The sequence below is a fragment of the Mus musculus genome, chromosome 4, assembly GCF_000001635.26.
Source record: "Mus musculus strain C57BL/6J chromosome 4, GRCm38.p6 C57BL/6J".
NCBI classification, from domain to species: Eukaryota; Metazoa; Chordata; class Mammalia; order Rodentia; family Muridae; genus Mus; species Mus musculus.
In genome coordinates this window covers 4,920,331-4,992,419 of record NC_000070.6, presented here as the reverse complement: position 1 = coordinate 4,992,419, position 72,089 = coordinate 4,920,331, and the positions used below count along the sequence as shown (strand labels likewise).

The window sequence follows — 72,089 nt, the reverse complement described above, 5'->3', positions numbered from 1 at the left end:
TCAAAATATGACCTTCAGAATAACTTTGTATAAATAAAAGTTATAGGAAGCATTGAAATTTCTCTTCCTACATAAGATCAAAATTTATTTTCAATGATACCTCCTTTATATATGATTGCATTTGCCTTTGGAGTCCAATGTGCAATCCCCCCTGCTGATCCCTAAGTTGATGAGGGCATTTGCTAGCAAATGTTTGCTTCTAATGTGCAACTGTTGGAACAGCTCTCAGATTTCTGAAATTTTGCTTGCTGAGAATGGTGTGCATTGATTCTAAGTATTGGGAAGGTTGCCCTTAACTCCTGGACTGTGTTTCCAGATGTTCTCCTTGCCAGATGGACAAAAGAGAAGGAGAGAACTTCCTCACACTTGAGGCAAGCCCTGTGACTCCAGCTCACTGGCTCTCAAACTTCTTCATTCTGTTACCTTTAATGCGGTTATTTATGTTGTGGAGATCCTGACCCATAAAATTATTTCACTGTTACTTCATAACTGTAAGTTTGCTATTGTTATGAATTATGATATAAATATCTGTCATGTGACCCCTGCTAAAATGTCGTTCATCCCCAAAAGGGGTTGTGATCTAAAAGTTGAGAACAACTGCTGTAAGGCTTTCCATTTTCTTCATAGAAACAACTCTAATTAAGATTTTTTAAAACTTAACTTCTGTGCAAACAGTCCCATCTATTATATTCATTGATGCATTAAATCTGAACATTCAGTATGCTCACAACACTGCAGTCAAGGTAGAGAACTACTATGCAAATATTCTGCCCTCCAATAAATTCTTTTAGGTGGTAAAACAATCCAATGAAGAAATTAAGATGGAAGAAGAGCAATTTCTCACTATCATTTGAGAGAAGGAGTTAAATGGGAAATCTCTGGAGTGATGGATAAGATGGAATTAGGGAACTGTTAGGTGGGGTTACAGAAGTATGCCTCATCAATGCTAGAAAGAATGTGGAGCTACATAGGTAAGGCTTACATGTTAACAGATACAAGAACAGGAAACTGGGTTATAGAACTTTTGGTTCTACCTTGATATAATGAAAAGTGGAAGCTAAACATAGCAGAATCTATAGGGGTTGGTCCTAGGATTCTCTTAGATATTAAAATCCATAGATATTCAAGCCCTTTCTATAAAACAGTACAGCACATCTTCCTACATACTTTAACTCACCCTCTCATTGTTACTTACAACTCCTAGCATAAAGTAAATGCTGCATGGTCACCCTACTGTATTGTCAAAAGAAGAGTTAAAAGAAAATATCTGTACCACAGCTCTCTGTTCTCATTAGAAATGCCCCCTATGCAGGGAATGTATTAAAACAGAAACCCACAGTTGGTCAGAGTACAGAAAACAAGAGATGGTTACATGCTCACTCCTGAATAGGACATCTATATCTCACACACCTATTCCCAGGATTCAGAGAACATCATGGATGAGAAAGCAGAAGCTTGAAAGAGCCAGAGGTTGGAGAGGACCATTACAAAACTGTGATTCTTTGTTCTCCAACAAGAATGAAAGCTTAATGACAACCCCTCTACCCATGCTAAAATTCTGACTGGTTTGATTTTGTATAGATGACCAGTTAACTATGGCTGCTGTGAGTGATATGTGTAACAGTCATAACATATTCAGTTGGCAGGATTTCACACATCACAGCTAAGCTCCCACCTCCCCTATCCAATGGTTCTTCTATATTCTTTCTGTTCTATCTTCCTTGAGTAGTGGGAGGTTGCTATAGATTATTGTGTAAACCTTATTAAAAAACCACTGCTAGAGACAATCCCCCCATCCCTGCTCTCCTACCCCATTTTGAATGTTGGCCATTGCAAGATCTCTGCATGTCTTTCTTTCTCTAACAAAACAGGAATGCTGATCCCTGTTGCTCTCAGATTGTGTAGCAAATTCCACCAGGAATTTTGCTTACCTGGGGGTTTTAGTTCTTGAGATTAGTTGGAAGTGTTCAGGGGTGAAGGCCATTTGAGAGAAGCAGAAGGAAAAGTCTAGAATCTACTACTAAAACCAGCAGTCATGTGACTATAGAAACAGGTGGAAAAAATTAGCAAGTTCACAAAGGTCCCCAAGACTAAAGGACTCCTGATGTGCTCCCAACAAAGGCTTCTTTAGGCTTGCCGAATCTGCTGGTGTTACACCCAGTTCTGAGGGTATGCAAAGACCACCAGGAGTCAAACTCATATGCAAAAACAGAGTCTATTAAAGTTCTAGCTCATACCTTCAGGCCCTTCTGATGCAAGGGAGTAGTGCAGAAGGCTCCAGCACCTAAGATTCAGCATTTTGTGTGTGTGTGTGGTTACAGCAGGGTGAGGGGCTTTTCAGCTTGGAAATTACATGATTGGCTAACAGTGATTTCAGTTGGCTTAAACAATCTATCTATAATCTGTAGCCTCGGACCGTTAGGTATTTTCCTGCTGGTGGCCATGTCTAGAATAGTTTCTTTCTGGAACAATTTGTGGTTTTTCCAGCAGTTAGACTTTAACCTGAGGACATGGGCTAGCGTATAAAATGGAGACTTGGCTACAAGATGGAGTCTGTCTTGTCAAGTGGCTTAAATATGCTTGGCCCAGAGAGCGGCATTATTAGGAGGCGTGGCCTTGTTGAAGGAAGTGCATCATTGTGTGAGTGGGCTTTGTGAGACCCTCTTCCTAGCTACCTGGAAGTCTGTCTTCTCCAGTTTGTCTTTGGAATAAGATGCAGAACACTCAGCTCCTCCAGCACCATGCCTGTCTGGACACTGCCATGTTCCCACATTGATGATAATAGACTGAAACTCTGAAACTGTAAGTCAGCCCCAATTAAATGTTGTTCTTTATAAGCGTTGCCTTCATCACATTGTCTCTTCACAGCAATGGAAACCCTATGTAAGACAGGTGACTTAAACTGCAGTGAAAGTGATGAAGACTTAGCTTTCATGATATGCTTGTTGAATTTTATTAAAGTGGTAACAACAAATTACTTGAGTTTCAGTATTTGAAAACGTTTGCTCTGCCTGCCTGGTCCAATGCCACACTCTATAGCAGTGGACTTGGGGGCCCACCACTGTGCTGGGTTTAGGGAAGGCATAGCCAAGGTCACAGGCCTGGCCCCCACTCCATTCAACCAACACTGTGTGATTATAAATCTATAAAATAATGCTGTAGGATCCTACTATGTGCAAATAAACTGTTATTTTTAAAGGAATGGAGGTATTATAAGAGGAAAGACTTTGTTTCAATTTGTTCATTGTACAAAAATAAAATAATCTCATGAGATGAGCATAGAAAAACAAGGTTCCTTGACTTTTTTAGTATTATTCATGCATTGCAGACTTAAGATCCCAAATAACAGTGAAGGTTCCTCTGTACTCCTTCACCTGCTGCTGCAGTCCCCCCTCCTACCTCTACCCCAAGCCCCAGCCCAGGACCGGACTGCGCAGTCTCTGCTTGCTTGTAGACTCCAGCAGAGAAAGGCTTCCTGGAAATAGACCTTGCTTGATTTGAAAATGCCATCCTGTTGTCAACTAAGACAGAGCTCCCTATATGACAAACCTAAGACATTGCAAACCTACTCTCAAGATGAACTTGGAGGCAGCCTATAGCCCACAGGCTAGCACTGATGCATTCTACATGTAAGATGATGAATGTCAAAAGCAAGTTAACACTCGAAAATACCTACTTTGATTTCTTTTTTGTTTTCAGTGTTCACAGACTGTGAATATCCAGGTCTCAGGGCATCCAACTTCACTTAATCCTGTTCAAATTCTCAGCAGCAGTTCTTAGGATTCGCACTTGAAAGCCAAGTCTGGCCTCACCTGTGATCAAAGGGGAAACTGAGAAGATAGGGATGTGAACCATCATCAGATTGTAATGTGACCTAACAAGTTAAAATAGGATACAAGATAAAGCAAGAATGAATCAATAAACTACAAATGCTACACTTTCAACACACACACAAACACTAAAAACCCTCTGCCAAAAGCCTGTCATTTTCATCAGTCCTTCACCAATCCCATGAGATAGTTACCATAGTATCCCCCTTATACTGGTAAGGAAGCTGAGGAACTCAAATATAGGGATTATTTTCAAGATCACATGCCTCGTAAAACAATAAACTACAAACAAGTTTGAAGTGAAAGATGGACTGCTGTGGCTTTCTACCTGCTAGTAGACAAAGCAAGAATGAGGAGTCAGGGATCCCAGATTCTAGTCCGGATGTTGCTATCAGCCTCTGCTTGGCAACACCTGGAGTCTTTGTGCGGAGGAGTGAGGGGCAGGGTGACTTGACTTGTTTCTTTGTGCATCTCCCTATCTCTTCCCATCTCTCCTCTCCTGGACTTTCCTTTCCTTCCCCTCTGTTCATTCCTCCTCTCCATTCTTTACCTCATCTTCTATAGCTCCTCCTCCTCTCCTCCTCTCCTCCTCTCCTCCTCTCCTCCTCTCCTCCTCTCCTCCTCTCCTTCTCTCCTCCTCTCCTATGGAACTATAGAATGGTACCAGGTTAAATCTTCAGGCCTCTTTAATCTCACCCACTCTGCAACTGTATGCTGCAAATAGTTTAATAGAAGTGAATGTATGGAGCAGGCATCTCTGAGAATTTAGACATCTCTCCAGGGTGAAAACCATTTCTATAACATAAACTCAAATGCTTACTGTACTTTCCTGAAGGTGGGGAAGTAGGAAGTGAGGAATGCAGGATTCTGTGCCCTCGGTTTGTTGACTGTGTGACTCAGCTACTTTCCAGCACGAGAGTGTAAGCCTTTGGACTGGAAGCACTGACTCATGCGATATTTTGAATAAATGGCACAGTTGACTTTGTTGGGTTCCAGTCCCTTCTCATTGAAAGTTCCTGAATAATTTTTTTTCTTTTTTTGCCTAAGAAACAATTGAGCTTCACGATAAATGAGCCCTACTTGACTCAATGCTATAGGCAGGTGGTTACACCTTATAGTGCTCTTTCCTTATCATTTGATACCTATAGAAATGAAACCCCCAAATAAGCATTTTCCCAGATTCTCTATAAACTGTAATTATAGCTCAAAATGAAAACATCATCTTTCCCTTTGAAATATAATTTCCTTTGCTGGAATATAAATAAATAATCAAGATGCAGCTGTTCTTAATGACTGTCAGTGTCTTTCATACCGTCCTGTAGGGCTGGAGTCCTTATTCCATTGACTGTCAGTGTCTTTCATACCGTCCTATAGGGCTGGAGACCTTATTCCATTGAACACAATTTTCAAAGGCATATCTAAACAGCCATAATCCCCACTCACTGACACAAACCCATCTGATGTATTTATAAGTAGAAAAGACAAGTTTTTCATAAAGTTCCTTTGCAACACATGTTGCAGTCATTTATACATCGAAAATCCTGCATGCATAGTCAGAGCTATACAAGTGAATTTATAGTCACAGCTAAAGGAAAAGGCATTGAAAAAGTGATTGTAAGTATTGAGTGGGTTGGATGCTGGGAAAAGAAATTTTATGTATCTAGTAAATGCAGAGAACCAAAAAGATGATTTCCAGCTTTTTAAAATAACACCTTCACATTGTTATTGAAGCATTTGCAAACTGCTGAATTATAAATAGTTCAGTATGAGAACACAAGACAAAAATTACATACAGGTGCAAGAAAATGATAGGTCTGAATGGCTTAGAAATGCTTTTCAGAGGCACCAGGATGATATTTGGGTGTCTTTCAAACAGTGCTATCATAAAAAGAAAAAGCTAAGCATCTCATGTTTCTCCAATGTAATGACCAAGTCACTTAATATCTGCTCAAGAATAATTGACCACACGTCAAAATATCATATCTTCATATTCTGTGTAGCAGTAATTCTAATCTTAAGAAGCTGTTTTGCAATTCAAATTAAATTACATATTGATGCTCTAAAAATATTCAAGTTATAATATGTCACACAAACGCAGAGTAATAGAATAGCTGTGATATTATATTGTAAAATATTTTACATTTCATTTTATGCTAGGTATTAATTGAGTGATTAAACCTCCAGAAGTCTTAATATTCACATTCAGCATCAAGTATGCAAACAAGTTGGAGATACCGCTATAACTTCCCACCTGAAAGAGAAAGTGATTATTCCTGGCACATGAATGTTATTTGGATCCGTTATCTGCCATCCTCTTTCAGTCACAAAGGAGCTGCCTGGAGTCAGCACACCCAGGCACCTGAATCCTCTCAGAGACTTCCAACACTCCTCCTTTTCCCAGGCTACCACTTATACTTGTTCTCATATAAGCCTGTTAAAGTTAGTCAGACTATCATCTACAAAATGCTGACAGACAGGTACAGGTAGGGAAAAGGCATACTTAGGGCACTACTCTGTCAAGGGAAGAGAGAGGACTCCAGAACTCCCTATGATCCTTGTCACACTTGTTCAGACACCCTCTAACCTGCAGTGTCTTCTAGAATCTGCAATTCCCACCTTACACCCCATCCCTTTAATATTGGCTTTGACTCTTAGACAATTCAACCAGAATAGGAATTATATGGGCATATTAGTAACTTCACTTTATTTGAAATGAATTTCAAATATTTTCATGTGAACATTTTGAGATATAGGAAAATTTAAACAATGAGAGACATGAGAAATGGGGAAATTCTTGGCATATTTGCCCTGGTTTGGTCAAATTTTGGAGTGAAATAATAGATATATTATTGTTCCCTATTTCACTGTCATGAAAAGCCATGAAGACACAAGAAGATATCTCATAAATTCATCTATTTGGAACTCATGAAGGGAAAATCAACAAAAAAATCAAAGACTGAGAAACAATGAGTTGGTCATCAGATCTGTGTGTATATAAATGTAGCAAAGGTTAAGTCAGGGAGAAATAGCAATAAAGCAATAATCCTCAAGCTTGACCAGCTAAGTTCAACCTCTAGAACCCACACAGTAAACGCAGAGAATCAGTTTTGCAAGTTGTCCTATAGCCAACCCATGCACATTGCGGCATAAATCACACACACTATTATTTGTGTAAATAAAAGTGAAACTAATATAGGAAATGGAGGATGGCTTTAATGTATGCATGGCCACACTAATGAGGAAAGAAGACAACACCCTTAATAAATAGAGAAAAGGGATTCAGTAGCTATTTTGATTCTGGAAATTTTAGGTAATTTCTTATATTTTAAATTTTTGTTTATGTTCAGAAGTTGATCATGGAGGATTTGGCAATTGCATCATAACTTTATTGATTTTGATGGCCAAATAAGATGTTTCAGGCAAACAACAACAATAATAAATGTCTATAAGCATAGAAACACTTCAGGTCGAAAAAATCTGCTACATCGCAGACAACACTGAACACAGCTTTGAGCAGAAGTGCTGATGAAGCATCAGGAGTCAGCAGAATTTTCTGCTTATTTTGTTCAAATAAGCAACTTTCCCTAAAGATCACACAGTCTTCTCTTCACTCTCACTCTCCTTCAGCTACCCCTACCTATCATTACCTAACCTCTTAAGTAAGAAATTTACAAATTATGTTTACCCTTCTTCTCTCTTTCTTCAGCCCACATAGCTTTTAACACTGACACCCAAAATTCATCTCCAATCCACACTTGTTCCCTCACTGGTGTCCATCCTTTTCATCACCTCTTGCCTGGGTAACTCCTTAGGCCTTTGTCCTCCTCTATCATCGTCATTGTCCAGTGTCTACTAGACCTTTATAATACATATGTTTAACTAAATAACTGCTGCCGCTAATTATTACCAATGTCCCCAGAGATACTGAAGGTTTAAGACGGTATAATTATAAGTCAGGAATTCCGATTGAGAACTGTTCCTAGTGAGGTATGTTCAATAAGAGGAGTCAAAAAATCGCTTTGGTTTAATTATAAATGATTTATCACTACCAACATTCTTGTTCTTTTTTTTCTCTATTTGCAGAAATTTAGATACTATTTCTCTTAATCTCTTGCAGATAAGTTATAATAAAGTAGTTAAACTGGGCTAGTCAGTCATCATTGGGAGGAGATGCCCTTGGTCTAGTGAATATTATATGCCCCAGTACAGGGGAATGCCAGGGCCAGGAAGTGAGAGTGGGTGGGTTGGGGAGCAGGGCCTGGGTGGGCAGGGGGGCGAGGGGGAGTATAGGGGATAACATTTGAAATGTAAATGAAGAAAATATCTAATTAAAAAAATAAAGTAGTTAAACTGAACATCAGACGATGGGATGCAAAAAATTATATGGTCTATTTCCAACACCCTACAGAACATTACTTGCTTTATGGCCTCTTTGGAAGCTTTTATTTCCCCTTGAACCTCTTAAAACCTCTGGATATGTTTGCTGATTATGACAAAACCTCCAAACATCAGGTTCCCTGAAGAACCCATGTTGTTCAGTAGTTCATCCCTGCACCACTACTCCAGCACACCTGCTCCAACAAGGCTACACCTTCTAATAGTGCCACTCCTTGGTCCAAGCATATTGAAACTACCACACTCACCTACTATATGGTTCACTCAGCTTGAAAGAATATAATATAGGAATATAATGGTTATATTAAGTATAAATTGATTTTTCTGTATTTTCCACTGATCCATTTAATAAAGCTCACAGGAACAATAAAAGTTTATTGCTTTTCTTTTTATGAGAGGGCTAGCAATTCCCTTATTTAAAAAAAAAACAAACTCAATTCTGCAAGATATTGAGTTCTCAGTTTAAGCTCTGTGCATAAATGTTCCTCCCAGCATCCTTACAGCACACCACAGCAGACTTGCTGACTCTGGTAGTCTCTGCCTGCAGCTTTCTATTAGTCAGGATGCTACTAACATCACGATTGCAGACTTGGGCCTATTTCTGAAGTCTTCCCACAGGATATGAAACAAAACAAAGCCAGATAGCCAGTCACTTCCTGCTGTGTGTGTGCTCTTAGAACACTCTGGACTATTATGTTTCATCTGTGGTGACAACAAAAAAAAAGCAAGTGTTATGGGCAAAACTCTTTTGCTAACCCTGTCTCATTTAGCACTAAGATTACTAAGGTAGCACATCACTTTTATATTGCTGTTTTAAGTTAATCGGTCAAATCAGCATGTACATTATCACTGTATAACATATCATTATATCAGAAATCCTGTGTGTTTTTTTCTAGTCCAAAGTTTATATTTTTATGGAGAGTCTAGCATTTTTGCTCTCTTGCTCATTTGAGTTGCTTCTGGTAGTTGTAAGGACAAGATCTCATCACTTGCTGACTATTGTTTAAAAGCCATTCCCACTGTTTATGGACCCCTTTCTCCATTGCAGTATGTTGGGCAGATCTTGCTTCAGATCTCTATTGACTGTTCCGATGCTTTGGGTCCATATATTTATAACAAGACTACCCAGATAGTCCAGCGTAGCATTCCTATTCAAAGTCAGCTAACTATCAACTATGCTTTTGCTTTAATAGGTCACATAACATAGTCATAAGAGGAATTTTAAAAAGTGAGTTAGTTGAGATCCAATTTTCTATGTACACAGGACTACACCTACATGAAATCAGGTGAGAGGAAATCTAGTTCTAGGACTCCTAGACATAGGTTTACAAATGCTTGTCCATCATATAGTGAAAACCTGATTAGACAATGTTAATGAAATCTCACAGACTGAATAATACAAACATTCTTATTGCAAATATGTGTCTTTGGTGTCCGTGCAATTTTATCTGATTATGCCAAAGTGGAGGGTGACTCACACAGGCATATCTTTAAGCAATCCTTAGTGCTACAGAATACTCTTGTGTATGTTTTCATAGACAAAAATACAAAAGAGTTTTCCCCCATCCCTTAGCTAGCATTGCTGTATCTCCTGGAGACTCTAGATCAAAATAGACTTTCCGTTGATGAAATAATGCTCCTTGGGAGTGCATTCCACAGCATACTGGGCTGGTGGGGTAGCGAGGTATACACCCATGTGCAGACTCTCCCACAACAGTCATCCAATACCAAGTAATCAGTTGTGAAATCATATACAGACAAATGACACTAAAAGGACTGAATAGTCTGTATTTACATATGCAGTCCACCAACAAAAATTGTGCTGTGAATTCAAGAGCTAGCAAGCATATATGTACACACATACATGGGAAGGGTTGGAGAGAAGAAAAAGAAAGAAGGAAAATAATTGTCATTGTCTTGGTTGAATTTTTGGTGGTGATAGTATTTGTTGTTTTTGTATTTTTTGTTTTGTTTTTGGTATTGTTTTCAGTTTGGTTTGGTTTTGTCAACTTGACACAGGCTAGGGTCATTTGAGAAGAGAACCTCAATGTTTCCAAGATTAGTCCATAAGAAAAAGAAAGTTACCAGTCTTTTTACAAGTCTAGTAGTACCCTGACACCTAAACTATACACACACACACACACACTTAAAATTTACAGATGTCCCTGACAATACAGTATCAAGAAGTCCTGATAGAGGTTTTGTAAAATAACTGCATCAAGAGCACTTCAGACAGATCACTTACCATGGTAAAATTAGCTTCATTCCAGAAAGGCAAAGATGATTTAATACATGCAAGTCAACTAATTTAATTCAACCAATAAATGGATACAGGTGTTGTAGTTGGGCCTAGTGCTATTTGTATTTTGATGCTAACTCTGGTCTCCTGAGAGGGGCTTCAGACAAGGAGTGAGTCACATACTCAGGTGACTTCTTGTGAACCAGTCCCCTAATGAATAAAGGAGCCAATCACTGGAGGGACTTCCAGGTTGGCTGGAGGAAGAGAGGAAGCAGGAGAGAGTTAGGTCCTTTTGCATGGGTATGGCATGAGGACAAGATGTAGCTACGAGTGCCTTCTGGTCTCAATAGCAGATCCATTAGAATTTGCCACTGGAGGATTTAGATTTAATAAGGCTTATAAGACTAGGATTTTATTTGCTGCACCCAGCGACTGAGTTACTGTCATTTCTGAACTAAGCTTGTGTTGTGTTTTCCTACACACGGAGGCTTGTCTTGGTTCAAGAGAGAAAGAAAGATATAGCAGCAAAGCATGGGCTTGCGTGAGGTGCATCTCAAAGGTTTTGGGAGGTTTGAAGCTTGGGGTTGTTGGGTAATGACCCACCAGTGGGAACCTAGATAGCTGGGTGGAGAGATTGTGGAGTTCCAAGTCAGAGTCTTCAAGAGAAAAAACAGGCCAGCAAGGCCCAGCAGTGCATGGCTGCCCAGGCTGCAGGGACTGAGAGTTGCTGGCACAAGCATGGGAACATGCAGGTTCTTTTTTAATATTTCCTACAATACTCATGAACAATGATCATGTGCTCATCTTAATAGAAACAAAGGGCTTATTTTTGTTTTTTACAAAATCTAGTATGTCTACATGATAAAAGCTTTAAGTAAAATAGTAATAAATATAGCTCAACATAGTAAAGACTATACAACAAACTTATATCCAACATTTTAGTAAATTATGACAAACCCAAAGAATCTCCAATAGGATTAGAAACAAGGCAAGGGTGTCTACTTTCTTAACTTCTATTAAACATATTAGTATAAGTCTTAGCTACAGTCATGAGATAAGAAAAGAAAACAAAAGGAATACTAATAGAAAAATGATTATTTGAAGGTGAGTTGATTCTGTATTTAAACCCTTTAAAAGCTTCACCTGAAAACAACTATAACTGATGAGCACAAAGAATTGTGTATAAAACTGACAACAAAAAAGTAGCTTTCTGTTCTGTCTAGGTTCATGTCCATTTGGCACAATATAATCTACAATCACTGGAGAGAAAGGAGCCTCAACTGCAAAGATGCTTTCTTAAGATTAGGCTGTAGGTAAGCTTTGAGCGTATTCTCTTATATAGTCATTGAAGTGGAATGGCCCAACCCAGTGTGGTTGGGCCCACTCCTGGCCAAGTGGTCCTGGGTTCTTTAACAAAGCAGGCTGAGCAAGCCCTAGGGAGAAAGCCAGGAAGGACCATTTCTCAATGCCCTCGGCATAAGCTCCCAGTTCTTCCCTGTTGGAGTTCCTATACTGACTTATTTTGGTGATGCACAGTGATTTGGAAGAGTAAGCTAAATAAACCCTTTCTTCCCAAATTGCTTTGGCATGGTGCTTCATTATAGGGTTAGAAGCTTTAACGAGGCACTTTTCTATAAAATAATAATAAATACCTTGAGAAAGAAATCGGGAGAAACTACATTCATAATTGCCTCACCACCACCAACAAATTTAATAAAATGTTTTAGAATAAATTTAATGATGAATATAAAATATGTCTATGAAGAAAACATAAACACTGAAAACAAATTTAGAACATGGGAATTCCTTGTTCTGGAGAGATTTCTCTGTGGTTAAGAACACTTGCTGCCATATGTCCCTCAACAGAGGAATGGATAGAGAAAATGTGGTACATTTACACAATGGAGTACTACTCAGCTATTAAAAATAATAAATTTATGAAATTCCTAGCCAAATGGATGGGCATCATCCTGAGTGAGGTAACCCAATCACAAAAGAACTCACGTGATATGTACTCACTGATAAGTGGATATTAGTCCAGAAACTTAGAATACCCAAGATAAAAGATACAATTTGCAAAGCACCTGAAACTCAAGAAGAACAAAGACCAAAGTGTAAACACTTTGCCCCTTCTTAGAATTGGGAACAAAACACCCATCAAAGGAGTTACAGAGACAAAGTTTGGAGCTGAGGCGAAAGGATGGACCATCTAGAGACTGCCACACCCGGGAATCCGTCCCATAATCTGCCTCCAAACGCTGACACCATTGCATAAACCAGCAAGATTTTACTGAAAGGACCCTGATATAGCTGTCTCTTGTGAGGCTATGCCACGGCCTGGCAAACACAGAAGTGGATGCTCACAGTCAGTTATTGAATGGAACACTGGCCCCCAATGGAGGAGCTAGAGAAAGTACCCAAGGAGCTAAAGGGATCTGCAACCCTATAGGTGGAAGAACATTATGAACTAACCAGTACCCCCTGGAGCTCGTGACTCTAGCTGCATATGTATCAAAAGATGGCCTAGTCGGCCATCAGTGGAAAGAGAGGCCCATTGGACACGCAAAATTTATATGCCCCAGTACAGGGGAACGCCAGGGCCAAGAAGTGGGAGTGTGTGGATAAGGGAGTGGGGGGGGAGGGGGTTATGGGGGACTTTTGGGATAGCATTTGAAATATAAATGAAGAAAATACCAAAATAAATAAATAAATAAATAAATAAATAAATAAAACCAAACAAACAAAAAAACACTTGTGGTTCTTACAGAGGACTGGGGTTCAGTTCCCTGCATCCACATGGTAGCTCAAAATCATCTATAATTCTAGTTCCAGGATATTTGGGTTTCTCTTTGATCCTCCATTATTGTTATATGCATGTGGTACATGTGTATACATACAAACAAAATACCTACTCATAAATATATAAATTTATTTTAAAATAAATATATAAAGATCTTTCTTTCACTTAGATATAAAGATATAATATTGCAAAATGGGTATACTATGCAAAGTAAACTACAGATTCAAGCCAATCTCTTCAAAATTTCAGTGTCATTCTCTACAGTAATGAAAACGTCTTACGTGCTGGCCGTGCCCGTGAAAGTGACCGACAGGTTCGGGATCTGGACCGGGGAGTACAAGTGCGAGATCGAGCTGCACCAGGGGGAGGGCGGAGTGAGGCACCTGCCTGGGGCCTTCTTCTTGGGAGCGGAGAGGGGCTACAGCTGGTACAAGGGGCAGCCCAAGACGTACTTTAAGAGTGGTTCCCGGACCCACATGAGCGGCACCTGCATGCAGGACAGGTGTTTCAGGTGAGGGGAAGAGGGGAATCTGAGCCCTTACTGCCGGAAGGTCATCGAGTGCAACCTCTGTGGCAAAAGAGGACACGCCTTTGCCCAGTGTCCCAAAGCAGTTCACAATTCCATGACAGCTCCGTAGCCCGGCACTGAAGGCGCGACTGCCTGCCAGGGTGAACACACTGCCAGCTTACCCCTCCCTTAAGTGCCAAAACTTTTATTTTAATCGTTTTGGATGGAGATGTTTCTAAAACCTACCAGAGACGTTCTCTCAATGCCTTTTTTAAACCGCGTGTGCTCCTTTTTGGCATGTTTGAAATGGTGAATTTTTGCCAGTTAGAACTATTCAGAACCATTGCATACAGATATATTTTTTTCTCCCGTTTTGTATTTGTTTTTGGTACTTTCGTCTACTCCCCCCCCCCCCTTTACTTTTCATTTTACTACCTCCCTCCTCATACATTTACTCCTTAAAAGGTTTTTGCCCATTGGGCCGCCTTGGTCATTATGCCTCCAGCGCAGGGTACTGGGCCCAACGCGGGATAGACACTCTTATCAAGTCTTTCATTGAATCAAAACGGTATCGACTGGCTTCTGTCAAGAGTGTCTACCTTTTGCAACTCTCTGCTGGGCCCTTTTCATTTGCTGCTTCTGTGTGGTATCAGACTTTGTGAAAACAGTGTTGCTAGAAGTGTGTACTCTGAATAAGCTCTGAATGGTGGCCAAGGGCCTCTCCTGGCCAAAAACAAACAAACAAACAAACAAAACAAAAACAAAAACTGTCCCTCCATTGAGACAGCTCCATGTGGTGGCTAAGAAGCCGTGTTTCTACAGAATCACATAGCCTAGGCTTCCCTGCTGGAAAAGACCCAAGAGGAGGTGGTTTTGTTGAGTTTGGGAGGGGGGTTGCTTTTGGTTTTGTGTTTTGAGACAGGGTCTCAGTGCGTCTCCCGTTGGCCTACTTGGACCGGCTGCATTCAGAGAACAGGCTGCAAACGTGCAGTAACTCTCCCTCCCGACTCTTGCCTTTGCCTCCCCAGACCGTGTTTTAAACTAACCTGGTTTTCCAGCAGATAAAGTGAACCCAGAGAAGTTAAATTACTGGGACAAAGTACACAGCACGGTGCCTCAGATAGCCCACAGTAGAGTCTCCTGACCCCAAGCCCGGTGCTCATCCCACTACCTCTCACACTTGACAACAATCTCCTCGACACTGGTGGGCCCAAAGTCCGCTCTCCACAGTGCGGATACCAGCAGTGTCGAGAAATCATCCCGAAAGAGCCGAGAAAGCTCGCCCCGCTGCTTGGGAGCTAGGGAAGGAAGGGGCCCGGAGCACTCCAGGCTGCTTGCATCAGTCCTCAGAGTACCACATCTTGAATGTTCCAGGGCCATCCCTTTCCACTATCACTGTCACCAGTGAGAAACGGTTCCCCTCAGTAAAGAAACTTAGCAGACGTTTACGTTTGCACCTCTGCCTCAGCCACTAGGAACCCTAGAGAAGCTCACCCACAACGTTTAACCTCTGACCCTCAGGAGAAAGGTGGTTCTAACCCAGAATCACGAGTGAGTGGTAAACCAGAAAGCGTTCTTGGGGAAAACAGGCCAGGCCAGGGCCTGGGTCAATGAAAGTTAGCTTGAAATACGATAAACTGCTTTTCTTCAGCTGTTGTCTTCTCTTTGCTGTTTTACTATTTCCTCGTGGCTTAGAATGTAAAATCAATTGTTAAGATTTGTTCTGAATAAATATTTATCTTTCGTTTAAAAAAAAGAAAGAAAGAAAACGTCTTAAATTTTATATAAAAACCCAAGTGATTTCCAATAATAATAATAAAGGTAAAAAATCATAATGTTGGAGTTGTTAACCATACCCCCATGCCTGCTTTCAAGTTATACTATGGATCCATAGTTTAAATGATCAATTAAACAAACAAAAACTTGTTATAGTGTTGACCCAAAACACAAAAACAGGCATATAAGTAAAAGGAATAGAAAATAAGAATAAGGTTAGACCCACATAACCACATAACCACAGCTAACCGGTTTCTGACAACAATGTAATAAATATATGTTAGAGAAAATACAACCCGTTTTACAAATTGTATTGGGAAAAGCAAGTGTTTGTTGCAAGGACCGTGATATACCTGTCTCTTGAGAGACTAGGCTGGGGCCTAGCAAACACAGAAGTGGATGCTCACAGTCAACTATTGTAGGGATCACAGGGCCCCCAGTGGAGGAGATAGAGAAAGTATAGAAGGAGCTAAAGGGATCTGCAACCCTATAGGTGGAACAACATTATGAACTAACCAGTACCCCAGAGCTCTTGACTCTAGCTGCATATGTATCAAAAGATGGCCTAGTCGGCCATCACTGGAAAGAGAGGCCCATTGGACAGGCAAACTTTATATGCCCCAGTACAGGGGAATGCCAGGGCCAAAAAATGGGAGTGGGTGGGTAGGGAGTGGGGGGGAGGGTGTGGGGGACTTTTGGGATAGCATTGGAAATGTAATTGAGGAAAATACGTAATTTTAAAAAAAGAGAAAATAAGAATAAGGTTAGACCCACATAACCACAGCTAACCGGTTTCTGACAACAATGTAATAAATATATGTTAGAGAAAATACAACCCGTTTTACAAATTGTATTGGGAAAATATATGTGTATAAGAATGAAAACAAATACCTATCTCACCTTACTATCCCCCCCACCAAAAAATAATCAATTCCAACTGGATCAATAACCTTACTATATGACTTGAAACTGTGAGATGAAAACATTTTAGTGTGTATGAATAGCCAAGGTTTCCTTTAAAGAAGTGCAATTTCTCAGAAAATATTATAATAATTGCCAAATGGGATTTAATAAAATTGAGACTTATGAACAGTAAAATAATGTATTAATTTGGAGAAGAGATAGCCTACAGTATGATAGACAGTCTTTGCTAACTGCACATCTGTCAGAGAATTGATACCAAAATAATAAGAAAAAAAGGCAAATAACAAGAAACAGGCCATTCATAAATGGAAAAAAATGAATTGAACAGATATTTCTCAACAGACAGTATAAATAACCAATAAACACATGAAAATATATTCAGTGTCACAAATCATGAGAGAAATGCAAGTTAAAATCACATGAAGTTAGAAAGCCCATCATCAAGAGAGCAAATGGCAATCGGTGGATGGTGAGCAGTGAGCACTTCTCACTGCTGCTGGGAATTTATCTCCCAGTAGACTAGATGAAAACCAGTGTGGAGATTTCTGAAAAGGCTAGCAATAATACCACCATGCAACCTACCTCTACACCACCCCTTGGTAAATCACCAAAAGACTTTAACATCCAACCATAAAATACTTGCACACCAATGTCTATTGATGTATTATTGACAATTGGAAAGAAAATGAATCAACCTAGATGTCCATGAAGCAAATGTGGCACACATACTTAGTGGAATTTTTGTGAGCTCTAAAGAAAAATTAAAACGTGATATTTTTTGAGGAAAATACTTGGAACTGTAGGTCACTATGTTAAACATATCAATTCAGTCTCAAAAGGTAGGACCACATTTCCCCTTGTATGCAGAACCTGGGTTTAAAACCCTGGCAAGGGGTTGTGCTGGTGTGTATCATCGACTAAAAAGGAGATCATAGGAAGGATGCATATGATGATGGAAGGTGTGGGAGGAGAACAAGAAAGGCATATCATATGGAAACTTGAAAGAGGCAAGAGGAATTGGACCAACAAGAGAGGGCCAGGAGAATGGGCAGAATGGTGGAAACAGAATGAAACAACAAAATATGATACTTATGTATGAAAATGCTATAAAGAAACTCACTGTTTCTAGCTTCACTTTTTGAAAAAAATGGACAGGATAAGGAAATTGATGAATGAGTTGTTCAAGAGGAAATTTTGCCAAAGAAAGCAAAAGAAGTCGTATATGTGTGTGTGGTGTGTGTGTGTGTGTGTGTGTGTGTGTGTGTGTGTGTGTGTGTGTATACACATATACATACATGGAACTGGGTAGATTTATCTGAGAGAAGACTTCAGGAAAAAAATTGAAGCCTGTTCTAGAGAAAAAGCCCAACATAAGTTCAGAGTGTCACAGGTTGGGGACATTTATCTGAGAAGTGCAATGAAAATAGGAGAAGCTTCAGGGAACCCAAGCAGTTCTTGGAGAAGGATCCTATGGTGCCCAGAAGAAGGACCTTCGTAAAATGAGGTAAGGGAATACAAATATTTGAACAGTGACTGCATTGCAACTGAAGGAGCAGGGCCTTGGAGGCTGAGTGTGGAGCATAGGACAGCTGAGCACAAATCCACAAAACAACTCTAAGGGAGTGAACTAAGTCCAGCTCGAGGTAGACACTCTTGGCTTAGCATTGCAAAGAGAGCTGAAGGAAAGTCGTCCATGAGAAAAGATTACATGCGTAAAGGTTGCATGCAGTGAAAGAGAGTGGCAGAGATGAGGCAGGCAGTGCAAGGACACAGAGGACCAGAGATGGGGCAAGAGGAAGGATGAAGAGACATGCTGCCAATTCTTCCTAACGTGTCTTTCCTGTACATGACTGCTCGGTTACATATTCAGCAGTCTTGGCAGTTTATTGGGGATGTCCCATTCAAAGTTCTCAGAGCTACAAGCTACTAGAAAATTAAATGAAACCCAGGGTTTTTTCATTCATTCTAAATGATTCAATTCAAATCAGAAAAATAACAAAGTAGCATGATTTCTAGGACAAAGAGGACAGAAGACAAATGTCAGTGCTCAATCTGAGATTCCAGGTCTGAATGAGTTAAGAGTAATTTAAAAGTCAAAATAACAAGTAACTTTCTTCTTGTTCAGAGAGAGATTCTAGGTGTCAGCCTAATGCAATATAAAAGATCTGCAATCCAGATCTCCTGCTAATGTTCTACAAACAGTAGATGAAAGATCTGTTAATCAGGTCAAAGTATGGCAAGGGGCTCTAAATCAAAGAAAGCAGAAGAGAGTCTCCTCAATGATGTATCCTATAAGCACTCCCCTGTGTATACTCTGTGGACTACGTAGTCTGTGTGGCAGGTAATCAGGAGGCATGCACACTTGTCCAAAGCCTGTAAAGATCAAATGGGTACAGTCATTTATACGTAGATATGGCTTAAATTTGATTCTATAATGGAATATCGTATTTTCCCTACCTATGGTGATTGAAAGTTTTTCTGAGTATAGCAGTCTGGGCTGACATCTGTGGTCTCTTTAGAGTCTGCTGGACATCTGTCCAGGCCCTTTTTCTTTACAGTCCCCCGTGAGAAGTCAGGTGTGATTCTAATATATCTGCATTTATATGTTACCTGATCTTTTTCTCTTGTAATGTAAAATTCTTCTTTGTTCTGTGTAATGTTTTCGTTGATATGTGGTGAGTAGACATTCTTTTCTGATCTAATCTGTTTGATGTTCTGCATTCTTCTTGTACTTTTATAGGCATCTCCTTTACTTTAGGATTTTTTCTATTAGTTTGTTGAAAATATTTTCTGGTCCTTTGAACTGGATTTCTTCTCCTTCTGATATATGTATGATTCATAGGTTTGGTCTTCTCATACTTCCCCAGATTTCCAGGATGTTTTGTGTCAGGAGTTGGATTTTTGTTTCTTTTATTATTATTATTTGTTTGTTTGTTCTTTTCTTATTTGGGGGGATTCTTTTTGACCATATATCCATTTTTTATCTTAAATGCCCAGATTCCCCTTTCCATCCATTGCATTCTCTTGGTGAAACTTGCCTCTGTATTTCCTTTTCAATTCTATTTTTTTTAATTTTTTTTTATTTTGAGAAACCCTTAAGTTTGTGTTTTCTTTATTGCCTCTATTTTGATTTTCAGGTCCTAAACAGTTTTAATTATTTCTTTTAACTGTGTGTTTTTCTGTCTTTCTTTGGGTGATTTCTTCACTTTTTCCAATTGTTTTTGTTTTCCTCAATTTCTTTAAATAATTTATTAATTTACTCTTTCACAATCTATTATTTTTATAGAGTTGGTTTTAAGGTCTTTTTTTCTCCTTCATTTATGTGGGAATATGCAGAACCTGCTATGGTAGGATAGCAGAGCTCTAGTGAAGATATAGTGCCTTGGCTGTTGTATTCTTATGCTGGCATGGGGGCATCTGGATTTGAGGTGATTATAGATCCAGGTGTTGATTTCTGAATTTATCTCTGTTGGATGACTGTTTTATTCCTTGGTTTCTGTTTCCTCTCTGTATTCTCAGAGAGTGTAGTGACTGTGCATTGACTGTCTTCCTGTCCTGTTCAGCTGCTGTGTTCATAGGAATCACCTGATGATGTTGGAGTCCAGGATACTAATGTGAGTTGGGGGAAGAAATATTGAAAGAGAAGATATTTGTGGTTTCTTGGGGATTGGATCAAAGAAGAAAGGGAGACCACAGCAGGTTTCAGCTACAGAGCTGGAGATGAGACTCAGGAATTGGATTTCCGGAGCAATAGGAAAGCTGTGGGTCCATCTTTAGCCCATTTGCTATTCTTGTAAAGGAGGCCCTTGAGTTAGTAGTGAATGCCAGCTGGATTTGAGCCTAGACAAGGAAGCAAGTTGAGGGAGAGAGTTTAGGAGGAAGTGTTTTGTGAAATCTATGAAAGATGTGAATAGGAGGGAGGGAAGGGCTGTTCTGATGTGCTAAGGAAGAGGCTGGACGATTGGGTCTCAGGGAACAGAGAGAGAAGAGAAGGCCTGATGGCAACCTGCCTGGTTTTCTCATAGGCATGGCCTGTGGTTTAGTTTGATTTGGGGTGTGGGGGGCTGTCATATAGTAATGGGTAAGAGGAGGGAGGTTGGGAGGAGATCACATTTATAAACATGTTGTGTGTGTATGTGTGTGTGTGTGTGTGTGTGTGTGTGTGCGCGCACACGCATGCTCACAGGCAGACACAGGCTCTACCACATAGGTAGAAGTCAGAGGATGACTTTCATCAGTGGTTCCTACCTTCAACCCTTTAACAACAGACTCCCTCGTTCCTGCTACATTGGCTCTTCACACTCTTTCCTAACAGTCCTTGAAGTTCCTGGACAGTTCTCACATCTCTGCTTCTCATATAATCACAGGAGTGGTAAGATTAAAGGAGAACACCACCACAAACGATTTTGCTTGCTTGTTTGCTTGTTTGTCTTTTTTTAATGTAGGTTTCAGGGATTGAACAGTCTCCAAACTTATGCAAACTTTACCTTCAGAGCCATCTCTCCAGGTACCTATTTGTAATATATTTCTTAGACTTCACTCACTAATAAAGTGTGAGAGATCAAAGAAAGGACATTAAACAGTTTTAAATTGCAAAGCAAAGGCATGGCAAACATGTTGCAATGCTGTAACACCGAGTCATTTTCTTACAAAGCCAACATTTTCAATGCAGGTAAAATTCAGGAAGCTTTTTTTACTGTGTGATCACTTAAGATCTCCTGAGTTATTTGCATCTTACATGTCAAACACATCAGGAAAATTCCCTTAAACGAAGGCAAATGCTGCCTTAGCCCTGTAAGCATGAATTACATATTTACAGCATCCCAGAGCAAATGCCAACACTGTTTATTACCATTTCATTTGAACTTTGTGAGGAAGTCAGTGGTCTATTGCACGTACAAATAGCATCAATGAATGTAGACAAACTATGCCTATCCTCAACATAGTTTGTATTTTCCTTGTTGTTGTTGTTGTTATTACTATTGTAACAAGTCTAATTGTTACAAATAGACTTGGGAGCAAGTGTACTAGCAAAGAATCTAAGTTGCTACCTCCTACTGTAACTATGGCCAAGATTTTACTAATTTAATAACCAAGCAGCAGCTGCTTAAGTGCCTGCTCCAGACAAGCAGCATCTCCACAGATGTGCTGTGCTGGAGAGTCAGCTCAGAAGCTAGGAGCACTGGTTGCTTTTGGAGAGGACCCAGTGTCAATTGCCAGCATATACATCATGGATTGCAACTACCTGGATCTCCAGTTCCAGAGAATCTGATGCCCTCTTCTGGCAGTAAGCTTGCAAGTGGTACACATATGTATATAAGGCAGAACATTTATACAAATACAATAAAAATAATTTTTAAGAAAGAAAATCTGGGCACCACAGAACCGGACAGCTTCTGGGACAGGCAGAGCCACAGAGCCGCTGAGGCAGCACCCTTTTTGGGCCGCAGCCAGCCAGCCACCGTCCCGACCAGAGGACAAGTGTCCACCTGGCTCAGAAGGCCCCAGCCTCAGGAGCAGCGGATACCACCTTGGTTCCGGGACTCCGCCGAACTTAGGAACTTAGTCTGCACAGGTGAGAGTCTGCACCACAGAAGCTGACAGCTTCTGGGACCTGCCAAAGCAACACAGCTTCTGGGAAAGGTCCTGTTTTGGGCCTTCTTCTTCGGCCAGGAGGAGGTCCAAACACAAGATATCTGTGCACCTTCCCTGTAAGAGAGCTTGCCAGCAGAGAGTGCTCTGAGCACTGAAACTCAGAGGAGAGAGTTTGTCTCCCAGGTCTGCTGATAGATGGTAACAGAATCACCAGAAGAACAATCTCTAAACAGAGTCAACTATAAGAACTAACTCCAGAGATTACCAGATGGTGAAAGGTAAACGTAGGAATCTTATTAACAGGAACCAAGACCACTCACCATCATCAAAACCCAGCACTCCCACTTTGCCCAGTCCAGGGCACCCCAACACACCCGAAAACCTAGACCCAGATTTAAAAGCATATCTCATGATGATGGGAGAGGACATCAAGAAGGACTTTAATAACTCACTTAAAGAAATACAGGAGAAGGGGCTGGTGAGATGGCTCAGTGGGTTAGAGCACCCGACTGCTCTTCCAAAGGTCCAGAGTTCAAATCCCAGCAACCACATGGTGGCTCACAACCATCCGTAACAAGATCTGACCCCCTCTTCTGGAGTGTCTGAAGACAGCTACAATGTACTTTACATATAATAAATAAATAAATAAATAAATCTTTAAAAAAAAAAAGAAAATATCCAATTTAAAAAAAAAAAAAAAAAGAAATACAGGAGAAGACTGCTAAAGAGTTACAAGTCCTTAAAGAAAAACAGGAAAACACAATCAAACAGGTAGAAGTCCTTACAGAAAAAGAGGAAAACACATCCAAACAGGTGATGGAAATGAATAAAACCATACTAGACCTAAAAAGGGAAGTAGACACAATAAAGAAAACTCAAAGTGAGACAACACTGGAGATAGAAACCCTAGGAAAGAAATCTGGAACCATAGATTCGAGCATCAGCAGCAGAATACAAGAGATGGAAGAGAGAATATCAGGTGCAGAAGATTCCATAGGGAACATTGGCACAACAATAAAAGAAAATGGAAAATGCAAAAAGATCCTAACTCAAAATATCCAGGAAATCCAGGACACAATGAGAAGACCAAACCTACGGATAATAGGAGTAGATGAGAATGAAGAATTTCAACTCAAAGGACCAGCAAACATCTTCAACAAAATTATTGAAGAAAACTTCCCAAATCTAAAGAAAGAGATGCCCATGAACATACAAGAAGCCTACAGAACTCCAAATAGACTGGACCAGAAAAGAAATTCCTCCTGACACATTATAATTAGAACAACAAATGCACTAAATAAAGATAGAATACTAAAAGCAGTAAGGGAAAAAGGTTAAGAAACATATAAAGGCAAGCCTATCAGAATTACACCAGATTTTTCACCAGAGACTATGAAAGCCAGAAGAGCCTGGACAGATGTTATACAGACACTAAGAGAACACAGACTCCAGCCCAGGCTGCTATACCCAGCCAAACTCTCAATTAACATAGATGGAGAAACCAAAGTATTCCACAACAAAACCAAATTCACCCATTATCTCTCCACCAATCCAGTCCTTCAAAGGATAATAACAGAAAAAAAAAAAATACAAGGACAGGAACAATGCCCTAGAAAAAACAAGAAGGTAATCCTTCAACAAACCTAAAAGAAGACAGCCACAAGAACAGAATGCCAACTTTAACAACAAAAATAACAGGAAGCAACAATTATTTTTCCTTAATATCTCTTAATGTCAATGGTCTCAACTCCCCAATAAAAAGACATAGACTAACAAACTGGCTACACAAACAAGACCCAACATTTTGCTGCTTACAGGAAACCCATCTCAGGGAAAAAGATAGACACTACCTCAAAATGAAAGGCTGGAAAACATTTTTCCAAGCAAATGGTGTGAAGAAACAAGCTGGAGTAGCCATCGTAATATCTGATAAGATTGACTTCCAACCCAAAGTCATCAAAAAAGACAAGGAGGGGCACTTCATTCCCATCAAAGGTAAAACCCTCCAAGAGGAACTATCAATTCTGAATATCTATGCTCCAAATACAAGGGCAGCCACATTCATTAAAGAAACTTTAGTAAATCTCAAAGCACACATTGTACCTCACACAAAAATAGTGGGAGACTTCAACACACCACTTTCACCAAGGGACAGATCATGGAAACAGAAACTAAACAAGGACACAGTGAAACTAACAGAAGTTATGAAACAAATGGATCTGACAGATATCTACAGAAGATTTTATCCTAAAACAAAAGGATATACCTTCTTCTCACCACCTCATGGTACCTTCTCCAAAATTGAATACATAATAGGTCACAAAACAGGCCTCAACAGATTCAAAAATATTGAAATTGTCCCATGCATCCTATCAGATCACCATGCACTAAGGCTGATCTTCAATAACAAAATAAATAATAGAAAGCCAACATTCACGTGGAAACTGAACAACACTCTTCTCAATGATACCTTGGTCAAGGAAGGAATAAAGAAAGAAATTAAGGACTTCTTAGAGTTCAATGAAAATGAAGCCACTTCATACCCAAACTTATGTGACACAATGAAAGCATTTCTAAGAGGAAAACTCATAGCTCTGAGTGCCTCCAAAAAGGAACTAGAGAGAGCATACATTAGCAGCTTGACGACACACCTAAAAGCTCTAGAACAAAAGGAAGCAAATTCACCCAAGAGGAGTAGAGGGCAGGAAATAATCAAACTCAGGGGCGAAATCAACCAAGAAGAAACAAGAAGAACTATTCAGAAAATCAACCAATCGAGGAGCTGGTTCTTTGAGAAAATCAACAAGAAAGACAAACCCTTAGCCAGACTCACTAGAGGGCACAGGGAAAGCATTCTAATTAACAAAATCAGAAATGAAAAGGGAGACATAACAACAGATCCTGAAGAAATCCAAAACACCATCAGATCCTTCTACAAAAGGCTATACTCAACAAAACTGGAGAACCTGGATGAAATGGAGAAGTTTCTAGACAGATACCAGGTACCAAAGTTGAATCAAGATCAGGTTAATGATCTAAACAGCCCGATATTCCCAAAGAAATAGAAGCAGTCATTAATAGTCTCCCAACCAAAAAAAGCCCAGGACCAGATGGGTTTAGTGCAGAGTTCTATCAGACCTTCAAAGAAGATCTAATCCCAGTTCTTCACAAATTATTCCACAAAATAGAAACAGAAGGTACTCTACCCAACTCATTCTATGAAGCCACAATTTCTCTGATACCTAAACCACAAAGAGACCCAACAAAGATAGAGAACTTCAGACCAATATCCCTTATGAATATTGATGCAAAAATCCTCAATAAAGTTCTTGCTAACCGAATCTAAGAACACATCAAAACAATCATTCATCCTGACCAAGTAGGTTTCCTCCCAGGTATGCAGGGATGGTTCAATATACGGAAATCCATCAACGTAATCCAGTGTAATCCAGTATATAAAGAAACTCAAAGACAAAAGCCACATGATCATCTCATTAGATGCTGAGAAAGCATCTGACAAAATCCAACACCCATTCATGATAAAAGTCTTGGAAAGATCAGGAATTCAAGGCTCATACCTAAACATGATAAAAGCAATCTACAGCAAACCAGTAGCCAGCATCAAAGTAAATGGTGAGAAGCTAGAAGCAATCCCACTAAAACCAGGGACTAGACAAGGCTGTCCACTCTCTCCCTACCTATTAAACATTGTACTTGAAGTCCTAGCCAGAGCAATTAGACAACAACAGGAGATCAAGGGGATACAAATTGGAAAGGAAGAAGTCAAATTATCACTTTTTGCAGATGATATGATAGTTTATATATGTGACCCTAAAAATTCCACCAGAGAACTCCTAAGCCTGATAAAGAGCTTCAGTGAAGTAGCTGGATATAAAATTAACTCAAACAAGTCAATGGCCTTTCTCTACAAAAAGGACAAACAGGCTGAGAAAGAAATTAGGGAAACAACACCCTTCTCAATAGCCACAAATAATATAAAATACCTAGGCGTGACTCTAACTAAGGAAGTGAAAGATCTGTATGACAAGAACTTCATGTCTCTGAAGAAAGAAATTAAAGATCTCAGAAGATGGAAAGATCTCCCATGCTCATGGATCGGCAGGATCAATATAGTAAAAATGGCTATCTTGCCAAAAGCAATCTACAGATTCAATGCAATCCCCATCAAAATTCCAACTCAATTCTTCAAAGAATTAGAAAGGGCAATCGGCAGATTCATCTGGAATAACAAAAAACCTAGGATAGCAAAAAGTCTTCTCAAGGATAAAAGAACCTCTGGTGGAATCACCATGCCCGACCTAAAGATGTACTACAGAGCAATTGTGATAAAAACTGCATGGTACTGGTATAGTGACAGACAAGTAGACCAATGGAACAGAATTGAAGACCCAGAGATGAACCCACAGACCTATGGTCACTTGATCTTTGACAAGGGAGCTAAAACCATCCAGTGGAAAAAAGACAGCATTTTCAACAAATGGTGCTGGTACAACTGGCTGTTATGTAGAAGATTTCGAATTGACCCAGTACTATCTCCTTGTACTACCTTCAAATCTAAGTGGATTAAGGATCTCCACATAAAACCAGAGACACTGAAACTTATAGAGGAGAAAGTAGGGAAAAGCCTCGAAGATATAGGTACAGGGGAAAAATTCCTGAATAGAACAGCAATGGCTTGTGCTGTAAAATCGAGAATCGATAAATGGGACCTCATAAAATTTCAAAGCTTCTGCAAAGCAAAAGACACCGTCAATAAGACAAAAAGGGCACCAACAGATTGGGAAAGGATCTTTACCTATCCCAAATCGGACAGGGGACTAATATCCAATATATATAAAGAACTCAAGAAGGTAGACTCCATAAAATCAAATAACCCCATTAAAAATGGGGCTCAGAACTGAACAAAGATTTCTCACCCGAGGAATACCGAATGGCAGAGAAGCACCTGAAAAAATGTTCAACATCCTTAATCATCAGGGAAATGCAAATCAAAACAACCCTGAGATTCCACCTAACACCAGTCAGAATGGCTAAGATGAAAAATTCAGGTGACAGTAGATGCTGGCCAGGATGTGGAGAAAGAGGAACACTCCTCCATTGTTGGTGAGATTGCAAGCTTGTACAACCATTCTGCAAATCAGTCTGGTGGTTCCTCAGAGAATTGAACATAGTACTACCGGAAGATCCAGCAATACCTCTTCTGGGCATATATCCAGAAGATGCCCCAACCGGTAAGAAGGACACATGCTCCACTATGTTCATAGCAGCCTGATTTATAATAGCCAGAAGCTAGAAAGAACCCAGATGCCCCTCAACAGAGGAATGGATACAGAAAATGTGGTACATTTACACAATGGAGTACTACTCAGCTATTAAAAAGAATGATTTTATGAAATTCCTAGGCAAATGGATGGACCTGGAGGGCATCATCCTGAGTGAGGTATCCCAATCACAAAGGAACTCTCACAATATGTACTCACTAATAAGTGGATATTAGCCCAGAAACTTAGGATACCCAAGATATAAGATATAATTTGCTAAAAACATTAAACTCAAGAGAACGAAGACCAAAGTGTGGACACTTTGCCCGTTTTTAGAATAGGAAACAAAACACCCATGGAAGGAGTTACAGAGACAAAATTTGGAAGTGTGACGAAAGGATGGACCATCTAGTGATTGCCATATCCAGAGATCCATCCCATGATCAGCTTCCAAACGCTGACACCATTGCATACACTAGCAAGATTTTGCTGAAAGGACCCAGATAAGCTGTCTCTTGTAAGACTATGCCAGGGCTTAGCAAACACAGAAGTGGATGATCACAGTCAGCTATTGAATGGACCACAGGGCCCCCAATAGAGGAACTAGAGAAAGCACCCAAGGAACTAAAGGGAACTGCAACCCTATAGGTGGAACAACAATATGAACTAAGCAGTACCCCGGAGCTCTTGTCTCTAGCTGCATATGTATCAAAAGATGGCCTAGTCGGCCATCACTGCAAAGAGAGGCCCATTGGACTTGCAAACTTTATATGCCCCAGTACAGGGGAACGCCAGGGACAAAAAGGGGGAGTGGGTGGGTAGGGGAGTGGGGGGGGTGGGTATGGGGGACTTTTGGTTTAGCATTGGAAATGCAAATGAGCTAAATACCTAATAAAAAGTGGGAAAAAAGTTAAGGTATTAACAGTAAAAAAATAAAAACACATTATTATATCTGTGACAAATAATTTATATAAATATTTACTTTATAAAATTTTGTCATTTATAATTGACTAAATTTTATAAAATAATTTTCCAAAATATGTTACTAATATAAATGTTACTTTTGAATATTTTGCTTAATTTTAGTTTTGCTTTTTAAAAAATCAATGTTTGTGGATTATATTTATATCACTCAGCCTTTTCCCAGCCCCTCTTTCTTATGTCTACCTCCATTCCCTCTCAAGTTAATGGCCTCAATTTCATTAATTTTGTTTCATATTTTATATATATATGGTGTGTGTTATTATTAAATAACTTGCCAAATTTGTTAGATATGTAAAAATTTCTGTCTAAATCTTTAAGCACTGCATTGGAAAAGAAATTAAAAAAAATAGTAACTTAAAAAAAAAGAAAGAAAAAAAATCTGTGATGTCACTGACTTTAAAAAATAGCATAATTTGGTGAAATTTCAAAAAGTCCACATACATATGTAAATAACATAAACAGTAATATAATTGATTATACTATCAGTGGGTTTTTTTTTATTATGACCTATCTTAAAATTTTAATGAGCTCATTGGCTTTCAGTAGTGGCATCTTAATTAAAATTATAATTTAGTACTATAAATACAGAACTCATTTGATGTAATCATTTATGTTTAAATCATAATTTTCTTATCCTAGTTCCCATTCTCTCATACTCTGATTTTTCAAAGGATGTTATAAAGACCAAAGGGTTTGAATGCTCTAAGGAGTATTGACTGATAGTCTTTTTCCAATAATCCCATTAATCTCTTCTCAATAAATGCATTAAGAGATAGTGTGCTTGCTCCCAAAACTATTTATAACAATTATACTTGTGAGAATAAAGATCATATAAATTAATAACACATGATGTAATTCAGGAATTATGAGAGTAAAGGGTAAGGTGTCTAATGAAACTGGGAATATGCTGAGAGAGGGCACAGGTATGAGATACTTGAAAAAATATCTATACACCAAGGCAAGGCCCCTTGCAGAGTCTAGAGGATATAGTTGTCAAAAACAAAGAGCATTATTTTGCAAATTCAGTTTTCTTGAAGAAATACATATATAATCATTATAAAATCTTCTTAGCATATATTGATTGTACATGGTGATGATGATTTCACTGTAACCACAGCTGGACTCATTGTCATTTCTTCTCATCCCTGTTCCTGCTATCCCATTTCCCTAACTTAGGCTCTTTCTTATCCTTTCTTGTCTTTTATAAATGACTCTCTCTCTCTTTCTCTCTCTCTCCCTCTCTCTCTCTCTCTCACTCTCTCTCTGTATTGGTCTGAATCTAGCTAATTTTGCTTAACAACATGATTTCTACTTCCAACCATTTTCATGAATATGACATAATTTCTTCCTTTATATCTGAATACATTATTTATACATTTAGTATTTATCATTGCGATGGCTTGTATATTCTTGGACCAGGGAGTGGCACCATTTGGAGGTGTGGCCTTGTTGGAATTGGTGTGACCTGGTTGAGGTAGGTGTGTCACTGTGGTTGTGGGCATAAGATCCTCACCCTAGTTGCCTAGAAGTCAGTCTTCCACTAGCAGCCTTTGGATGAAGACTTAGAACTCTCAGCTCCTTCTGCACCATGCCTGCCTGGATGCTACCATGCTCCCACCTTGATGGAAATGGACTGAACCTCTGAATCTGTAAGCCAGCCCAAATTAAATCTTGTTTTTTATAAGACTTGCCTTGGTCATGGTGTCTGTTCACAGCAGTAAAACATTCCTGTGACAACCTGACCATGTTTTGGGGAGGACTGTGGAAGGACTTTGGAACTTTGAGCTAGAAGACCCATCCAGTGTTAAGAGCTCTGTGGGATGTTGTGTAGGAACTTGGAAAATAATGTTGAGAACAGTGCAGAATATGGAAACCTGGCTTGTGAAATTTCAGAGGGAAGATTAAAGACTCTTTTCAGGGCCATTGCTGTTTTGATTGTGAAGATTCTGTGGTTCTGGTTAGCTGGGGCTGAAGAATCATCTGTGATTAACAAGATACAAGAACTACTAAAGAAAAACCTTTGCATTACTGGAACTATTGATGCTGGTTCGCTGAAGCTAAGAAATTAGCAGTGATTAAGAAGAAACCAGTATCATTGAGGTGACATCTTCTGGGAAGTGTTTTCTGAGAGCACAGAGGCTGTGTTCCAGAGATAACCAAGGTTGTACCTTGTGTTGTGGCTGGTCTCAGTAATGTGTAAGAGTTACTCAGGTGGTACTGGTTTTGAAGGCATGAAGGGGTCATGCAGAGCAGCTGAGGCTCGGCACTGTTGAGAGGCCATGGAAGGCCATTGGTGAAGGTGCAGCCTCAGTTGCAATTGATGGCCCAGGACTGAAGGGGTCATGCAGTGTTTTAGAGAAGCCAGGACCATGAATGACCGCCAAGAACAGCAGCAGCAGTAGAGTACATGCATCTGGAGCCTAGAGGAAAATCTGTGTGCTACAAAGGACAGTGCTAGAGAAGTGACCCAAGCCCTTGGAGGAGCCCAGAAGATTGTGAGTTGGATCCTAGACATTGGACAGTTGGAGTTTGATTTTGCTTTTCACTGTGACTGTGCCCTGATGCTTTTCCCTTTTGAATGAAATAGTAGAACCCAGTTAAGAGACATTTAATTGTAAAGACTTTGGATTTTAAGAGATAGAAATTTTAAGAATTTGCAAAGACGGTGGGACTTTTAAAGTTGTTTAGACCTTGGGGATGAATAAGAAACTAAGTGTTGAGGATTACTAGTGATGTGTTTGTGTGTCAAGTTAACAAGGGGTCAATTGTACTGGCTAGTTTTGTGTCAACTTGACACAGGCTAGAGTTGTCACAGAGAAAGGAGCTTCAGTTGGGGAAATGCCTCCATGAGATCCATCTGTAAGGCATTTTCTCAATTAGTGATCAAGGAGGTAGGGCCCCTTGTGGGTGGTGCCATCTCTGGGATGGTAGTCTTGGTTCTATAAGAGAGCAGGCTGAGCAAGCCAGGGGAGGCAAGCCAGTAAAGAGCATCCCTCCATGGCCTCTGCATCAGCTCCTGCTTCCTGACCTGCTTGAGTTCCAGTCCTGACTTCCTTGGTGATGAACAACAGTATGGAAGTGTAAGCCAAATAAACCCTTGTCTCCCCAACTTGCTTCTTGGTCATGATGTTTGTGCAGGAATAGAAACCCTGACTAAGACAATCATTCATCTCTTGGTAGAAACCTAAGCTGACTCATGATTTTTGTACACAGTAGTTTCACCTCTGTGTGCAGTTAGCTCTGTGGTTAGCTGGCTTAGATTCCTTTGCATATATTCCCAGGAGTGGTCTAGGGAATCTTATGATAGTTCTAGTTTTATCATTTGGGGATGGCAAAATGCCATACTGATTTCCATAGTAGCTGGGCTAGTTTTTAAATTTTTAAATTGAATGGGAATGTCTATTTACTCTGGTTTGGTTATTGCACACCATTCACATATTATACTATAATACTGAATATTATGTTAATAAAACAACCAACATAAAGATACACAAATAGTATATCTAAATAAAAATAAAATTCAAAGTGTAAAATCACAAGACACAGGTTAGAAATGGAAAAATGTCTACTAAACTGTGACAAACTACTGAGTCATCAGGCTTATATCTATTCATGGAGAGGACTACGGTCAAAGACAGAATGGAGGTGCAGAATGCATGTAAGGCAACCAGGTCTGAGAAAAAAAGAGCATTCCTCCTGAATACCTTAGGGAAATGCAGACTGGAGAGTGGGGCAGCAGCACAAAGGAGATGAAGAACGTGAGGGAGGTGTTACAGACACTGGTCATTCACAGGTCAAAAAACAAGAGTTACCTGCTTAAGACAAGATGCTGTGTGACTGCTGAAATCACAGGCAGGCATGTCTGCTTTCACAGCTATGTCATCAAGCTGCCTATCAGAGAGAACTAGTGAATTGGGTGTTGGATGGAAAGACACATTTCTAAAATACCTTCAATCATCTCTTTTATTCTTGACAATTTCCAGGACATTAGGCTTGTTTCAATGGCATTATTTGAGGAGATGTAGCAGAGGAAAGAAAATACTTGTACATTTCAGGCACGGCACTTTTCTGGAGCCTCGTGTAGTCATGGTCTGTATGACTGGGACACTCCAGGTGAGTCTGCAGGGCTGGTAAAAATTGTATGAGAATTAAGACTGTAATTCTGTGTTACAGCAATGTTTTACATTGGGATGTTACACACTGCAAACCCTCCTACAAGAAGTTATTTGGAATGAAAACAAAATGAGGTAGGGAAAATCCCCATGAAATATGTATGCTGAATATCTTGATGTCACATGGGCTATGTTGAATGCAATTTCTTTTTAACTTAAATACTGAATATAATATAACTGGTAAGGCACTTTCTGCTTTAAGAGAATAATATTATTCCATGTCAAATATTCTGCCTGACTTTATAGTTCTTTACTCTGCAGAATAATATCAGGATATCTAAACATGAAATGCAAGCTATATTCAGTTAATTCTTTAAACATTGGATCCAAGAATAATATATAAGAATGAAGGGTTTATTCTTGCAGCTTGAGGTATTAAGTAGTTTCCAAGTACTATCTGCTACTGTGATTTTTTTTATCCTGTGTGTGTGTGTGTGTGTGTGTGTGTGTGAAGATTTTATTTTTATTTTTAATTATGTGTTTATGTGGGGTTAGGGAGTGCCTCTGAGTATGATACCTACCCAGGTCAGAAGAGGACATTGGATCCCATGGACCTAGAATTACAATACCTGTTGGAACTATATGTTAGCACTCTATAAAAATAGTACATGATCTTAACCACTGAGCCATCTCTCCAGCCTCTACCAATTTGTTTTAGAAAAAAATTAGTCTTAATTCTTTCTGACAGTTGTTGATATAATTTTTGTTGCCTGCTGGTTAATATACTATTTTTCCTAGTGATTCTCATTATCTTCAATTCTCTAATGCAACAAACATACAAGAGAAATGTTTTCTCTGGCATCCCAACTATAGCGATCATCCATATTTTATCTTTCTGTCACTCTTATGGTTTTCCTTGAAACCCTGTTGCTCTCTTGTGCATAATCATACAAAATATGAAGCAGTTAAAAGGACTAATACCATATGACCCTGGAATCTTGATTGCCCAAGACCTGGATACCAGATCTGAATCAGAGTAATCGGAGACTTCCAAGGAATGACAGAGTGCTGGAATGCTGAAACTACCTTGTCTCCTGCCTCGAGGGACCAGAGCACATCCACAGAATGGGAAGGAGAATGCATCAGGTCTGAATATGTTGCTGGTCATGCCGCCAAAGTGATAAAAGCAGAAGGAAAGATAAAATATAAGCCTATATGATTCTTTGCCCATTCTTCCTAATGCCCATTTGCGTTCCTATCACAGAATTTCTAAGGGATGCCCCAGCAGTGTCACAGTGTGCAATAGACTGCCAGAGCTACTTAGTCTGGGATTTTTTTCTTTCTATGAAAGCAACAAAATAGTTTTTATTCAAGAACTGTTACAATTTAAATTCCTTTTGGGGATGTTTGTAATTTATAATGCAGAAAGCATTTGCATTTTTATATAAGCAAACATTTTTTAAAGTACCTTTCTTGAATATAATTCTTTGAATAGTAATAATAATGACAGTTAATTTGCATTGGGGGGGGGGGCTGTGAAATCCTAAGTGTTATGTTTCCATAAGCAACATGCCATACTGTTGTCAAGGTACATACCATGGCAGGAAGAAAACTGAAGCTCAGGAAAGTTGATTGAGGGTAGACAAATACTTGTCACACTGATACCATCAAACACACAAACACACACACAAACACAAATGCACACGTTCACCTGCCCTGGAGAAAGCTTGTCAAGAGGCGATTTCAGCTGGTGAACTCCTTTAAGGACAGCCTTGTGTGCAGAGAGAGCTATCTCTGCATAACTCGATTTTGTTGCTTGTGTCCAGTGATGAATGACAACATAAAATTCCAGGTTGGGATAAACTCTGCAAGCACCTCTAGTAATGGATGGAAAGACTTACCTTTCAGCTCCACTTCTCCCCTACACATTCTGCTTTCCTATGACTCCCTTATACAATTGTTTAGTACAGGGGTGCTCCCTAATAAACACCTAAGACCTAACCTCTCTCTTTGAGTCTGCACTCTAGGCAATCCAATCTGTTGCATTAAGTTAACTTCTCCCAGTTCTACCAGCTGACTCAGGTAGAACAGTAAATTACATCATCTCTTTAATCCCAACCTCGTGTGCTTCTCTTTGTTCTAGCATACTACTCTCTGCAGGGCTTTTCACATAGTCATAGATGTTTATTTCAGCAGGAAAGTTGGTCAATAGATAAGTCTTGAAATAATACTCTAGAGGGAAACCAACTGTCTTTTCCTTATTAGAAATACCTCTGTAAGCACATAAATTTGTGAATTAGGAAGTGAACGGCTTATTCAGCAGGGATTCTTACTAAATGCAGAGATGGAGAGTTCAACTGTCAAACACAGGAGTGTCCTCTTGGCTCAGTTTTGATGTAACAGAGACCAAGGGATGACATAAAATCCATGACAATCTCAACCCCAAAGAAAACTCAAGACTTCAAACAAATTTTTGCTCTACTAATGCTGAAAAGAATCAGACTTTAAAATTAACTTAACTAGGTAGGAAATTAGATTAAATTTTCAGCATTTCCATTCACAATCTCAATGCTTATCCTACTGAGAGATTGGTGCTTTGAATGAAAATGGCTCCTCTAGGTTCACAGTGAGTGACACTGTTAGGAGGTGTGGTCTTGTTGGAGGAAGTGTGTCACAGAGGGTAAGCTTTTGGAGTTTCCAATGCTCAAGCCAGGTCCAGTGTCTCATTCTTTGCCTGCAGCCTGCAGATACAGCACTCATTGCCATGTTCCCTATTGTGATGATAGTGAACTAATCTTCATAACCTGTAAGCCAGCCCAAATTATAAGATTTCCTTCATAAGAGTTGCTTCGATCATGATGTGTTTTTACAACAATGAGCCCTAACTAAGACACTTAGGGAGTTGGTGTTCTAGTCTTAAGAGCAACTAACTGCACAAATCATCCTTCCTTTGACCAAAAACTACAAAACCTCTCCCCAAGAATCTGACCAATTAGAAAAGGAAATAATTTCAAAGAAGCATTTGGGATTCTAACAATAGAGATACCAGCATTCAGGAGTTAATGGTTAGGTAGCATTTAGTGAGTCGTGTTTCCTACCACCACTCCCTATACCAGAAGGCAACTGAGAGCTGGCAAATGAACAAAGGGGCATAAAGGCTACTCTGAGTGATGGAGCCCTGTTGTCTGTGGGCTCCAATTAGGAACATGCCTTTCTTCCGTAATATGAATTGGAGCATATTGCTATTGAGAAGCATTGCCTGTCCCTGGATGGAGCCCTGTGCTGTTTAATTTGATCTTAATTCTGGATGACCATGAATCATGAGAAGACACATGTACTTCAAAGGAACTCTAGTGAATTGCAGAAACCTGACCTGAACCCTGTGCTACCCAAGCCCCAGGAGCTTACTGCTGAACCAATGACTGCCCTACATGCACCCCATGGAGCTGTAGTGAGGTCCCTCATTCCTCCCTGTCCCAAGCACTGATCCTTGAGCAGCATCTAGGCAGAGGAATCCATGGATGGTTACCCTTTGCTAGCCAATGGGTATGGTCTGTCCAACTTTCCTAATCAATTGTTGTTACAAAATATTCAGACAAAAGAAACTTAGTGATGAAAGGCTTCATTGACTCACAAGTCCAGGTTACACTGCATCATTATGGGGAAATCAAGATATCAGGAATTTCAAGCAGATAGTCAAACTACATTCACAGAGCAGAGAAAAAATGAAAGCATGCTTGGTAGTGTTCAGCTCCTTTCCCCAAACCTTGACTGGCTGGTTGGTGTCCCTACATAAAATAAAGATTAAATTCTAAATTCCAAGTGCATTACGTCTTATGGTGATTTAAATGAGAATGGCACCCATAGGTCCATGTATTTGCATACATGGTCCCCAGTTTGATAAACAACTTGGATGATTAAAAATATGTCCTTTTTAGAGTAGGTATGTCTTTGTTGAAGGAAGTATGTCACTGCCAGTGGGCTTTAAGGTTTCATATAGTCCATGCCAATCAAGTAGTCTCTCTCTCTCTCTCTCTCTCTCTCTCTCTCTAACTCTCTTTCTCTCTCTGTCTCTCTCTCTTTCTCTCTCTCGGCCTACCAATTTGGATGGAAATCTCTTAGCTATTGATCCAGTGGCATAAATGAATACTGCCACACTCCTTGCCATAATGATAATAGACTAAATGATAATAGACTAAGCCTCTGAAGGTGCAAGCCAACCCCAAATTAAAGGCTTCTCTTTATAAGAATTGCCTTGATCATGGTGTCTCTTCAGAGCAATAGAACAGTAACTAAGACAGTTCCTCTTGTCCAAGACAACTAGATGCCATGGAACCTTAGGTCAGGACTATGTGGTGGGTCTAGGAAGGGAAATCCTCGTTGTCTCCCCTAGCCAAGGCCCAGGTTCCAGGAAATCAGGAGCACCCTCTCCAGGGAGCTGACATCAGGAGCTCTGAGAGTTGAGTTCTGGTAAGAAGTGAAGACAGGGAAAGAAAAGAAATTCCGGAGAACAGAGTCTACATCTACGATAGCTATTTCTTCAAAAATAGGTTAGAAGCAGAGGACCTGCAGCCTGAGGAGAAGCACCATTTCTTAAGGCCATTCATCAGCTGGGCAAGCAAATCAAATGAACTTCTTGTGTTGGATTTGATTTGGTGGCTGTGCTACTATATTTTGTGGCTGTTTTGCATGTTTTACATTTTAAATTTGCAGCTAAAATTGGAAAATCAGGTTTCAACTTCTAGCTTCCTTAAATCTACCAATACTAAGCCAAATTATAGAATGCCATCATGCAGACATGGCTGATACTATGCCTAGAGGGGTGTCACTCTCAATACTACCTTACCCTGGTGTACAAAGAACCCTGAAGTGAGGCAAGGGAGAGTGACATCTCCTGTCAACTGAGGGAGAAGCTAAGTGGATCATGTGAGCCCTTTACTCTTGCTGTTTGACTGCTTGCTTCAGTGATTTACAAAAAAAAAAAAAAAAAAAAAAAAAACTCTGCCAAACGATTAAAGGAAAATGACAACTGACTTGCCCCTAAAACCACAGGTTTAAAAGATTCATACAGAAAGAAGAAAAATATTCTGAACCCTAAATAATGAACACTTTTAATCAGCACTTGGAAAGTAGAAGAGGCAGAATTGGGGCTCACAGCTACCCAGGTTTCACAGAGAGCAAGTCTTTAGAGGTGAAGGAGGGAGGGAAGGAAGGAAAAAAGGAAGGAAGGAAGGAAGGAAGGAAGGAAGGAAGGAAGGGAGGGAGGGAGGGAGGGAGGGAGGGAGGGAGGGAGGGAGGGAGGGAAGAAGAGAAGAAACAAACAAGCAAGGAACTTAAAACACAAAGTAGTGCATTTTAAGTTAAAAAACTGGCAAAAGTCAGTAAGAACTTAGGAAGTGTGATGGCTACTTCCACTTGTCAACTTCACTATATCTGGAATGAACTAAAATCCAGAAACAGAGAGCACACCTGTGATCCTGATCTTGAGGCTGGAAGTCACAAGCTTTTGATCCAGATCTTGAGGTGGGATGACACATGCTTTGATATGTGTGACGCACACCCTTAATCCAGATCTTGAGGCATACCTTTAATATGGGCCATACCTTCTGCTGGAGGCCTATATACTGACAATGAAGAAAAAAGAAGGGGGTTACCTGTTCTTTGCCTGCTTACACTCACTTTGCCAGCAGATCCAGTGGAGCCTACTTCTTTGGGATTCCAGCTTATACAGAGGGCCAGCTAAAATACCTAGCCTCATAGAACTAAGCAACTACTAGACTCTTGGACATTCCATTCACAGCTGGCCATTGTTGAGTAACTTAGACTACAGTCTGTAAGTCATTCCAATAAATTTAATAAATCCCAAAGATATACATACATATATATTTATGTGAGAGAGAGAGAGAGAGAGAGAGAGAGAGAGAGAGAGAGAGAGAGAGAGAGAGAGAGAGAGATTCAGTCCATAACTTCTGAGGCTCTAGAGGAACCTGACTAATACAGGAGGAGAAGGGGAAGCAATTTCCAAAACTCTGAGTTAACAGTCTGAAGACTTCAAGACCAAGCATTTTAAAGTGCCATGGCTCAAGTCCAAAGAACCTTATTTATAAATATGAGGGGTTAAACTACCCCCTAAAATTATTCTCCATGTGTAAATGTTCTGTTTGAGACCAGATATCCCATTTTAAGTTACAGTCCAGAGCTAGACATCTCAGCACCAAATCATTCCTAGGTACATTTGGACTATCCTGTAAGATATTGAAATGAAGCTGTATTTCAAAACTCTATAGCCTGAAGAATTGAAAACCCACACCTAGAGTTAATTTGTGAATTCCTGTGATATATCTATAAATAGATTTTAAGAAAATGTTTTCATAGATAGTAAATCCTACGTTCTGAAGGGAACTTTTCCCTAGCTGACTTGGGAAATACAGGTAGCATGCTGAATTTTACTGATGTTGGTCACCCCCTTATGTCTCCCAAAGTTGGATTGCTGCTAGTCCGTAGGAAAGAAAGTGTGGTTTGGGAATAACTTGCCTGAATAAGTTGAGCTGTCTGTACAATACAAGTGAGCAGATATGTTGCAACCTCAATGTTTAGATGAAGCTGTGGGAGAGTATAAAGCCTTCTTTTGGCTTCTTTTCAACTGTTTGACTCTCAAAATCCACAAGCTCAACAAACAAATTTAGGAAGAACCTGTTGGTGATGAGAACTACAAACATGAAACCTATCTACATGAAGATGTTGCTAGTACAGTGCACAATCAGAACCACACTAGCCTCAAAAACAAATGACTTGCCTCACCCTGGAGAGGCACACAGCAAAACGGCACTTCACTCTGAAATGTTGTACCTTTAGCCCTTCTTCTGGCCCAGGGCATCATACCAAAGAAAACCAGAAAAACAAACTGCTATAGTAGTTGATGGTCACACTGAACATGAATTTCTTGAAATAAGAGAAGTAAGAAACAACTGAATTAGAGCAAACAAAGACCAGCCAAGATGCCAAAAGGCTTGATGAACTAAGAGTTAATCCACTGGTTATTAGCCAGGAGACTATAGCACCACAATACTATAGACTATAACACAACCCAGGTATGTGTTGTACAAAAACAAGTAAGATGTATCCGCATTGTCTCCACTTTATTTTGAAACAATTTTCAGCTTTCACAGGTTAGAAAAAAAGTCACATCCCACCTCTCCTGATGCTGACACCTTCATAAGCCTAACACAGTTATCAAAAAGAGAAAACTAGTAGTAATTTAATTGTATTTACTAAACTTCAAGCCAGGCTTTATTCAAATGCTGCCAGTTTTTCATTCAATGGCCATTCCTCGTCTATAATCCAAGCCATGGTCCTACAAGATTTCAGCTCTGCCGCATTAGTCTACTGAGGAGTTTGCATCTTTTTCTGGTCTTCCTTCCTTCTCTTTTTATGCTTGACTGCTTTTGATAAGCATTGCTGTTGTCTGGTTGTATACTCCTCAGGGGATTGCCTGGTGCTTTCTCGAACTCTAATTTGCAATTTGCATGAGTCTTCCCATATGTAATGCCACACCCTTTCTGCATCCTGCATTAGGTGAACTGAGCTCTGATGTGAAGTGGCTTGCTACTGGTTTTCTTTACCTCGATTACTCGTCTCGTCTACAGAGGTTCCTTAGAGGCATCTCCCTCCTTTCCCGTTATAATAGTAAGTACCCTGTGAGTCCACACAGCTATTCCCCTAAAACACTAAATTTTATATTCACTCATGGGTCTTGCACACTATAGTATTTTGCATAGGGAATCTAAGAAGAGCTTCACACTGACCACTCAGATACTGATGTCAGGTATGATGAAAGTAATTGAACAATACTTTCATGCTGATTGGTCGGGATCACAGAAAGGACTCAGGACCCAAACTGTGAGCATGGTTTGCTCTTAGGGCAGGCTTTTTATAGAAAATCCAAGTGCAGGAGACAAGGGTGGAGCAGTATTACATTTTGGCTAACTGGACAAAATATTATCAGATGACCTTTAAGCTTATTGGTCCTAAGTGAGGTAAGTGAGGTGGTGGTTAGTGCTCTTACAGAGTACTGAGATAACAGAACATGACTATTACAATCATACTTCTATGGCCTTTTCAGTGTCAGCTACAAACAGAGTCGAAACTGAATTTCACCTTATGAGCAAAATGGAAATGAAATACAAAGTGGCTGCAGTCATGTTAAAAGGAGTGGACCTTAACAGTATTTGCCTAAGTTCTTACGTCAGTCTTGGTTGGTTTTTGTTTGTTTGTTTGTTTGCTTGTTTTGTTTTATTTAGTAAAAAAATATTCTGAAACAATAGAATTCTTTTCCCAGATGTCACTTACACCACCATAGCCTAACAGATCCTGTCCTAGGCCACAAGTGACAGTCAACCTACCTTTATTTTATCACTCATGTTGCTCCCATGTGGGTCATCAGGAATGTCCCAGTGGCTCTCGAGTCCTTCCAATAATCTTTCTTGTCCTTTTGTCTTTGGAGCACATTCTTACTTTCACCACATCAACGGACTATGATTCCTTTTAATGACAGTGACTGAATTGGCACCTAGAACAAAAGACTGAATTCTTCAGAAGAAGTAAGAAAAGATATGGTCCCCACAATGTTTCCTTCACAATACACAGCATATATTAAAAATTACTGGATTTGTGAACAAGCAGAGCAATGCCACCCATAATCAAGACAGAAAAAAGAATACTAGAGCAATTCCAACAGACAAGCAAGGTATTGAAATTACCTAAAACATAAATTTATTTTAGTGGAGGTGGTGTTTCAAACAAGGCCATGATGTGTGACACACTAACCTCAAACTCATGCTTACCTAGTCTTAGCCTCCTGAGGGTTGAGATTAGAGGCAGGTGCCACCATGCCTTATACAAAACGTCAGTAATTCAAAACTGGATAAACATAGAGTAGCCCATAGAAAGGGAGATAGAAAATTTCAGGAGACTTTAGGAAAATAAAAACGAAACAGGAGTTCTAGAATTGAAAAATGTGTCTATATTTTTAAAGAACCATGAACCCAAGTTTGACCATTGCTGGAAAGAGCCTCACAACTCTTTCTGCCATATTTGCTTCAGGCCACAATGCTCCTCTGATTTGCCTCTGATGCTATTATTTTTCTTATCCCTTGGAGCTTATCATTCCAGGTGCAAATTTACTTTTTCCCCAAGTGGTGTTTGAATTACTTTTAAATATATAAATAATATGTTTTTGTACTTTTTTGAGATACATGTTATGAAACTGTCTTTAGATTTCATCCACATTGGTATTTATACTTTATTACCTCTGGAATAGTAATTCATTTCTTGAATGAGTCACTAGTTATTTTGTTCTTTTGATTTGCACCTAATGTACAGCACTTAAGTTTAAAAGTGAAGCTACCGGGCTGGCAAGATGGCTCAGTGGTTAAGAGTGCCGACTGCTCTTCCAAAGGTCCTGAGTTCAAATCCCTTAACCACATGGTGGCTCACAACCATCCGTAATGAAATCTGATACCGTCTTCTGGAGTATCTGAGGACAGCTACAGTGTACTTATATATAATGAATAAATAAATCTTAAAAAAAAAAAGTGAAGCTACCATTAGATGAGGCAAGGTAATCCTTGCCTGTAATACCATACTTGATAGGTGGAGGCAACAGGACCTGTAATTCAAGAACAACTTTGGCTATAACAAACTTGAGGACACTCATAGTCTCAAGTATGGAACTCCATTGCAGAGTATCAAGAATGTAATAAGTATAATGCTACTATAAACATTCTATGTCAGTCTGCTAGAGAGCAGGAAAGAGAATCTGTGATACTCCACATAATATATTTCCATACAAATAGTGTCTTGTTTTATGGTTTGTACCTTTATATCAAATCTCCTGTAGTCAGGTTTTGCTTCGACCTAATTATGTGACTTTACCTTTAGAGGATTTGCCAAATGTGGCATTATTCACCTGTGACCACATTACCAGGATGCTACTTACTGACTAAATGTTTTAATTTAATTTAACTTGATTCTTACATGTATAATATGCTGCTTTTCCATTTTTCTATCATTTGTTCAGTTTCTCTGTGCATTTTCTGCTGGGCGATTTTTGCAATGTATAATCTCCATGTAAAATTCTTCAAAAGCTTAAGTTAGTTTTAACTACCATTTTATATCTTTTAAGTATTTTCTATATTTTATAATTTTTCAAATATTTATTTATTCTAAATTAATTGTGATAAGTTAGGAGATAATAGTGTGTCCTACCCATCACCATACTCAAAGCTAGATATAATATACCCATTACCTTTCACAGTTACCTTAGAGTGATCTTTGGATCAGCTTAAACACCCTTGGCTCTTCCTTTGTGAATTTTAGTATCGACTTTACAAATTGCACAAAAGAAACTCCATATGTGTTTTCAAAATAGACTTGCATTGAACTAATCTTGGAAAGCTTGACATGTGTGTGTGTGTGTGTGTGTGTGTGTGTGTGTGTGTGTGTGTGTGTGTGTGATAGTAATTTTTAGTCACAAGCATGTTAAAACCCATCTTATACTCAGATTTTTCTTTGATAACTTGATTTTTTTTTTCAGAGTGCTTGCAAACCTACCATATGGTTTTTTTGTTGCCACAAGGAATATGTTTCTTTATTATATTTCCTAATTTGTTTTTACTTGTCTGGAGCTATTGATTTTTGTGTGCTGTGTTAGGAACAGCTCAGCTCCCAGGGCCTGTTTGACAGTGATTTGAAATGTGTACATGAGTAAACAGAAGACATGATGCAGTCTGACTCAGACTCAATGCATGCACGAAGCAGATGTTACTGCACTCACTTGGAAATTTGTATTCACAGTTTGAAAGTCTGTGTCTGCTCCCACTTTAAAAAGGCTTAAATGGGAAGTATTTGTGAACCACATAAGTTTCAGCCAGATCCAAGCTATTGGCTTGACTGCCAAGTACCTTTCTTTTGCCTCACTTCAGATTCAGGAAGTATGCATCTATCAGCTGACAGTTGTATGCCCATCAGTGCTTGCCTTCACAATAAATCCAGATTCTGCAATGGTGTTGGTGTTGTTGCACATCAAACTCAGCTAAGTTAAGCTGCAAGGCCTTATTCTATTTTCATGAAAGACCCCTTGGGGACAGAGGACCCTGTGACAAAAAGCAACTCAAGTGTATATTTCAGTTGTCACATCAATATGAAGGGGATTAAGGGTCAAACAGTGTCCATTATCCCCTGTTCTTATATTTCTCTGAGACACATTGTCCCATTTCTAGACAAAAGATAATTTTTTAAAAATATGTTTAAATATTCTGCAAACGTAGAATGATTGGAATTCTGTGGGCCTAATTTCCATGCCAGTGGCTTTTATTCTATTTACTTCCTCCCCCTTTAAAATATGCCTTTATCTCCATTAGCTACAAAATGCAGAATAATAGAAAATATATATTGAGGAAGCAATTTGATGAAAACCACTTTAAAGGGATAATTTAAATAATCCGGAGAAATTTTTTTGTTGGCTCTCCTTTTCACTACACATAGGGGCTAACTCCATCAGACTGCCACTTTATTATGTTCACTAGCCTTACCTAAAAGGCCTCAGTCTCATGTGGTAACCACACCGATTCCTAGAATGTCATTGACTGGTGTGCTAAAGTGTAAGTCAATCGGCTGGGAGAAAATAGCAGTTTGTAGTGCTGTCGTTGTTCTCTGAACAAACAGCTGTTCATTCTTTACATCTAGAATGGAGTCTGTTACATGGCCATGTTTCTTCCCAGAGGTTAAGGGATAAATAAGTTCCTGCTGAGTCACAGTAGAAGTATTGGGTAAAACACTGTGTGAATCTATAATAACAAAAGAAAGACTGCTGTCATCTTTAGTGTTTCTATGTACTGAGCACTGTTTCAAAATTACAACTCATCGATTTTATTTAATCATCAAAACCATTAATAATGATAGCCAGCATACTTTATAGTCAGATGAATCTGATGTGTACCTGATACAATTTTAGTCACCCCATTTATCTTTCATACATCCCTCAGAGAGGCACTGTAAGAGTTCTATATTCAAAACAAGGGAAACAAAGTAACAAGGAAGCAACTAACTTCAGTAGATGGCCAGTAACTGAACCTGTCTTTGATACCAAGCTTGTACCAGAGACACACCATCCTGCAGGATGCCACCCATTTCTCTAACTCCACCTGCATTTTGCAGAGAAGAAGGCAGAAGCCCAGAGAGAGTGGCCTGCATCAGACCCTACGGTGGAAGTTCTACAGCCCGAGTCATGTAATGATGCCGCCAAAGCCTCTCTGTGTTCTTAGTTGCTCTTGGGAAAACATCTATTAGCCACACAGTGTTCTAACTGGAAGTGACCCTGCAGGACCTTCTAGAATCTACAGCTTGTCACACAAACAGAAAATGTGTTCTTCAGTAATGTACCACATATGGTGGAAGACCCCCATGATCTATGAGAGTAAGAAAACTGGGATGGAATGCATGATGGTGCTTCTCCTTCTGTTCAGAACAGATGGAGATGGGAAGGTGATGGCTCAGCACACAAGTCAGGCAAAAGAAAAGTTCAACTACTTAGAGACCAGCTTTAAGGAAGACCTTTTAGAGGGCATCAGTGGCACTTATGTCTTGAAGATAACCAATAACCAAGTAATTAAGGTTGGATCAATAGAAGGCAATTCATGCATAATATAGCAAATCTAGTCAACTACTCATGTATTCATGGCTGATAAGACCCTAAATCCTAGAGGAGAACCTACTGACCACTTTCTTAAACCTAACGAACATTCTAAATACCAATCCTTATATCCATATGTAAGAGTAGCTCTCTCTACTCATCAAAGAAGCTTCCTTTTTGCTGCAGACAGATCTCATTACAGAAAGATAGTACTGGTCGAAATGCAGAGAATAACTGACCATGGGTGCCTAGACCCAGTTGATACATCCACAATACAACCCCTATACCTAAAGTTCAGGAACTATCAAGGGATAGGGCGATGAAAGAACCAGAGGACAAGGACATCAATTATAGTACTAAGTCCTCTACATATGATAGGGAAGCTGCATCTATGAAACCTCAACACTGTGACAGTCTAAGCAAGATATGAACAATGATAACAACAGTTGACATTTCAACATGGATGGGAAACTCTCAAAAGGCCTGTTTTAGTTGTGATTTTATTGCCGTGAAGAGACCCTATGGCCATGGCAACTCTTATAAAGGGAAACATTTAACTGAGGCTGGCTTACAATTCATAGGTTTAGTTCATTGCCATCATGGTAGGAAGGATGGCAGCACACAGATCAACATGGTGCTGGAGATGGAGCTGAGATTTCTCTACATCTTAATCTGTAGACAACAGGAAGAGAAAGAGACATTAGGCCTGGCTTGAGCATCTGAAATCTCAAAGCCCACCCCCAGTGACACATTTCCCCCAACAAGACCATAACTCCTAATAGTACCACTCCCTATGAACTTATGGAGCTAATTTCATTCAAACCACGACAGGCTCTAACCCTAGATAAGCTACAAATCATTAAAGACTACTGGAAGACTGAGGATCAGTTTTTCCTCCAGGATGGTATCCTTCATTGATTAGTCAATACCAAATTGTTAGCCCTAAACAACCAGAAATACAAGCAACACTAAGTAGATGTAGCAGGTTGTATTTCTACATGTTCATATAAATGTGATGGTAATTAAAGAAAAAGAGAAAATGAGGAGCTAGATTGGGTCTCCTCAGAGAGGAGAGTGGGATAGCAAAAACACATTGTTTGGCATGTTAAAAGAATTAATAAAGATTACACTAAATGCAACCTTTCTACATACAAATGGAACCATGTGTTCCAACACCTCGAGAACTGCCCAGTGTGTGCTCAGTCCATGCTGGAAACAGCAGTTGTTTAGGTCCAGGGCCCTGCTGCCCTGCTGTGAGCCTCACCACTCAGGTCATGGCAGTGTCACTTTTGCTGCATGCTTCATCAGTTGTCAGCTCGTATTCTACTCACAGTCACAAGGCACAGAACAATGTTTTTCCTTTGCTGAATTCATCTAGGTTTGATTCACCATGTTTTACAAGGATTTTGATTTTGAAAAGTAAATAGTGAAGGTCTGATAAGGGGAAGATTTGCTCATCACGTGAACAGTGGCTCTGGCCTAGTTGCTGGATATTTGTATTTGGAGAAGGTATTGCTAAGGAACCCTGCTATCAACGTAACAGTCTCTTATGAGTGGATGGCTTTCTGAGCGTGGCACAAAATGGGCGATTCCCATTCTCAGTGAGGCCTACCTGTCTCTGTATTTCTAGAGTGTCCCTGAACACAGTTTGCTGGCCTTGTCTGAAAAGTGACCTGTACAGAGTTTTCTACAAGGCTACATAACTCAGCACACATGGCCAAATCTGGCTACCCACCTGCATGATAATTCGGTACTATATGATAACCATTCAACCTTTCCCACTTCCACACATACCCCTAAAGAGCTGTTGTATACTCTTGTCCTGAAACAATAAAGTAGACTTGCCTGAATCTTGCTCTTTGCATCTGCTCCCTGTTGGTATTTTCACTGGGCGCCTTCATATTTTCACTGGGTATCTGAAAACGTACATGTGGAAGGAAAAGAGAAATTACCAAATACCAGCTGCTTGGGATATTACTCATTCACGGGTTTTGAAGGGTGAAACTGAAGTGTAAGGACCGTGAATGCCTCACTGTTTTGCTTTGCTGCTTATTTTGTTGCTGTTGTTGTTAATTTTGTATTTCTTTTTATTTTGTATTTCTTGTATTTTTTGGTAATTCTTAGTCACACATTGTAACCAAATGGCTCATAGAGGATTCCACCATTAATAATATAGTTGTCATTATTTTTAATGTCCCCAGTTCTTCCTCCTCAGGCCTTTTCCACATTACCTTCAGTTAATGGGCCTCCTCAAACAATGATTTGGCAGTGAGTTACTGCAACAAAATTGTTGGGGCACATCAGGCTCCCCTGTGTGATATCCTAGAATCATCTAGATATTCATTATTGCTGTTCTCAATAAGAAAGCAGACTGAGGGAGCAGAAACAGAGGCTAAAATGGAGCTAAAAGCAGCTATGCTTGAGGTCAGCTCTGCTTCTTGCCTTGTCTGTCTTCACCAATGTTAAATTGGGTGACAGCTTACTTATATAAGCTGCCAAGTGAGAGGACTAGAGGATTTTTCAACAAATGATGGCTGGCTCATAGGTGGAGCTGATGCCTAAACAGACCAACTCTAATGTCTCCTTGAGAGATTGAATCACAGTGAGTGGGTGGAGTCCCCAAAGTGTAACCTGAGCTAAGGGGAATTACTCATGTCATTGCCACTAATAAAGCCACTAAAGCTGATGTGGGCTATAAAGGGACAAAACTAAGAGCTTTAATGACTCTTAGACAACAGAAATTTGTCTCTAAATGTAGGTCATAGAGGAAAGACTGAAGCAGAAGGGGGCTCTATGCTGGTTATCACAGACACAAAGTGGATAGCAGCAACCTTTACCTTGAACAGCATTTGGGGTTTTTCTTTGTGGTTAGAAGATGTCTACTCTGTACTCAGAGATCAATGCAGTTGCCCTGGGGCAACTGTTGAACTCCTTTAGTAACTCTATGCTACTTCTTTCTCTGAGCTGTTATTAGTGCAGAGAAGCAAGGTCAGCTTGTGCCAATGGAGACTTGGTGGAGAGCTTGGTCACACTTTGCATTCCAGATGTTTGGCCATTCTATCTATAGTGCTGCATTATTCAGGTTTCTGCCTGGAATAGACTAACTTACCTAATGATGGAGTGCTAAAATCTGCCTTAACATCTGTTCTGGTCCACAACTGTTAGCATTCTGTCTAAACTCCACCCTAGAGTTAACTGGCAACAGCCAGGTAGACTTGGCCCATCAAAAAAAGGGGCTGCCTACCCCCTCCTCTCCCTGTTGCCTCTCTCTCTCTTGCCACTTACCCTCTTGCTCCCCTTCTCTCCCCATTCCCTCCCCCCAGGTGCTCATGTCCAGCATCTGTTCTTCTCCTCCCCTCCCCTCTTCTTCTTCTTCCTCTCTCTCTCTCTCTCTCTCTCTCTCTCTCTCTCTCTCTCTCTCTCTCTCTCTGCCTTTATCTGTCTCTACTTTCTACTACACTCTTAACTCCGCTCCCCATGCCTTGAATAAACTCTACTCTATACTATACCACTGCGTGGCTGGTCCCTCAGAAGGAAGGGATGCCTTGGCATGGGCCCACCCAGGCACTCCCTCTTGCCCATACCTTACCACATCCCCATAGAACATATTCTTATATATCTTTATCTTTTTATAAACACATAAACAACCCCACCTCCCTGTACTCTCTTAGCCTCTCTGCAGACTGGCAGTATGTTCTAGCCCCTGTAAAACAGTGCACCAATCAGTTTCAGATAAACCCTGTGCTTGTGGAGACACAGTACCCTCTCCTACTTATAACTCTCAACTCAAGTGGCATGTACATATCAATTCCAAATGGTGAGTAACCACTGCAAGTGGCAGCAGCTGGTGGTAAACTGACGGGTGACCTTGGGCGTCCTTGATGCTTTCTGCAGTGCAATCTAAAAGCCACAAGTATCAGAGCAAGAGTTGAGTCTTTGAAGTCTCTTTCTGAAGACTCAGTAGTTGCCTGTTCTAGCAGAGAGCACCAGCTCTGCACAGTCTTTGTCTCACGGCCAAGTGACAAACAAGTCTGACATTTGGATAGAGAAAGCCTGGCATGAGTTCCAGAGTACACACTTTTGAGGTGAACATTGTTGTTTTTTCTCTACATCTATGGATTTTGTACCACCACTTTATAGTTCCTTGTATCTATTTTTTTTTTAAACCAAGAATTAATCAAGTTGGAAATTTTAATGCCTTCTCGGGAATTGCAGCAAATAAAACTTTGTGTTCTACTGAACAACAAAACAAAAGAAAGAAAGAAAGAAAGAAAGAAAGAAAGAAAGAAAGAAAGAAAGAAAGAGAGAAAGAAAGAGAGGAAGGAAGGAAGGAAGGAAGGAAGGAAGGAAGGAAGGAAGAAAAAGCAAAGATAAAGAGAGAAAGAAAGAAGAAAGAAGGAAGGAAGGAAAGGGAAGGGAAGGGAAGGCAACCTTTTGGTTTGTTGGCAGTCCTGGGGATTGAACCCAGGGCCTTATACATGATAGATGGGTGTTCAGCAATAGAGCCTCCACCCTACAGATTTAAAGCATTGTCCTCCCATAAGACATGAAATTTCTGAAACTCAGAACTGTGCCTCACATCCTGCTTTCCATAGGCCAAGCATAATACATAAAGCAGAGTACATGCATATTAAATGTTTCCTCAATGAATAAGTCTGTGTCCCATAAGTTATTTACTTGATAAAATTGTTAAATGCTACAAAGAACACACTCAGGAAACAAACAAATTCTTTGAAGGGATAGTCTTGAAATTTCCAGTCTAGAAAACATATAATGTTTATTAGTGCACATTGTATCTATAGCTCCCTGTCTATGTATGTGCACATAAGCACTATATATATATCATAATCTAACCACTTGTTAGCTGCACTTAGTGAGATATCAGTACTGACGTAAAACCTAACTGTGGCCTTTGTCTATGTCTTGGTGCACCCAGAACTTTCTCAGGCTATGTCTTACTGAAATTCTGACATATCCTTTGCTATTCTGTAGACAGTGTCTGTCCTTATTTGAATATACTCTTCCCTTTTTTCCATTTAAACAAACAGCAAAGAGCTATCAAAAGTCAAGTGAAAATTTCACACTGACTCTCTCTCTGTTGAAGTTAGTTTGCTGCTCTACAGGGGTTCTCTACCTCCCCTGACACAGAGTGTTGAAAAATAGCAGCCACCTGCTGTGTATGTTTTATTTCCTTTCTCCCTAATGAAAACTTCCTCTGCTTGGATGGAGTCTTATGCTTTCTGTTGCAGCAACAAAACACCACAGGGCAAAGTAAGTTGGAGAGGAAAGAATGTATTCATTCTGCTTATTCATCCACATCATAGTCCATCATCAAAGAAGTCAAAGAAAGTCAAGCAAGGCAGGAACCTGAGCCAGAAGCTGCTGCAGAAGCCATGGAGGCCGGCTAACTGGCTTTTGCCTCCTCGTGGATTTCTCAGTCTGCTTTCTTATAGATCCCAGGACAGATAGGCCAGGGATGGCACCACCTACAATGGGTTGGGTCCTCACCCATAAATCTCTAATTAAAAAAACAACCTACAGGTTTGCCTGCAGCCTGATGTTATGGAAGCATCTTCTCAACTGATGCTCCCTTCTCTCTGATGACTCTAGCTTGTGTCAAGTTGACATAAAACAAGCCAGTACAAATGACCCCTTGTTAATTTGACATACAAACTCATGATTTTTCAATTAGAACCTTACTTTCTCCTTTATCCCTATGATGGCACATTATTGTTAATATAGTAATATGACCCAACAGTCCTTAGACTATCGCCTTAAATACCTGAAAGAAAGAAAGAAAGAAAGAAAGAAAGAAAGAAAGAAAGAAAGAAAGAGAGAAAGAAAGAAATTTGAACACATTGAAACTTGAGTCTCTTTAAAATATCCAATCTCTTTTAAAAATACAAACTCTTTCAAAAGCTCAAAGTCTCTCAACTCTGAGCTCCTTAAAAACCAAAATTAAATTAAATACTTTTTTGCTTCTAGAGGGAAGAAGCAGAGCCGACAAAATCTGAACAAAGCAAAACAACTATATATAACAATAGAAACAACTACATATAATATAACAATACAAACAACTATATGTAATAAAAATATAAACAACTATGTATAATATAACAATACAAACTACTATATATAACAATACAAACAACTATATATAATATAACAATATAAACAACTCAATGTTCAATGTCCAGGATTTACTCATGATCTGGGCTCCTCAAAGGGGTCACGTTTCTGTCTTCACCCTCTACAGCACACAGAGCTTGTCTTCTACTTCGGCTGGCTCCACTTCACGGCTGCTGTTATTCTTAGTGCTCATCCTCGGGTCATCCTCATCATCTCCAGTATGCTAGGGTCTTCTTCAGTAACAAAGCCGCACTTTCACCTATAGACTCGCTTTATTCTTAGTGTCAAAACTCAGTTTCTTTGCATGACCCCTTCAGTCCTGGGTCTTTAACTGCTCCTGAGGCCGCAGCTTCGAATGCTCAGCTGCTCTCCGTGATCCCCTCCTTCATGCCTTTCATGCCTTTGAAGCCAGTCCCACCTCAGTAACTCCTACACTACTAAGTGTGGCTGCCAGCACAAGGTACAAGCTTGGCAACTTCTGGAACACAGCTTCAATGTAAGCAAACACTTCCCAGATGTCACCTCAATGATACTGGTCTTTTCTTAATCACAGAAGATTGGTCGGCTTCAGATGACCACCATCCATTATCTCATAAAGCAAATGTTTTACTTTAGTGGCTCTGGTATCTTAGTGAACGTTGCTGATTCTTCGGCCCCAGCTAACCCAAATGGTGCAATAGAATCATTGTATACTCTAAAGCTCTGCTTTGCTCTGAACATTCTTTTTGTTTGTTTGTTTTGTTTTTGTTTTTCGAGACAGGGTTTCTCTGTATAGCCCTGGCTGTCCTGGAACTTACTCTGTAGACCAGGCTGGCCTCGAACTCAGAGATCCGCCTGCCTCTGCCTCCCAAGTGCTGGCATTAAAGGCGTGCGCCACCACCGCCCCGCTGCTCTGAACTTTCTTATCTCTCAAGCTCCTACAGAACATCTTACTGCCTCTCAATACCCAATAGTTTTTCTAGTCCAGAGCTCCTAAGTCTTCCCATAACCCTCCCCAAAACAACATAGTCAGTGCTGTCACCGCAATACCCCACTTCTTGGTACCACGTTGTCTTAGTCAGAGTTATTAGTCCTGTAACAAAAAAACATGACGAAAGCCACTTGAGGAGGAAAGGGTTTATTCAGCTTCCTAATCAGAGTTCATGATAATGAAAGTCAGGGCAGAAACCTGGAGGCAGGAGCTGATGCAGAGGCTATGGAGGAATACTGCTTTGTGGCTTGCTTCTTGTAGATTTTTCTTTTTTTTTTTTAAAAAGATTTATTTATTTACTTATTATATGTAAGTACACTGTAGCTGTCTTCAGACACTCCAGAAGAGGGCATCAGATTTCATTACAGATGGTTGTGAGCCACCATATGGTTGCTGGAATTTGAACTCCTGACCTTCGGAAGAGCAGCCGGCACTCTTAACCACTGAGCCATCTCGCCAACCCAACATCAAAATTTTAAGTTTCCTTTGTCTTTTAAATATAAACTTACAAATGTTGAATTATGTTAAATGTGTGTGCATTCAGTCTTCTGGATAGAGGGGGAAAGCCCCTCTTGCCCCCCTTTCTGTTTCATAGAAATTTTGTCTTTCCTGACCTCACCTTAAAGATTGTTTAAGCTATTAACAAATTTTTCTTTTTTTTTCCATTTTTTATTAGGTATTTAGCTCATTTACATTTCCAATGCTATACCAAAAGTCCCCCATACCCACACACCCCCACTCCCCTGCCCACCCACTCCCCCTTTTTGGCCCTGGTGTTCCCCTGTATGGGGCATATAAAGTTTGCAAGTCCAATGGGCCTCTCTTTCCAGTGATGGCCGACTAGGCCATCTTTTGATATATATGCAGCTAGAGTCAAGAGCTCCGTGGTACTGGTTAGTTCATAATGTTGTTCTACCTATAGGGTTGGAGATCCCTTTAGCTCCTTGGCTACTTTCTCTAGATCCTCCATTGGGAGCCCTGTGATCCATCCATTAGCTGACTGTGAGCATCCACTTCTGTGTTTGCTAGCCCCGGCATAGTCTCACAAGAGACAGCTACATCTGGGTCCTTTCAATAAAATCTTGCTAGTGTATGCAATGGTGTCAGCGTTTGGATGCTGATTATGGGGTGGATCCCTGGATATGGCAGTCTCTACATGGTCCATCCTTTCATCTCAGCTCCAAACTTTTTCTCTGTAACTCCTTCCATGGGTGTTTTGTTCCCACTTCTAAGGAGGGGCATAGTGTCCACACTTCAGTGTTCATTCTTCTTGAGTTTCATGTGTTTAGCAAATTGTATCTTATATCTTGGGTATCCTAGGTTTGGGGCTAATATCCACTTATCAGTGAGTACATATTGTGTGAGTTTCTTTGTGAATGTGTTACCTCACTCAGGATGATGCCCTCCAGGTCATCCATTTGGCTAGGAATTTCTAAAATTCATTCTTTTTAATAGCTGAGTAGTACTCCATTGTGTAGATGTACCACATTTTCTGTATCCATTCCTCTGTTGAGGGGCATCTGGGTTCTTTTCAGCTTCTGGCTATTATAAATAAGGCTGCTATGAACATAGTGGAGCATGTGTCCTTCTTACCCGTTGGGGCATCTTCTGGATATATGCCAAGGAGAGGTATTGCTGGATCCTCCGGTAGTACTATGTCCAATTTTCTGAGGAACCGCCAGACTGATTTCCAGAGTGGTTGTACAAGCTTGCAATTCCACCAGCAATGGAGGAGTGTTCCTCTTTCTCCACATCCACGCCAGCATCTGCTGTCACCTGAATATTTGATCTTAGCCATTCTGACTGGTGTGAGGTGGAATCTCAGGGTTGTTTTGATTTGCATTTCCCTGATGATTAAGGATGTTGAACATTTTTTCAGGTGTTTCTCTGCCATTCGGTATTCCTCAGGTGAGAATTCTTTGTTCAGTTCTGAGCACCATTTTTTAATGGGGTTATTTGATTTTCTGAAGTCCACCTTCTTGAGTTCTTTATATATGTTGGATATTAGTCCCCTATCTGATTTAGGATAGGTAATGATCCTTTCCCAATCTGTTGGTGGTCTTTTTGTCTTATTGACGGTGTCTTTTGCCTTGCAGAAACTTTGGAGTTTCATTAGGTCCCATTTGTCAATTCTCGATCTTACAGTACAAGCCATTACTGTTCTGTTCAGGAATTTTTCCCCTGTGCCCATATCTTCAAGGCTTTTCTCCACTTTCTCCTCTATAAGTTTCAGTGTCTCTGGTTTTATGTGAAGTTTCTTGATCCACTTAGATTTGACCTTAGTAAAAGGAGATAAGCATGGATCGATTCGCATTCTTCTACACGATAACAACCAGTTGTGCCAGCACCAATTGTTGAAAATGCTGTCTTTCTTCCACTGGATGGTTTTAGCTCCCTTGTCGAAGATCAAGTGACCATAGGTGTATGGGTTCATTTCTGGGTCTTCAATTCTATTCCATTGGTCTACTTGTCTGTCTCTATACCAGTACCATGCAGTTTTTATCACAATTGCTCTGTAGAAAAGCTTTAGGTCAGGCATGGTGATTCCACCAGAGGTTCTTTTATCCTTGAGAAGAGTTTTTGCGATCCTAGGTTTTTTGTTATTCCAGATGAATTTGCAAATTGCTCCTTCTAATTCGTTGAAGAATTGAGTTGGAATTTTGATGGGGATGGCATTGAATCTGTAGATTGCTTTTGGCAAGATAGCTATTTTTACAATGTTGATCCTGCCAATCCATGAGCATGGGAGATCTTTCCATCTTCTGATATCTTCTTTAATTTCTTTCTTCAGAGATTTGAAGTTTTTATCATACAGATCTTTCCCTTCCTTAGTTAGAGTCACGCCAAGGTATTTTATATTATTTGTGACTATTGAGAAGGGTGTTGTTTCCCTAATTTCATTCTCAGCCTGTTTATTCTTTGTATAGAGAAAGTCCATTGACTTGTTTGAGTTTATTTTATATCCAGCTACTTCACCGAAGCTGTTTATCAGGCTTAGGAGTTCTCTGGTAGAATTTTTAGGGTCACTTATATATACTATCATATCATCTGCAAAAAGTGATATTTTGACTTCCTCTTTTCCAATTTGTATCCCCTTGATCTCCTTTTGTTGTCAAATTGCTCTGGCTAATACTTCAAGTACTATGTTGAAAAGGTAGGGAGAAAGTGGGCAGCCTTGTCTAGTCCCTGATTTTAGTGGGATTGCTTCCAGCTTCTCTCCATTTACTTTGATGTTGGCTACTGGTTTGCTGTAGATTGCTTTTATCATGTTTAGGTATGGGCCTTGAATTCCTGATCTTTCCAAGACTTTTATCATGAATGGGTGTTGGATCTTGTTAAATGCTTTTTCTGCATCTGACGAGATGATCATGTGGTTTTTGTCTTTGAGTTTGTTTATATAATGGATTACATTGATGGATTTTCATATATTAAACCATCCCTGCATCCCTGGAATAAAACCTACTTGGTCAGGATGGATGATTGCTTTAATATGTTCTTGGATTCGGTTAGGGAGAATTTTATTTAGGATTTTTCCATAGATATTCATAAGAGAAATTGGTCTGAAGTTCTCTATCTTTGTTGGGTCTTTCTGTGGTTTAGGTATCAGAGTAATAGTGGCTTCATAAAATGAGTTGGGTAGAGTACCTTCTACTTCTATTTTGTGAAATAGTTTGTGCAGAACTGGAATTAGATCTTCTTTGAAGGTCTGATAGAACTCTGCACTAAACCTGTCTGGTCCTGGGATTTTTTTGGCTGGGAGACTATTAATAACTACTTCTATTTCTTTAGGTGATATGGGACTGTTTAGATGGTCAACGTGATCCTGATTCAACTTTGGTACCTGGTATCTGTCCAGAAATTTGTCCATTTCATCCAGGTTTTCCAGTTTTGTTGAGTATAGCCTTTTGTAGAAGGATCTGATGGTGTTTTGGATTTCTTCAGGATCTGTTGTTATGTCTCCCTTTTCAGTTCTGATTTTGTTAATTAGGATTTTGTCCCTGTGCCCTTTAGTGAGTCTAGCTAAGTGTTTATCTATCTTGTTGATTTTCTCAAAGAACCAACTCCTCGTTTGGTTAATTCTTTGAATAGTTCTTCTTGTTTCCACTTGGTTGATTTCACCCCTGAGTTTGATTATTTCCTGCCGTCTACTCCTCTTGGGTGAATTTGCTTCCTTTTTTTCTAGAGATTTTAGATGTGTTGTCAAGCTGCTAGTATGTGCTCTCTCCCGTTTCTTCTTGGAGGCACTCAGAGCTATGAGTTTCCCTCTTAGAAATGCTTTCATTGTGTCCCATAGATTTGGGTACGTTGTGGCTTCATTTTCATTAAACTCTAAAAAGTCTTTAATTTCTTTCTTTATTCCTTCCTTGACCAAGGTATCATTGAGAAGAGTGTTGTTCAGTTTCCACGTGAATGTTGGCTTTCCGTTATTTATGTTGTTATTGAAGATCAGCCTTAGTGCATGGTGATCTGATAGAATACATGGGACAATTTCAATATTTTTGAATCTGTTGAGGCCTGTTTTGTGACCTATTATGTGGTCAATTTTGGAGAAGGTACCATGAGGTGCTGAGAAGAAGGTATATCCTTTTGTTTTAGGATAAAATGTTCTGTAGATATCTGTCAGGTCCATTTGTTTCATAACTTCTGTTAGTTTCAATGTGTCCCTGTTTAGTTTCTGTTTCCACGATCTGTCCATTGATGAAAGTGGTGTGTTGAAGTCTCCCACTATTATTGTGTGAGGTGCAACGTGTGCTTTGAGCTTTACTAAGGTGCCTTTAATGAATGTGGCTGCCCTTGCATTTGGAGCGTAGATATTCAGGATTGTGAGTTCCTCTTGGAGGATTTTACCTTTGATGAGTATGAAGTGTCCCTCCTTGTCTTTTTTGATAACTTTGGGTTGGAAGTCGATTTTATCCGATATTAAAATGGCTACTCCAGCTTGTTTCTTCAGACCATTTGCTTGGAAAATTGTTTTCCAGCCTTTCACTCTGAGGTAGTATCTGTCTTTTTCCCTGAGATGGGTTTCCTGTAAGCAGCAGAATGTTGGGTCCTGTTTGTGTAGCCAGTCTGTTAGTCTATGTCTTTTTATTGGGGAGTTGAGACCATTGATATTAAGAGATATTAAGGAAAAGTAATTATTGCTTCCTGTTGTTTTTGTTGTTAAAGTTGGCATTCTGTTCTTGTGGCTGTCTTCTTTTAGTTTTGTTGAGGGATTATTTTCTTGTTTTTTCAAGGGCATGGTTCCCGTCCTTGTATTGGATTTTTCTGTTATTATCCTTTGAAGGGCTGGATTCATGGAGAGATAATGGGTGAATTTAGTTTTGTCATGGAATACTTTGGTTTCTCCATCTATGGTAATTGAGAGTTTGGCTGGGTATAGTAGCCTGGGCTGGAATTTGTGTTCTCTTAGTGTCTGTATAACATCTGTCCAGGCTCTTCTGGCTTTCATAGTCTCTGGTGAAAAATCTGGTGTAATTCTGATAGGCTTGCCTTTATATGTTACTTGACCTTTTTCCCTTACTGCTTTTAATATTCTATCTTTATTTAGTGCATTTGATGTTCTGATTATTATGTGTCGGGAGGAATTTCTTTTCTGGTCCAGTCTATTTGGAGTTCTGTAGGCTTCTTGTATGTTCATGGGCATCTCTTTCTTTAGATTTGGGAAGTTTTCTTCAATAATTTTGTTGAAGATGTTTGCTGGTCCTTTGAGTTGAAAATCTTCATTCTCATCCACTCCTATTATCCGTAGGTTTGGTCTTCTCATTGTGTCCTGGATTTCCTGGATGTTTTGAGTTAGGATCTTTTTGCATTTTCCATTTTCTTTGATTGTTGTGCTGATGTTCTCTATGGAATCTTCTGCACCTGAGATTCTCTCTTCCATCTCTTGTATTCTGTTGCTGATGCTGGCATCTATGTTTCCAGATTTCTTTCCTAGGGTTTCTATCTCCAGCGTTGCCTCACTTTGGGTTTTCTTTATTGTGTCTACTTCCCTTTTTAGGTCTAGTATGGTTTTGTTCATTTCTATCACCTGTTTCGATGTGTTTTCCTGTTTTTCTATAAGGACTTCTACCTGTTTGGTTGTGTTTTCCTGTTTTTCTTTAAGGACTTGTAACTCTTTAGCAGTGTTCTCCTGTAATTCCTTAAGTGAATTATTAAATTCCTTCTTTATGTCCTCTACCATCATCATGAGAAATGCTTTTAAATCCAGGTCTACCTTTTCAGGTGTGTTAGGATGTCCTGGACTGGGCGAAGTGGGAGTGCTGGGTTCTGATGATGGTGAGTGGTCTTGGTTCCTGTTAGTAGGATTCTTACGTTTACCTTTCGCCATCTGGCAATCTCTGGAGTTAGTTGTTATAGTTGTCTTTGTTTAGAGATTGTTCCTCTGTTGCTTTTGTTACCCTCTATCAGCAGACGTGGGAGACTAGCTCTCTCCTCTGAGTTTCAGTGGTCAGAGCAGTCTCTGCAGGCAAGCTCTTCTCTTTCAGGGAAGGTGCACAGTTATCCGGTGTTTGGACCTTCTCCTGGCTGAAGATGAAGGCCCAAAACAGGATCTTTCCCAGAAGCTGTGTTGCTTTGGCCAGGAAGGTGGCCGGTTGTCTGGAGCCGAAGATGGCGCCACCTCAGAAGCTCTCTGGCTCTCGCCTTTCCCAGAAACGGCTGGCCTCTGTATTCCACACTGTCATCCGTGCAGCCTGCCCTCCGCGGAGTCCTGGAGCCAAGGAGATTCCCGCCGCCAGGGCCTGAGGCACAAACCTCTTGGGCTGGCGGATCCCTGTGCACTCACCAGGAAGGTAGCCGGTTGTCTGGAGCCGAAGATGGCGCCGCCTCAGAAACTCTGTCGGCTTTTTCATTCTACTTTCCTATATTATACAGGACCGCCAGCCTAGGTATGCAACCACCCATAATGGGCTGAGCCCTCACTCATAAATTTGCTAATGCTTAAATTTCTTTTTTCTTAAGAAAATGCCCTGTAGGTTTGCCTACAGTCTGATTTTACACAGGCATTTTTGTCAACTGAGGCTTTCTCCTTTCTGAAAGCTCTAGCAAGTGTCAGCTTGCCATATAACTAGCTAGTATACTATGTATACTATATATACTATGTATATATCTCACTAGATTCTCATTGGAAGAGAAAATATCCCCATTAAAAATGTCTGTCTTGCAGCAGAGAAATGTTAAGTTTATAAAACTTATTTTGTTATTTTCTGGTGGTGGTTTTGGTGGCAGTGGTGGTGGTTGTGGTGGTGGTGGTGGTGGTGGTGTGTGTGTGTGTGTGTGTGTGTGTATTTTGCATGTGTTTTGCATGGCATTCATTTGGCTTGATGATGATGTTAGATATTTTCTTCAATCACTCTCCATCCTTTGAGGGGGGAATCATTCCTTGAACCTAGAGCTCACCAATTCGGCTAGTCTGGCAGGCTATGGGGGTCCCAGAGACCCTCTTGTCTCCATCTCCCCTGTTCTGGGATTATAGGTGGATTCTGGAAATCAGAATTCAGGTCCTACTTGGTATGGTTTTCCATTGAGCCTTCTTCTCCCCAGCCTTAAGTGTACTTTTTCCTCTTCAGTATAACAGTGTGTTCTCTTACTGCTGTTGGACTCCTGTTCACTGTGAGCATCACACGTACACAATATGCCCTACAGCTAAAGTGTTACTTGTCTGTTTAGTTTCTCACCATAAGTATTTCTGATTAAGTCTAATTTGCCTCCCTCTGATTTCCAGTTTAGAACTGCTGGTTGGGATGGCTGTGGTAACTTGATATGGCTACCTTATCAGCAAGCAGCAAAACTTACTGACTCCCAAGCCAAGACAGCTTTACTACTACAAACCCTTTGTTTAGCATTTTTTAAGAATTCCTTAGAGATTAATTAACAGCACCCTCCAGAAGATGATGATTTCATCAAACAGCTTTGCTTGGGGACTTGGGGTTCTTATTCCTAGCTCTCTCACATACAGTGGCCTTCAGCAGTCACTGGGGAACTTTCACTCTCTCTACAAACAGTGTAGAAGTGACACAAAGCATGGTGGTCCTAGAAACCTATGCCAGTCTTCCAGTTGCTCTACCCTCAATCCTATAAGCCTCTGAAACACAGTTCTAAAGAGTAACCAGCCTGGCACCCTACTTTCTTCATGGTGCTAATGACTATCATTCATTAGAAATAGTCATTTGTTGATCTTTTCAAACCATAAATTAACCAGAAAAGATTAGGATGAACACTATTCTCATTAAAGGAAAAAAACAAGAGGACATTACAATCCTAAACATGTATACACCAAACAAAAAGGCACCCAGGCTCATAAAAAACAAACAAACAAAAAAAACCAAAAAAGCAAAAACAAAAAATAAACCACTACTTCAGCTAAAATCACGTTCTGACACTCACACAGTGATGCTGGATGACTTCAGTAGTCCACTCTCACCAACAGATAGGTCATTCAGACAAAAACTAAACAGAAATGCTGAAGTTAAATAACATTATAAATGTAATAGGCCTAGCTGGCATCTCCTGAACATTCTACCTAAACACTAAAGCATATACCTTCTTCCCCTGAAACTCTATCCAAAGTGGACCACATTTATTTAGTACACAAAGAAAGATACAATAGATTAAAAAAAAATTGAAATAACACCCAGCATTCCTTATTTCTATTAGGGATTAGAGCTGAATATCAACAACAGAAATGGCAGCACACAAATTCATGGAAGCTGAACAGCTCACTATAAAGTGAAAATTGGCTCAAAAAAGAAATCAGGAAAAATGAAAACATTTTCAAAGCTAAGAGAAAATGAAAAAAAGAACATATTCAAACATGAAATACAATAAAGGCAATTCTAGAACACCAACTTATAGAACTACATGCCTACACCAAAAAAGAAGAGATTTCATATTAATAACACAACGACACATTTGAAAGCTCTAGGGAAACAAGAAAACAATAGTCAAAAAAGAGTAGACAGGAAGAAATAATCTTAATATACATTAGAATATATAATATATATATATATATATTTACCCAACTTATTGTTGTCTCTCTCTCTCTCTGTCTCTCTCTCTCTCTCTCTCTCACACACACACACACACACACACACACACACACACACACACAAACACACACATAATCACTGCACAAATGCAGAAGTATCAGTCTGTGCACAAGCCTGGCCATTTACTTGTCTAAAGCATCTTGCCACTTCAGTGTGTGACTTTGCTTGCACCAGAACAGATGGTTACAATGAGAGAAAAGTGAGCCCATGTTGCTATTTTGAGCAGAACTAGTATGTAATTTATGTAGTTCCTTGTTTATTTGGCTTTGTTTTCACAGAAAATGTTAAGGTAACCAAAACAAAGGTGAAAATGTTGTTTCTGATAAAAACCGGCTCACCACTGTCTCAAACTTTTAGTTACTAATGTTCATTGTGACAAAGGGCACAAAAGCCTAATTACTTTTCGGGAAATTGTTTTTGTACTTTCCACTCTCTGTTTTGAATTATAGGCTCATTTGAGATACATTAGCATATTGATATTGCATGTTTGATAATGGTACAATTTTGATGCTAAACTCCATTACTTAATACTTAGTGAGACTATCAAACAAGCAAAATGGCTGCCCTAAGCTAATATCCACTTTCTTGGCAAGTTGAGGTTTAATGAAAATATCCCGGACTCCATGGGTAAGTCCTGCTCCATTGTACCTCTAGGCACATGTGCAGGAGTTACCCTTCCTTCTGTCATAGAATAGATGGCTCAGGGAAGAGAAGCCTCCTATTTGCAGAGGTGAAAGTAGATAAGGAGAGAAGATGGCACTGAGTTCTGTGTCTGAAGAACCAGTTTGTTCCTGCCACATTTCTCCCTAAATTCAACATAAAAATAGAAACATAGAAATCTTATCTAAAATCCACTTGCCAGGTCTTTAGGTTATGTAGTAATTATCTCATTATGGTAGCAGCAGGGCACAAACTCAAGTAATTCTCACAACATAACAACTCTCAAGCTTCAGCCTAATGACTTGCAAAACTTTCTAAAACAATGCTAATATCAAACTGAAGTTTCCTTTCATGCAAATATATGACCTGGTAGCATTTTTTAAATCCTTAAGACTTTTCTCCTCCTCCTCCTCCTCCCCCTCCTCCTCCTCCTCCTCCTTCTTCTTCTTGTTTTGTCTTTTAGAAAGCAGTGATTCCTTGATATCTTCCATCTCTACAGTTCTGCCTCCTCTTTCACAAATTTCTTTGATATCTGAGGGGAAAGATTTGATATAAATGTCCCATTTAGGATGGGTGTTCTAAAGTCTCTCAACCTTTTCACATTGTCCAGTTGTAGGTGTCTGTATTTGTTTCCATCTACTGGAGATGGATTGCTACATCTTTTTTTGTTGTTGTTTTGTTTTTTTGTTTTTTTGAGACAGGGTTTCTCTGTATATCACTGGCTGTCCTGGAACTCATGTTGTAGACCAGGCTGGCCTCGAACTCAGAAATCCACCTGCCTCTGCCTCCTGAGTGCTGGGATTAAAGGCGTGTGCCACCACGCCTGGCTACTTGATACATTTCTTAAGCAGAATAATGGTACGTAGTTTTTCCTTACATCCTTAGCTTACCTAGTATAAGGTTTGTGGTCACCAAAGCAGTGTCAGAAATGGGTTTCATCTCATGGAGTAGGACTTAAATCCAGTGAGATAGTGATTGGTCTCTCTCACAACTTTAGTACCATTGCACCAGCTCATGTAGGCAGATCACTATTGCAGATCAAAGGGTGTATAGCTACATTGGTATTTACCTTTTCCTCTGATAATGCTCAGAGAACCTTCCTGTTGCAGTAAATCTCCAACCCCAATAAGCCCATACAAAGAAAACACAAATCAGTTATATATTTATAAACTGCATGCCTATATTGAGCAGATATATCTCTATACCACTTTCTTCCCCAGCTATGAAATCCCTTGTGACTTGCAGTTTCTCCAGGCCATGCACTTCTTTTCCATCTTTCTTCCAGCTTTTCTTCCTCTATACTCCATCTCCCCCATCTCCTCCTCCCCTTCTTTTCCTGTCTTACCAAGAAAACCTGCCTCCTCATTTTTGTCCAGCAATAGGCAATTTGTCATCCTTATTAGCCAATCAAACAATTAAGGGAAATTCCTCTATACCTTTCAGTACCATTCACGTTTCTTCATAGGGATGAAGGCTCTAGGGAGGCACCAGTTTGACTTCTCCAGGTTCAAGGAGATACAGATGTTGTTTTTAGCAATAGAACCTTGCCATCATCTTGTGAGAGCAACCAAAATTCTTCACAGGGGCCACTTTGATCAAATGTTAATTAGATATAACCCGTTCCTGGCACTGGAAGTTTCCTTTGGTGCCAAGAGTGGTCTAGTTGAGGTTTTGTCTCCACAAACTTTTGCTGATTACATTTAGATTTCTTTCACACATGTGTATCTTTCAATAATCATCTATTATAGTAGGTGTCCATATGGCCCCTCAAATGTCTTTTAGTTTTAGCTGTTCCTCCCCATATTTCCTCCCTCACCCAATCTTTCCTTCCCTCTCTATATAATTCTCCCATTCTAATACCCTACCCATTCTTCCTCCATCCATAACTGCATATTCTATTTTCCATTCCTGGTCCCTTACCTTAGATATAATCTTTGTGATTATATGGATTATACCTGCTTATTGAAGACTTAACAAACAACATTCATATATACGTGAACACATACTATCTATGTTTGTCATTTTGAGTCTAGATTACCTCAATCAGATTATTTTGTTGTTGTTTTGTTGTTGTTTTGTTGTTGTTGTTGTTGCTAAAGTTTTTGATGGTTATTTATTGTTGTTGTTGTTTTTCCCTGAAAGCCATTCATTTACCTGAGAATTTTATGATTTCATTTTTGTTTTTTCTAATAGCTGATTAATACTGCATTGTGTAAAGCTATCATATTTTCTTTATATATTCATCCAATGATGGACATCTACATAGTTTCAAATATCTAGCTATTATGAGTAAGCAGTAAGGAACATGAATGGCCAAGTGTCTCTTTAGTAGGATGCAGAGTTCATTGTGTATATGCCCAAGACTGATATAGCTGCATCTTGAGGCAGATCTGTTTCCAGTTTCCTAGAAACCACTACACTGATTTCCACAATAGCTATATGAGTTTGTACTTCCACCAGCAGCTGGATGAGTGTTCCCTTACTCCACATCCTTGCTAGCATGAGTGATCACTTGTTTTATTGACCTTAACCATTCTGACAGAAATGAGATGAAATTTCAAAATAGTTTGAATTGCCTTTTCCTGATGGCTATGGATGTTGAACATTTCTTTAGGTAATCCTCAGTCATTTGTGTTTCATCTTTTGAAAAGTCTGCATAGATCTGTGCCCCATTTAATTGGGTTATCTCTTTCATGATGACCAGTTTTTTGAGGTTTTTTTTTTTTTTTATCTATTTTAGGTATTAGCCCTCTATCACATGTATAATTAGTAACATCTTTTCCCCATGTTGTAGCCTGATGTTTTGTCAAAATATGGTTTTCTTTGCCATACAGAAGCTTTTTGGTTTCATGAGGTCCCATATATTGTTGTTCTTAGTTCCTGTGTTGTCAGTGTTCTGTTCAGAAAGATATTTCTTATATCAATTAGTTCAAGACTATTCCCATCTTTCTCCTCTATCATGTTCAATGTATCTTGTTGAGGTCCTTGATCTATTTGTAGTTGAGTTTGGAATTGATAGTACTTGGACCTATTTTCATCTCTTTACATGCAGCCATCCACTTAGACAAGTTTTTTCCAGTGTGTATTTCTGGCTTCTTTGTCAAAAAAAAAAAAATTCACATGTCTGTAGATATGTGAACTTATATCTGAGTCTTCAATTTTTTTCTATTAGTCAGTGTGTCTGTTTGTGTGCCAAAACCACGGTGTTTTTATTACTATATCTGTGTAGTACAACTAGGAAGTAAGAAGGGTAACACCTTCAACAATTATTTTATTATTCAATATTTTTGTAGCTATTCTATGATGTGTTTCTATATGATGCTGAAAACTGTCCTTTTAAGATTGGTTAAGACCTGTGTTAAAATTTTGGTGGGAATTGTATTGATCTGTAGTTTGCTTTCGGTTGGATGGCCATTTTCACAATATTAATCCTACCCATAAATGGTCTTCATTATATGCTGGAGGAACAAAGAAGTAGGTTCCAGCATCAGTGAAGTAATGGATGTGTGAGGAATGTGAGGGCAAGCAGGCAAGGAGCAAAAAGCTTCTTCTTCTATGTCATTATACATGTTTCCAGCAGAAGATATGGCTCAGGTTTAAAGGCCTATGAGTGGATATATCTACTTCAAGCCAAGCAAGAAATCTTTCGCAGGTTTGCCCTCCAATTCTGGATTAAAGGCTGTTCCAGATGCAATCAAATTGGCAACCAAGAATAGCCATCACAGCTACTTTTTCAAACAGGCAAAAGATTTGTATGAGCTGAAGAGAAAAATGTAGTGCCAGGGAAGTGTTGCTGATACCCCCCCTAAAACAGACAGAAGCCAATCTGATGCAACTCACAGTAGGGTCTTTATTCTATTCCAGCTAGCTCATGCTGCTCCACTGCAGGACAGTTTTGGTGGTGGAAAAGCCCAAATATTTTGTCTGGCAAGGTTTTATAGTAAGCAGCAAGTGGAGCCACAAGAGAGCAGGTATGCATGTGTGTTCAAATGTGCAAGCATATAATTGGAAAGCTACTGTAGCCTTCAACATAATTGGCTGGAGCTGGTGCTGGGAGTCACATCATAAACTTAATTTCTGTTCCCCTCTGCATTGGTGGTCATTAGGCAGGGGTGAGTTTGTAACCTGGGGGTGCAGGGCTTGTTGGGATTAGCCTAAAGATTGGAATTAAGCTCTGGTTTTATTGGGGGGCAACTTGGAAATTAATGCTAGGTACCAGCCTGTTAGTCTACCTGAGTTCAAACTTAGGTCAGGTTCTCTAAAATGAAGTCTGAACTTAAAAGATTTGGCCTTTCAAAAGCAGAGTGTGTAATTTTAAAGCAAAGCAAAACAAAAAAAAAAACTGCCATGCTGGCACAAGAGCTCAGCAGGTAAAGGCAGTTGACACTAATCCTCAGTTCCCAGCAAGGGAAAACTGACTCCAGCAACTTGTTCTCTGCCCCTGGAGGAGCATGTGCACAATACTTAAATGTCAGCTTTTAAGATCTACAAAGTTGCAGGGCCTTTAATTTAGAGGCAGAGGTAGGTGGATCTCTAAGTTGGAGGCCAACCTGGTCTACAGAGCCAGTTTCAGGACAGTCAGGGCTGCACAGAGAAAACCTGTCTTGAAAAGAAAAAAATCTAAGAACAAAAGCAATGTTAAAAAAATCTGTAAAGTCAAAAGCAAGTCAGTTTCACTATTGAACTATATACCAGTCATTTAAAGAATAACCAAGATCAGTTCTTCTCAATTTCTTCTCAAATAAAGGAGTGAAGGGAAAAAAAAAAAAAACCCTTAACCATTCAGTGAAGACTAGCATGATCTTTTTAACAAAACTGAACAAAGGGACCCCATAGGCCAATGTTCCCTGCATACAGTGATACTAAAAACTCCAGAAGATCTTAGCAGAGTCTAGCAGCATAGAAAATGGCTGTGTGGGCCAGCAAGAATGTATTGATAGGAAAAAAAATACATGTTGGACAATCCGGAGGCCCTGAGGATGATCCTCTGAACCCGTGGTGGAAAGAAAGAACAGACTCATAAACATTGTTCTCTATCTTCTACATGTGTGTGTGCATGCCACGGCACCAGTGTGCACACAGACCTTACTATTGTGAGAAGGAAAACCATTTTACAGTGCAGCCAAGTAGGAATTCACCCAGGAGGACAAGGTTGATTCCACCCCTAAATCAATGTGATTTTTGAAGATGAGAGAATAAAGTGTCCTGGGAATGAAGATTAATGCCTGTCATTCTATACTAAGAAAGCTGAAGTAGAAGGAATGACCCGAGGTCAAGGCATGCCAGAGCAACCAGACCAATCTAGATGACATAGAAAGAGCCTCTTGTGATGAGAAAGGGGGTGGGGGATCTAGTGCCTTTTTGAAATTGTGTTTCAATTATAACATATCTCCTTGTCCTTTTCTGCCTTAAGAGTGGTTCTCAACCTTCCTAATGCTGTGACCCTTAAATACAATTCTTCATGTTGTGGTGACCCCTAACCATAAAATTATTTTTGTTGCCAATTCACAACTACAGTTTTGCTACTGTTGTGATATATAATGTAAATATCTGTGATTTCCAATGGTTTTAGGTGACCCCTATGAAAGGGTCATTTGACCCCAAAGGGCTCGCAACCCATAAATTGAGAAACTTTGCGTGTCTTTTTTATTAAAAAAAAAATACCCCCTTTCCAGAAATTTAGAGCACACTAAAATGTCCCTGATGTAGTAAATGATATTTATGCAAATCCACAGTTAAGACTGAATCTTATATTAAAAAGGACGTTATCTTCCTCCAAGAAAAAGGAAGAAGGAATGATGTTAGCCACTTTCCTGAGGCCGTGACAAAAACCCAGAAGTGCAGTCTAAGTGAGGAGCAATGGAGTGATGGATTTGAACTCAAGGATTCAGACAATGTTAGCCACCTTCCCCTTGGCTGTGTGTGTGTGTGTGTGTGTGTGTGTGTGTGTGTGTGTGTGTGTGTGATGGGTTTGAACTCACCATTTCAAAAGTTTTAATGCAGTTCTGGGCATTATTACCTCTGGGACTGTGCTGAGGTTGGGCTTCCTAGAGGAAGCACACTGAGAGTAAAATGTCTTGCCTCACAGTGGTCAGGAAGCAGCCAGAGGGGCTGAGCAGGACAAGACACAACCTTCATCATCAAACTCTCAGTGCCCTGTGTGCCACTGTGTTCCAGCCAGGTACCACTTTTGGGAAGCTTCCAGAACTATCAAAATATCTTCTCAAGTTGGAGATAATGCCTACAACACTAAGCCTGAAGGTGCATTTCACACTGGGTCTTAACAATTGGAGTGATCATTTTTACCTCTTCTTTTCAACATTTTCACAAAAATCATAGCCAGGTAACTAGATAAGAAGAGTAAATAAAAGATGTCAAGACTGGGAATGGACAGATAAGACCATGTCTGTTCGCTGATGTCACATCTTTGTGCAGAACACAGCAACCCAAGAACGAGGACATGCCTTGAATTTAACAAGTTCATCAAGGCCACAAAATTCAAGGCATCATAGAAACCCCATCTCTATATCTCTATATTCCCTTTATGATAGAATTGAAAAGAATAAAGTACTTAGAACTAAAGGCAGTCAAGGAATTACAAGGTTTATACATCAAAAGTGTATAGCATTAGTAAAAAGAAGTGGATAAATCTGCTCATGGGTTGGAAGACTTTATAATGTTAATGTAGAAATGCACATTCAAAGCAAACTTCAAAAATTCATCTTCCTGTTTTACAGGACGTAAGAAGTATATTATAAAAAGTTTTGGAATTGAAAGGGACTCAGAATAGCAAGAACAACCTTGAAAAGCAGATAAGTTGGAAAATATATGTTTTAGCTTCAAAATTGATTGAAGAGCTATACCAGACAAGTGATGATAGTACGAAGGGGACAGTGGAGATACAATGAGTGAAACTGGGGTCCAGAAACAAACCTGTACATCTGCAGTCAACTCGTTTTCACAGTGGCCTAAGTCCCCCAATGCGGAAATAATGGTCCCTCTGACAAATGAGAACAGAACAACTGGATAAGCACCCGGATGAGCTGGGGCCACTCTGCCCATCACAAAACAGAAGTTAGGCCAAAATGGCTCAAGGACCTAAATGGTAAAGGTAAAAATACAAAGTTCTTAAAATATAGCAATGAAATCTGTGTGATCTTGGATTGTGCAGCAATATCTAAAACATACCTTCAAACGCACAGTTGGCCAAAGAAAATGGACTAATCAGACAATGTTCAGAGTTAGAATGATACATTTAGTAAAAGTCTAGTTTTCTTGGAAATGACCTGCAGTTTTTGTTTTGTTTTGTTTGTACATACATGTCCATGTGGTAGGAGAGCACATGCTCATGCTAATGTGTATGAGGCAGAGGATTTACTCAGTGTCCTGCTATCACTGTCCACCATACAAAGTCTCTCACCGAACTAGGAGGTGAAAACACAATCTGATCCATATACCAAATGACACTATCAAAACACAATGTGGAGATAATAACTAGAACAAGAGAAATTATGCCATTGGTTATCTAATGACTTCACTCCAGAAAGCATCCAAAACATCCCCAAGTCAACAGTAAAACAACCCAAATTTGCACCAAATTTTCATATTCAAGTAACAAGATGAACAAAAGGCCAATAAATCCAGAGGAGATGCTTAGCAACATGAGTTGTTGGATAAACACACGTCACTGAGAGTAGCACTCTGTGTATGTGAGCATGCCTACAACCACAACCACAAAACAAGTCTTGATAGAAAGATATGGATGCCAGGCCACATATACACCACTACTGGGACTGAAGTGATGCAGACCCTGTAGAAAGCAGCAGGGCAGGTCCTCAGAAATGGTAAGTACAGAGTTATCATGTTGTTTAGCAGTTCCGCTATTGGTATAAACTCAAGAGAACTGAAAAAAATAAACAGTCATGGTGTGGGCCTATGTACTGGAGGCTTTCCATGGAGATCTCTGGCTCGGCTGGGTCAGGGTCTGATGGCAGGTACGTCCCCTTGGTTTGGTCTGAAAGCTTGGGAATACCTTATCTGCACGTGGGAGTGCTTCGGGTTCTGCTTCTATATGACTGATGGCCACAAACCTCTTTACTGGGAACTGGGGCGGGGGGGGGGGAGCGGGGCGGGAGGCTGTAGTTACTTGACAGGAGACAGGAGCCTAGGAACCTGGCAAAACACATACCATCCCTGCAGGGTCACCGGGATCTCAAGCCTGTGCTCGATCAGGAACCAGGCTGCCTTTCACAACCCACCTCCGTACAGTACAGTGCCTCACAACTGTGATTCTTGCCCCTCCGAGGCTGAGGCAGGAGGATTTCTGTTTTGATTCCAACCTAACCTATATAATGAGTTTCAGACCAGCTGGTCTACAGAATGAGATATTGTTTCAAAACAAAATAAGACAAAATGATCCAAAACTTATACCTGAATGCTTATAGTAGCATCATTTTAATAGCTACTCATTATCGCTTAAATGGCTTATATGTCCAACAACTAAAAAAATATCTACACAAAAATGTGATATTTTCACTGCTATCATCTGACACAGGCAGGGTAGTGGGAGATGAAAAGGCTAGTGAGATATATGTAAGTTTAATGAAATACAAACCATGTGACACACAGCCTCACTTCAGAGCATCTGTCTTAGAGGCTTGCACTCTACAACTAGTGATCCCTGAGGAGGTGACAGGGATTCAGTTCTAGCAAATCAACCTGTACCCCATGCAGGTTGCCTATGGGACCCTGAGTGATATGGGAATAAGTCGATGCTCAAGCCTCTGGGATAGTGTTTTCAAGGAATCGTCTCATAGTCCCGTATACCTTTATCACTCAGATCACTTAACCTAGTCAAATGCAAATGTCCTTTATACAATATTATTTAAAGAATAATGGCAAGGAAAGTCTAAATATGTCCAATACCCACACTGTTGGTTATACTAGGCTATAGAGAGGGTACAGTTAGGTAATAGTAGTTTTCCTTCAAGCATAAGGACTTGAAATTCAAATCCCCAGAATTATTCATCATACAAGCCAAAACCCGGGTTTGGTTGCATGTGATATGCTTGTAATCCCAGCACTGGGGAGCAGAGACAGGCAGCTCTTGAGATCCAGATGGCCAGACAGCCTAGCAAAACACAAAACAATCAAACAAAACCAGTGAGCCACCAGTTTCCTGATGTACAGTCTCAAGGCAATAATATAGACAACACCAGAGGAAAACATCCTACTCTGGTTTCCACATGCTCATGCTGATATGCATGCCCACACACTCGCACCTACAACACACACATATACACACACATACACAGAAAAAGACAGACACACACACACAACACACATACACATGTACACAGAGAAAGACAGAGAGAGAGAAAGGAAGGAAGGGAGAGAGAGACAGAGAGAGAGAGAGAAGAAAGAGAAACTATTTCCAGCCTGTGGTTGTTTGAGTCATTGAGGCAGGTCTGCCTCTATTCATATATGTTTAGAGATGTCACTGTGTGGAGTTTTGAGGACAGGTTCAATAACAAACACTAAAATGTGTGTCACTGCTCTCTCTTGAGTGACTACCAATGTTACCAATGCTACTTCTTTTTCTCTGAGTTTGGAATGAGTCTCAGTATGCTTAACATAACTGTCCTCCAGGAAGCCATTGATAAGTGAACAGCATTGGACTAAAAATGGGTTTGCAGCTACCTGCTCAAATCCTCAGCTTAGTGTAATGTTATTAGTAAATGCATACTTTAAAAATACAAAGCAGAAAAAAAAAGAAAAAAGAAAAAAATACAAAGCAGAATAATTGTATGTCTTGGAGGATCCTACTGGCATGGCTTCTAGTGGGAGGACATCCTTAAGGAGGCCCAAAGCAGATGTGTGTGTGTGTGTGTGTGTGTGTGTGTGTGTGTGTGTGTGTGTGTGTGTCCATGAGGACTACTCAGGGCTTAGTGTGTTTGGAGAATACAACTCTCACAGATAGCAGAAACAGCTTTCTGTACAAATGATGGAATTGTGCCTAGCTGCACCTGGGAGGGAGCCAGAAGTCTGTTAGAGAAACCAGGACAGGATGAGAGCCACTCATTCCCACACCCCAGCCAGGGAACTGTGATGGGCAAAGACCTGATCCTGGTTATTCCTTTAAAGGGCT

General features: G+C 39.9%; 1 pseudogene; it reads left to right on the top strand.

Moving 5' to 3' along the window:
- Window positions 47,565–48,194, top strand: Gm18933 (predicted gene, 18933; annotated as a pseudogene).